Source organism: Spermophilus citellus (assembly GCF_964194105.1).
Source record: "Spermophilus citellus genome assembly, chromosome: 13".
Classification (NCBI taxonomy): domain Eukaryota; kingdom Metazoa; phylum Chordata; class Mammalia; order Rodentia; family Sciuridae; genus Spermophilus; species Spermophilus citellus.
This window is the reverse complement of record NC_138193.1, coordinates 51,532,554-51,604,642: the sequence shown is the minus strand read 5'-3', so window position 1 is coordinate 51,604,642 and position 72,089 is coordinate 51,532,554. Positions and strand designations below refer to the sequence as shown.

Sequence of the window (72,089 nt, the reverse complement as noted above, 5' to 3'; positions counted from 1 at the left end):
ATTGTAAACCGGTGATTTAAACTCCTCACCTGAACACTCATGAAAGCAGAGGTAGGCTGACTGTGACGTGCTCCCTGAAATATGTACCTGGACACCCTGCCTTCTGCTGGGGTGCTTCCAAAGGCCTTGCTAAACTTTGTTTGACTAGCTAAATAGAGAGACTTCTGGGTTCTCTTGTTCTCTGATATTTACAGAAACTCAAGAGGGCTCATTTCTCTCCTCTACATTGTTTGTTCATCTTTATATCATGTTCCCGTAACTCTCTGTAATAAATGGTTTCATTTATGGTTCAGTGCTGAATCCGGATGAGGCCTCTTCTGTTGAAGACCAGGAAGGTAAGTCTGGAACAGGAGAGAGCGCTATCGTCTTTCCCACTTGCAACATCTCATCAAGGGTCAATACCACCACTGCCCCAAAGACTAAATGAGAGGTCTCCAAGTCTTCCACTGTCCCCCCACGTGTCAAAGGCTTGGCCACCAGCCTGTGATGCTGTTGGGAGGGGGTGAAAGCTTTATGAGGCAGAGCCTTGCAGAAGGTCATTGGGAGTCTGTCCTTGAAGGAGATATTGGGACCCAGGCCCCTTCCTCTGTCTTTTTGCCTCCTTACCTATGAGGCAAACAGCTTTGCTCTGCCCCAGATTTCAGCCATGATGGACTACCTTGCCCCGGTTCCAAAGCAACAGGGCTAAGCAACCATGGACCCAAACCTCTGAAACTCTGAGCCCAAATTCTTTGATTCTCTCAGGTATTTTGTCAGCATAGGGATGGAAACTTGGCTAACACGTCTGACTCTTCTCCACATGTTCCCTCTCTCCTTTGCCTTAATTCACTCATTCATTGAGTCAGTCAATATCCGTTGAACAATTTCTATGACTGCTGTTTTAGTTCTCGGGGTACAGCAGTGAACAAAATGGACAAATTCCTGCCTTGTATCCTAGTGGTGAGAGAATGAGCACCTACCACCTGTCCCCTGTGCTTAGTGCTCTCAAGACAAAAAGAGCAGGGTAAAAGGACAGAAGATGTTGGTGTGGGGCCTATTTTATACGGGAATGAAGAAAGGCCTTTCTGATAAGGTGAAGACAGCAGAAATGAGGAGATGAGGAAGAGCTGTGTGTGTGTGTGTGTGTTTGTTTGTGTGTGTTTGTGTGTGTGTATGTGTGTGTGAAAGAGCTCTCCAGGCAGAGGGAAAGGCAAGAACTGTTGAGGAAGAGAACAGAAGCAGCTAGGCAGTGAGCACAGGGAGGTCGAGGGAGGGGTTCGAGGCCAGATCACGCAGGCCTTACAGCCTGTCGTAACGTGTCTGGATTCTTCTCCAAGCACAAGGAGAAGCAAATGATATTGAGCAAAGGAGTGCCAAGGTCTCGGTCATGTTATTCAAAAGAGCCTATCAGCTGCCATGTAGAGAACAGACAGAAAACCAGTTATAAGGCTCCTACATTGCAGCAGGTGAGACCACAGTGCAGGGAGGTGGCCATGGCAGAGCTGGGTACATTATATGAAGCCAAAGTCAGCAGATTTGCTGATAGAGCAGACATGGGTGTGAAGGAAAGAGACTCAATGCTGACTCCAAGGTGTCTGGCCTGAGTAACTAGACGAAGGGAGTTGCCACCCATGGGCATGGGGAAGAGTGAGGGAGGAGCAGGCTTTGAGGAGAGAATCAAGAGATCTATTTCAAACGAATGCCACAACAGTCATACCAGCATTCAGACCGTGATCTTGCAGTACCCTTTCCCACGTTTGCTGACCAGAAGTATGGGGCAGGAAATGGACCGTAGGATCCTGGGGTATTTGGAAATACTAGCTAGCAAGGAAGCTCTCAAAGACGATTAGGGTCTGGTCCCAAGGACTAATGCCAATTAGAAGGGGCCCTCACTTGCTAAGGATGGGATAATGATCTGGGAGTGTAGCTCAGTGGTGGAGCACTTGCTTAGCATGTAGAAGGCCCTGGGTCCAGTAAAAAAGGAAAAGAAAGAAAGAAGAGTATGTGAGCATTAATAAGGATAAAACTGCAATAAACTGCAATGTCATCAAATGTGTTTAAATCCATGAGTTTATGATGATGCTAAAATTGATCTTTTAATTGATGCCTGTTGGAGAATGATGTTGAACCAACTCATTATTGAGAAAAATGATTGATAGTAAAGGGAAGGAATAAGCATTTATTCTGCATTTTCTGTGCAAACTATACCTAGGATAATCAAATAGTACTTGAGGGGGCATTTTTCTTTAATAATCTTCCAGCTAATGAATGAAGAAGAATGATAGAATTTGAATATCACACCATTTAGCCATCTTAATGAGGTAATGGGTCCAGGCAATGAGCATAAACTGCTCTGAATATGATAAAAAAGAGAGACAGGGGAACATTATTTGCTTCCCGATAGAAGGATCTGCCACCACCTCTAGAATCCAAATACCAATTTGCAGATAATTCAGAGGAGGATGTGACATGCCAAACAATACCGTGGGGTGCATTCAGCAGGATCCAAAGAGAGGATAACACCATAAGACAAGTGACCTGGTTTCAACAAATAAATTGCCAAGAAAAGGGAATGGGAGGGAGAATCTAGAGATTAAAAGACTTACAGATATATGAATCACACTGTGCAGACCTTTTTTGAATTCTGATTCAAGCTTCCAAAAAATTATGAGGCAGATGGATAATGGAACATTGACTGGCTATTAGATGATGTTAAGAAATCGTCCTTTTTTTTATGAGGACAATGAGGGCACGATGATGTTTAAAAATGAGGACTTGTCTTTTAGAGATGCAAACTGAAAAAAAAGATATATATAGAATGATGCAACATGTATGTCTGGGAAAGATAATGCGGGGTGGAGAATAGAAACAAGATTGGCCCTGAGTGAATAGTCACCGAGCCTGTGGGATGGGTGGGGGAGTTGGTACACCAGTCTGTCTATGGACTTTTGTGGATGTTTGAAATCCCTTATTATAAGGAGTAAGTCAAAGATAAAAGATAGGAAAGAAAAGGAGGAAGGAAGGAAAGAAGAAAAGGAAGCAAGGAGAAAGGCAGGGAGGGAGAAAGGGAAGGAAGGAACATTCTGTTTGGGGCACCTTACAGGAGGTAGTTTGCTATCCAGGTGGAGGTGTTGCATAGGTAGTTGAGTCTGTGGGAAGGAAGTTCAGGAGTTTTAAGGCTAGAGACAAAAATTAAGGAATCTTAAATTTTTATAAATTTATAAATGAAGAGCCAGGTGGAGTGGCCCATGTCTGTAAACTCAGTGATTCAGGAGGCTGAGGCAGGAAGATCACTAGTTCAGGGCCAGCCAACTTAGCAAGACCCTGGCAACCTAGCAAGACCCTGTCTGGTTCTCTCTAATCCTCAGCCACTTTAATTTTATTGATTTTATTTTGAGACAGGATCTCACTATCTTGCTTAGGTCCTTACTAGTTTGCTGAGACTGGCTTTGAACTTGTAAGTCTCTTGTCTCAGTCTTCCAAGTCTCTGGGATTACAGGCATGCACCACCAAAATTGAGAGGTCATAAAAGGAGCTACACAGATGTGACCAAGAAGGGAGAGAGAGAAGTGGGAGGGTCACCCCGGAGACCAACCAAGTGGGAGAGCATGCTATGAAGGATGGGCACGCTCAAGTGCCAAGTGCTGCACAAGGTCAAGTGCACGCTGGATGAAGAGGGGCTATTACCTTTAGCAGCCTTCATTGACCTGGGCCAAAAAAGTTTGTGGTGTGTGTGGGAAGAGAAACCCAAGTGGCATGGATTCTAGAAGACAGAGGAGACGAGAGGGAGTTGAGTATTTAGGGGAGATTTTTCAATACAGAGCAGAAATGAGACAGAAACAGCGTGTGAGAGCCATGTGAGGTCAACGGAGTCGTTTTATTTTAAGTGGGAGAAATTATTCTTATGGGAATGGTGGAGTGTGGGGCAGAGAGAAATGATGTGGGAGAGAGGGCAACTACTGAGTGGATTTCCCTGTTCATCCAGAACATCCTGAAACAGGTCACAATGCCGTCAACTCCATTGCATTTGGTGTCATGACCCACATATTTCACTGTCAGAAGCCTGAATATTGCTTCCATGATCTCCCCAGGGAGATGTAGGTTGGATGGCCATGTGGTCATTCTAGAAGCTACATCCACAGTGAGGCAATGGGGTTGAGGCCCCATGGGTGCAGGGCTCACGGATCAGCACAGGGCGCTGTGAAAGCCCATGCCAGCCCAGGCTGGGGTCATCTAAAGACACTTTCTTGGGCCCCTTGCACAAGTTCTTAGCAAATTCCTCACCTCCATTCACTGTGGCACCGAGAAGCAATTGATGACTTTGGTGCCAACAGGAGTGTGTGCCCACTGTCCTAGCAGTGTCCTCATGGCTCAGGCCATGCTTTTGCTATGCTCCTCCATAGCTGTCCACACTGAGGACAGAGTGAAGAGGTGAAGGTCATTCCACACAGACCACACACTGGTTTGAGCGTCTAGGCGAGATGTGGAGTGGACAGTTGGACAGATGGGCCTAAAGTTCAGAGGGAAGATCAGGCTGGAAACAGGCAATGGGGAATTGTTAGACCGCGGCCAGGTAGTGAGCACAGGGAGGAGGAGAGGGCAGGTAGAGAAGAGGGTAGGCAGCTGCAAGGCACTTGAGTGAGGAGACTCACCTGTGTGAAATACTGCTGGCAGGTCACCTCAGGGGAGGACTCTTAATGGCCCCTGGGATTTGCAATGTGGAGTCATTTAATGAACTCCATAGAAGCAGTTGTGGCAGAGTCGTGAGAATGAAGCTGATTGAAGTGGGTTTGAGAAAGAATGAGAGGAAAAGAAGTGGAGTCTGAGTATGAATAAGTGCTTTGAAGAGGATGGATATAATATGGTGGTGAGAGGAGGCTTGAGGTTTGGGGTCAAGAAGGTTTTTATTTTTTTATGGGGGAGATTTTAGTACACATATATGATGATTATGGGGGATGATTCAATGAAAAGACAAAAAATTGTTCCTGAAGGAGAGACAGAGACAAATTGATGAAGTGATGTGGTTGAGTAGGTACAGGACAGGATCCAGGGTGTGTGATGGGGGCTGCACCTAGGAGCACACCCCACTCATCCTTCTTACTAGGAGAAACAGGGGCTATGATACAGTTACACATGGTTATAGTGATCCTTGAAGTTGGGTTTTTTTTTTTTTTTTTTTTTTGGTATCACTAAGTTGCTGAGGCTGACTTTAAGCTCCTGATCTTCCTGCCTCAGCCACTGGGCTTACAGGCATGTGCCACTGAACCTGGCTGAAAGTGTGGTTTTAAAATTGGGGGTGTTGTTCTCTAAGGCCCAGAAGATTTTTCTCAGGTCTGAAAATGTATTATCTCAAAAACAAATGTCATTATAATTGTATCTTTGACTCTTCCCTGTTCTTCTCCTTCCAGATCCAGATAAGTCATTAGGTGATGTGATTCCACCTGCCCCAGGGGTCTTGTCTGTAGTGCTCCTGGCTTCCCTTAGCTCAGTAGCATGGAAGGGCTCCTGCTTAGCATCTGGCTGACTTGATCTAGCAGGTACTTGATGCCTGTTTGGGGAGCTTGTGATCAAGTGATGTAATCTGTTTCCCTCCTAAACTCAGGTAAACTCAGGATAATAATGGTACTTACCCACTCAGCCCATTAAAAAGACTAAAATAAATAACGGTGCCCAGTGCTCTGCACTTGGTGGGCATCAAGTTTGAGCGGTCTATATTTTTATCTGCCCCCACTCTGCATTTCAGGTTGAACTTGCATAGTGTGAATTTCTGCTCTAGAATCTCTGATGCATCCTGTGTGCCCTAACTCTCCTGCCTGGCGTCCTCACCCTTCCTTGTATTTCAGATTCAGAACAAACCCACCATTCACCAACCCATATATTTCCATTTGCTTTTACAAATTTACAGAAGATACTGCTTCTCACATCTTAATCTGGAGAAATCCTGCACATTCTCTAGGTTTCATTGCAAAACACTGCAATATTTCCCCTGACCTTTCTTCCCATGCCTGGCTAGTCCCTTCTTGCCTTGTCCCTTATTTCTAAGTTTGCCCCTTACTTCTAAGTTTGCCTGTCTGTACTCCCATGGAACTATATGCTTCTCGGGAGCCGGATGACTATTTAGTTCCTGTCTTTATTTTTTGGTGCCTTGAACTAGTACCAGGACAAATCAAAGCTCGGAGGAATGAAGGGGTTAGTTATTTCCTCCTTGATATCCACCTCTTTCCCAGCTCTTTGTGATGCACATCGAATTATCTGTTGATGATCTACCTTCTCCATCATGCCATGAATGCACCGGGAGATGAGAGGTTTGTTTTATTTTTCCTCCAGAAATAACGATCCTAACACACAGCAGTGTCTATAAATGTTTATGCATAAAATAGAATGAATGGACCCTCCTCCCGCGCCACAATCTCCCTCACCCCGCCACCACCCCAAATGCAGGTGGGCATCCCCGCAGATCTAGCGGTGGCCTCCAGGAGGCCCCCGCCTCTCGGAGGTGCTGGGAACAGCAGGCGCCCCTTCCTGGCAGGCGAACGGGTTAGTTACAGCTGCACCAGCCCTGAGCAAAGAGATGGGGACCTCACGATTCACGTGCCGCTTCCCCCACGGAGGCGCAACTTGCGTCAGGGATGCATCTCCTTTCTGTTCTTCTGGGCCTCGGTGCCAACGTTTAAGGAACGTTAATTGAGGGTGGGTTGTGGGAGGCTGCCATCTTCCGGTGCTCCTTGGGAGATGCTAAGCCTCTGCTGCCGGCTGTGACAGCTACAATATGCCCACATACAAAATGTTCTTTATCTGTCATCAGATGATAACAGCAAGTGCGAGGCATGTCTAGCACTATCCTATGTTCTTTATACATCAACTGAAAGGCACATAATAAGATAAAAAAGTATAAATTCCCATCTTGTTAGGAAAATTATATGCAGTGGGATTGAATTTCTCACAAGATGGCCCGCTTAGCAATAGCAGAGGCAAAGTTAGAAGCCCGGTAGTTTGTACCTGAGTGTGCAGCAGGCTCCCAGCTATCCACAGCCACCTGCTGTCTAGCCGAGGGACCACTGAGCTGTCTTGCCAGCTAGGACCCAGATAGCCAGAAAACAATTTTAAAGGCCTACTATGTTCTAAGTGGCTTGCTTTGCATTGAGTATCAGCAGGTAAACAAGTGTCCCCTCCTGGAACATTCAGACTGATAGGGGAGACCAAAATGTTGGGAGAGTGATGTGGCCAGTGGGAATGATGGGCAGAGTGGTAAGTGCCTGGGAAGGAGCCAGAAAAGGAGATGCCAGCCTTTTCACTGTCTTCCCAGGCAGCCAACCTGGCTTCCCCCTGCCACTATTAATGCATTATAGTTATACATAATATTGGGCATCATTTGTCATGAGTATACAAGCATGAAATATAGTTGGTGCTAATTTCATCTCTAGTACTTCTCCTTTTCCTCTGCCTGTCCCTTCTCTGTTTCCTTTCCTCTGTTCTATTGGTCTTCTACTTATTTATAGTTTTTTGATTAGAACTTTAGCGCTTTATGGATATACATAAAGGTGAAATTCACTGTGGTATATTTATATATGTACATAGGATAGTTTGGTCAATTTCATTCTGGTGTTCCTCCCTTTTCCCATCCACTCTCCCCCCACCCAATCCCTTTCCTCTACTTCACTGATCTCACTTCTATTTTTTATGAGGTCCCCCACTATTTCCTTTATTTTGCTCTTTGGGGGGAGCTTGTGAGCAAGTGATATAATCTGCTTCCCCCGTTTTGGTAAAATCAGGATGGTAGTAATAGCTTCCACATTTGAGAGATAACATTTGACCCTTGATTTTCTGAGTCTGGCTTATTTCACTGAGTACGATGACCTAGTTTTATCCATTAACCAGAAAATGCTATAATTTCATTTTTTTTTAATGGCTGAGTAAAACTCCATTGTGCACATATAATACATTTCCTCTATCCAGCCATCTGTTGACAGGCATCTGGGCTGGTTTCATAAGTTGGCTATTGTGATCTGTGCTACTATAAACATTGATGTGGCTATACCACTATCATATGCTGATTTTAATTCTTTTGGTTAAGGGAATGGGATAACTGGGCCATATGGTGGTTCCACTCCTAGTTTTCTGAGGAATCTCCATACTGATTTCCGAAGTGGTTGTACTAATTTGCAGTCCCACCAACAATGTATGAATGTAACTTTCCCCCCACATCCTCACCAGAATTTATTATTATTTGTATTCTTGCTAATGGCCATTGTGACTGGAGTAAGAAGAAATCTTAGTGTAATTTTGATTTGTATTTTCATGATTGCTAGAGTTGTTGAACATTTTCTTCCATGTGTTTTTTGGTAATTTGTCCTTTTTCTTTTGAGAAGTGTCTGTTTAGTTCTTTTCCCCATTTATGATTTTTTTTTGTGTGTGGTATTAAGTTTTTTGAGTCCTTTATGCATTCTGGATATTAATCTCCTGATTGACACATTAATGGCAAAGATCTTCTCCCATTCTGTAGTCTTTCTCATTGTGCTGGCTTTTTGTTGGGTAGTACCCTTTTAATTTGATGCCATCCCACTTATTGACGTGGTTTTATTTCTTGTGCATTAGGAGCCTTGTTATGAAAGTTGGTGCCTGTACTAAGATGTTGGGAGTGTTGAGCCTACATTTTCTTCTAGCAGTTGAATTAGACCATTTCTGGTCTAATCCTAGGTGTTTGATTTACTTCAAGTGGACTTTTGTGTAGGGTGAGAGATACCATTTTTACCCCAGTCTTGTTATTGACTTTTCTTTTTGGCAGCTGGTGCTCTGGTCTTTGTGCTGGAAACCTGTCTGTGCCCTAGTCCCTCTAGGGCTTGGGTAAACCCCCAGTCCCTACCAGTCCAGTCTTGTCCCCAAGTCCTTGCATGGTGGTTGGAATTCTTGTCGTTAGTGATCAACTTCTCTTGTGCTTCCTTCCTGCTTAGATTTCTGAATAACAAGGACTGTGCTTCGCTTGCTTATTGGACTGTTACCAGTTAGACCCCTCACCCCCATCTTTCCATACTTTCCCATCTCCATGTTGGCCCCATCATCAACAGTTTGAACTTGCCTGATCCTCCAGTAGGCTCTGCATTCCTAGGCCCTGGCCTAGCTTTTCCATCTATTCGACCTCTGAAACCTTCCTTACCTGCTGGCTTAATCACACCCCTGCCTCCCCTCTAACAACTGCTGGTGTCTACAAGACCAACAGACTCTAGACTCTCCTTTTCCTCTGATAGTTTCTCAGGCACAAGAAGTCAAGTGTTCCCAGGGTCACTCGGGGCTAAAAATAAGAGTCCACAGCTGCCCCGGGTCCCTGGGGACATGTGACCTCATCTCAGCCCTAGAGCAGGCTAGCAGCTTTTCTTTACCTCTCACCAGACTGGGCAGTTGAGGCTTGTTATTGGAGCTGGCTGTTCTAGAGGTGAGCTTTTCAGCCACAGAACTGCTGTTACGATGGACCGGGTGATGCTTGCGTCTGGGCTGTACCCTCTAGATGCCAGAGGCACCCTACCCTCAGTTGTGGTGGTAAAACCATCTCAACATTGCCAGTCACCCCAGTACCACTTACACAGAACATAGAGTTGGGGGGTCAAGTGGCACTAGAGAAAGGATCATGCCACAGTGACATCCCAGCAGAACTCCATGAAAAGGACATCCTCCCTGTAGCAGGGGTTGAAATGATCCGAGGAACAGGAAATGATGACTGAGAGGGTCTCCTTGCAAGTGGAGCTCCATTTTGGGGACCTGAAGCCCTCTATGTCACAGTCATTTCCCTATTTCTAATTCCGTTCCTCTTGTCTCACATGGGTTTCACCTCCTCACCTTCTGAGAAATCACAGCGTTCATGTCAAGGAGTCTCAAGGTTTTTCTAGTCACTGAGTCTCAAAAATTGTTGTGGGTAAAGGTTTCAAGAGAAGGTGGCTGAGAACCAAACAGGAAGTTCTGAACCCCCTTGAGTTCTCCTTTCCTTTCTACCCACAGTTAGGAGTAGCTGAGCATATACAGATGCTTCCAGACCTGTGCAGATCAAGCCATCTTAAATTTATTTATTTATTTTTAATAGTTTTATTAGTTGTTGATGGATCTTTGTTTTATTTACTTATCTATTTATATATGGTGCTGAGAATCGAACTCAGTGCCTCACACATGCTAGGTAAGAGTGCTACCACTGAGCCCCAGCCCCAGCGCCCCCATCTTAAATTTAAAATACCCTAAGTTGAAAATGCATGTCATGCACCTGACTTACTGACCAATACAGTCCACTACACGGTGGGGGCTGTTCCCCCATGATGGCTTGGTTACTTACTGGGAGCTGGGGCTCACTGCCGCGGCCCAAATTGCAAGTCTGTTGTAGTGCATATCGCTGGACCAAGAAAAGATCAAATTAAAAAACTGCAGTACCTTTTCTGCTGAATACACATTACTTTTATACCATTGTAAAGTTTTATATATATATATATATATATATATATATATATATATATATATATTTATATATTGGGTCCTATGTCTAAATTGTGAAGCATAATAATAAAACACATATTTAGAAACCTACAACTCAACTAAAGGCCTGGAACATGACGATGGTTAACTTGCTGCTCCCTCTCCAGCCAGGACAAGTGCTCCCCTAACTCTTTGCGGTCTCTTCCTGCTCCACTGGACCTTGCCTCTGGAGCTTCCTTATGCACATTGCTATATTACAGTGTTGTCAACTCCTGTTCTAGAACCTTCTCTCCACTCTGCACCTGTCCAGTGGTTCAGAGGAGGCTCAGAGGCAGGATCTGGACTGGGAGGTCACAGTCCTCTCTCTGCCTCTTCAAGGGGCCTTGGGCAAGTCACTCATCTCCATACTAAAATCACACAGTCCCCTTGAGCTCTTGTCCCCTTGGGCCCCCTTTGGTTGTTGGAAGAATGTACAGATGTTGAGTTGACACATCATGAGATGCTATCTTAGCACCAGGCTAGTGATTGACCAAACTGGGTTGCAAGACTAATGTGTCCCCCCAGGGGAGCTGGGAGGGAAAGTGTCACCAGGTGCCATGCCCTGTGAGTACACATGCCCTTTGCTGGCACTTTGACAGGAAGGAGCCTCAAGGTTTCTGTCGTGGCCTCTGCCTTTCCAGGTGTTGTATAACATCCTTTTCCTCTATGCCAAGAAGGAGGAATGCAAGAAGGCTGAAGAACAACTCACACTGGCCTCCAACATGCAGTCTGAGCCCAGGCACTCCAAAATCGACAAGGCGATGGAAAGCATTTGGGTAGGTGTGTCGGGGAGGGGAGGTTTCCACAGTTCTCACTGTGTCAGGGCTGTCTGAGTCTGGGCAGCCCTGCTCCACGCTCAGCATGAGGCCATTTAAGCTCTTGAATCTGGGCCGAGAAGCCAAGGACAACAGCACAGGGTGGCAGAGCCCTTGAATCCCTGGTAGTGGGGCTCCTTGGCAGCCTGGCACCCCTGGGCGGTAGGATGTTGGAGGCTGAGCAGTGCTGTGAGGGCAGAGGCTGCTGGCTTTTGAGTCTCAGCAGCCTGAAACAGAGCCAGGTACAAAATGGCCCTCCACAAACCGTCTTGATTACAGGAATAAATGGTAAAAGTGAGTGATAGTCTGAGCACATTGGGAATGAAGTTTTAAATAGGATTTTTTGGTGGGACAGGTACTGGGGATTTAATCCAGGAGCACTTTACCACTGAGCTACATGCCCCAGCCCTTTCTTTCTATTCTTTTCTTTTTTTCTTGTTATTTTTTTAATTTTTTTATTTTGAGACGGTCTCCCGAAGTTGCTTAGGGACTCTCCTTTCCTCAACTTTTCTGTCTCCTTGTAAACAGCTGTGCTGGACGACATCCCTGGCTGGATCAGCTTTCTGTCCTTCACCTGGGATGCTCATCGGTGCTGCAGTTCGCACAGTTGATGGGCTGATGCCAGGCTGGACTGGCTACCTGACTTGTGGGGACCAGTGTGAAATAAACTTGTCGGGCTCTTGTTTAAAAACTTCAAGAATTTCAAAATGGTGACAGCAGGTTATTAAACCAAGTGAGGAATGCTTTTAAGCATGGGTTCTTGTGCTTGATCATAAGTGTGGCCCCCACCTTCACACAGCATCCAGGACTATGCATGTGATCATCCTGGAGTCTCAGAACTGCGGACTCCTCTGCCCTCCCCAAGGGCCTGCCACCACTTCTGTCCTGGGATACCCCCTGCCCCCCCCCCCACTTGCATGCTGGCAGGCCCTCTCATGTGGAAGGGAAAGATGGGGGTTCCCACCATGTGAAAGCCACCAGGAGCAGTGTGGCATTGAAGCCAGATTTAAAGATAAGTAGTTAGTGTAGTTAGGTAAATCGGGTCTAATATGGAGTAAAATCGAAAATGAAGGCCAGAATGAAGGCCATATTGAGAATGGAGCCCAGGAAAGCAGAGCAGCACTTGGGGAAATTGAAATGTTAATGTTCCCAAGGCCCAGAGCCCAGTCTAAGGAAACAGTAATGAAGCAGCTCCCAGCAAACAGGGAGGTGCTAATAGAAAGCCGCCCCAGGCCCTTCCTGCCCAGATTACTCCTCTGGCCCATCTGTCCCTCACCTTTTGGGCTTTCCCACCTACATTCTAACACTGCAAAATAACAGAACAGAGGACAGGAATGCGGGAAAGCTGAATGAAGACCTTAGCTATAAAAGAGGGAAGACCTCCCCCTTCCATGGATTCCACCTCTTGGGTCCCCTTCTTCCTCCCGGAAGAAGTCTTTTCTGCTGTCCTTTGATAAAGCTTCTACTTTCTACTCTAAACTTGCCTCTGCGTGCTTCTCTGGTGTTATACTTCTGCATCTGGGAAGTAAGGACTCGTCACCGGTAAACAGCGGTAACAGCATGGTAGACAAGGACCCAGAATCTCTGTTATCAGTGGTCCCTTCTGAGGCTGGGTCTTCAGCTGCACATAGGATGATAAAACTACCCAGCTTTTCGAGAAGCAAAAGTCAGTCGGCTATTCTTTGACAATCCCTTCTTACTTGAACTTCATCTTCTATTTCTGAGGGCAGGAGTGGGAGAGGATTTTGTTCCCCTTGCTCAGTGCTAGCCCCGTACTCCCTGGGCATCCCCCACTATTTCTTTGCCCAGTGGAACCTTTAATACCCTCTGGGTCCTGGTCTCATAGGTAAGGTTACCTAGGCACTGAGTTGAGACACACAGTTAAAAAGCTAGTCAGATCCTTGCATTTGAATCCAAGGATCTGACTCTTCAACACCTGAAGTAGGACAATCCCCAAACTTCTCCTATTGACAGGATCCTCTACCTAGACTCCAAACTGGCCAAAGTGGTGATAGTGGTACATTAAGAGGTGAAAACATCACTCAGAACCCCTTAAAAAAGGCCTTCTTCAACAAAGAGTGACTTCCAAGCATCTCTCCCTGAAAAAAGAAGGCCAGAAGCCCCTAGATCCAAGGTGGGACTCCCTACCCGGCTTAAAGAGTTGTGCATTGATATCAATATCCACAGGTTCAGGAAGGGAGCTGGAAATAATAAGGACAACCACTTCTCCAAACTGCCTCCCACAAGGCCCTTTCCAGTGCCAGGTCTGTAGCATCCAACATTCAAAATATCCCCCATCCCTTACGCAGGTCCCCGTGGTGGTGGTGGTGTGGCATACTTTTTAAAAATAATAATTGTTAGAGTTATACTCTGAAATATTAATGGGGGAATCAAAATGGCACTTGGGGATTTTTCTTCAACTAATATGGTGAGTGGTGGTGGTGTTAGATAAAAGAAGACTGAATGTGAATGGTTGCTCTGTCTTGCTGATGGGTGTGTGTGAGCTTGCTGTACTATTTTACCTATGTTTGCATTTATCTGAGTTTCTCTGTAGTAAAAGATTTTTAGCAGACTGTGGTGGCATATGCCTCTAATCTCAGTGATTTGGGAGGCTGAGGCAGGAATGTGAGTTTAAAGCCAGGTTCAGCAAGACCCTGTCTCAAAGTAAAATATAAAAATGGCTTGGGATGTGGCTCAGTGGTTAAGCACACCTGGGTTCAATCCCCAGTACCAAAAAAAAAAAAAGAAAGATTTTTAGAAATAGGCATGAAAATGGAGGACAGTAAACTCAAGAGCTCTGTGTATATTAGAGTGGGGGTGGGCAACATCTCTGCTTTTTTAAACCTTGCAGTGACAGTTTATTCCAAGAACAATGGGTTCCTGTTTCTAGTTTTTCTGCTCTGAGCTCCAGCTACAGAAGTATTAGGCAGTCACTACTCATGAAGGTGTGGGTCCCAGCTTTGCTGGGCCCTTCTTTCAAGCTTCTAAGTAATTAAAACTCCAATCTCATCTTTTTGTTCTCCAGCTCCAGAAACAGGGCTGCTTCCTACAGTGTGTTGATTTTCTTGGTATTCCCCTTTTGCCTTTTCAATTTCAGTACCTGCTTAACCAATTGCCTAGATTAAATTCATTGTTGAAATAACTGGTGTGGTTCCTGTATTCCTAGCTTGATCTGCCTGATGCATGCCCTCAGAAGCACCACCTGAGAAACACATTAGGGTGTACCTTGTTGGCCTGCTCCAAAGATCCCAATCTCAGAAACCTGCCAGAAGCTCTACCAAGTCAACTTCTATGGTAGAGAACTTGCCGGTCACAGGAGAATCCCCTAATCTAAATCAATGTTTATAAGCAGAAGAGGAGGGTTTAATTTGCGAAAGCCAGTAGGGACTCTAAATCTTTCCATCCCAATCAAAGCTGTCAGAACCAGTTAGCATCAGAACCAGTCAGATGTCCCCCAAATTGCTGCCTCTCCAGCAGCTTTCCTGTCACCAAGGAAACCACACATTGGTGCACAGGGTCCCCAGGAACCCAACTGTAACTGAGTTGCCTGGTGTGTTTGTCATTATCAACTCTGCCAAAGCGCAGTATCTTTTGCAAGAATGATTCTCCTGCCCCAAACCCCTGCTGTCTTCTGTTTCCCAAACCGAGAATACTTCCACCTTCAAGAAAGACATGTGCTGGCAGGCATGACAGGCAATGGCAGGAGTCACTTGTTTACTCAACAACAAATAAAGCAGATTATCTTCTGCCTTGGCCTTGGGACTGGCCCACACAAATTGGATGTCTTGAACAATAGGAATGGGTTGTCTCATAGTTCTAAAGGTTAGACATCTGAAATTGCCATGTTAGTAGGGCTGATTTCTTTTGAGCGTTCTGAGGGAAGGATTCTCCTGGGTTTGTAGATGGCTGTTTTCTTGGTCCTGTGGGATTCTTCCTGTCTGCGTGTCTGTCTCCATATTTCTCCTTGTTGTAGGGACACCAGTCATATTGGATTAAGGTTTATACCAGTTTTGTTTGTTTGTTTACTTTTACTCTTCATTTTTACTTAATCATTTATCTAAAGACCTTCCCTGCAAATAAGGTCACATTCTGAGAAACTGGAGTTAGGACCTCAATGTGAAATTTTGGTGAACATAATTCAGTGAAGGATTAATATTCCTGAGAATTGAGGGTAGAGGATTCTCCAACCCCTCAGATAAGAAAAGTCTTCTGGATAGACAAGAAAATCCTTCTCAGTAGAAAAGTGTTGGACTTCTTTGAGTCAAGTCCTGAGTAAATTTATTAGGTCTCCAAGACAGGAAGATAAAAATCAAACAAAAAGGAGTTACCATTGAAGGAGATGTGCTTTGCTAGCTTCTAGTGGCAGCAAGAACAGTGTAGTTCCAGTGGCCAAGGTCACCCTGGTTGCCTTCTTCAGGGGGCATCAGGGGTAGCGGCAGAGGCAGAGTGGGTTCTGAAAACAGAAATACATAAGCATCTTCGAATGATGTTCATGCTGCAGATTTTTTTTTTTTCAATCCTGGCAACTATGAAATTTTTTTTAGGGAGTTTTGCTTACAAATTCCGCTGACAATGAAGTTCTGTAGGAAAGAAAGTTTAGTGGAACTTATTAGGTAAGTTAGTGGGAGTCTGTTTAGTACATCTCCTTGTCTTGGACAATGGACTACCCAAAGAAATGGAGTGAGCAAAGAACCAGTAGGTGATATCATTTAACTCTCCCCAAAGGGTTTTTCTTAGCTTCTTCTTTTTAATCCTGACCACCTTAATAATTTGCCAGCAGTGACATTTGTGTACCCTCTCCCTCAAACTCATTTGTTGAAGCCTTAATCTCTAATGTGGCTGTATTTGGTGAAAATTTCTTGACAGAAGTAACTAAGGTTAAATGGGTCATGAAGGTAAGGCCCTGATCCTAGGAGACTGGTACCCTTATAAAAAGAGTTAATGGAGAGTTCTCTTTGTCTTTCTCTCTCTTTTTGTCTGAGCGTGCACAAGGAAAAGGACATGAGAAGACACGACAAGAAGGCAGCCCTCTACAAACCAGGAAAAGTCCTCCCCTGAAACCAAATTGGTTGACACTTCAAGTTTGGACTTCCCAGCCCCCAAAATTGTGAGTAATAAATTTCTGTTGTTTAAGCCACCCAGTGTGTAGTATTTTGGTATAGCAAATCAAATGAACTAATGCAATTAATTTAAGTTATGTCTTCCCCATTAGAAGGCAGAAACCATGCATCTCTATTTCCCCAAACATCACCATGCCTGGCATAGTAGCTCTCATATGGCAGGCACTCAATATTTATTGAATGAACCAATGATTAGAAATCAATGGGGGCATGGTAAGTATTATTATGCTTATTTTAATGTGGAGAAAATTGACAGCTATGAAAAGATACTTAATACTCACAATCTTGGGACACAAATGCATTTCCTAAACTAAAATTAATTGAAAGTGGACCAGGGCCATATAACATCCTCATACACAAAACACATTAAGACTTGTTTTAGTTGCTGAGGGAGGAGGGTTGTATTATCCTCTGCTGTCTAGTGTTCTCTCTCTAATCAGGATCAGGGATTTGCCAACCCACATCTGGTTCCTCATAATCAATGCTCTCAGAGTCAGCAGATAGATATAAAGCTAGAGGAATTTTTTGTTGTTGTTGTTAAAGGCAAGGTGAGGTACATCAGAGGATGAGTATTTGGCATCTCTGAGAGACCTCACAGGGTGGCACCACTTCTGTCCAGGGCCCTGCAGGTTTAAGAACTGGATCTGTCAGCAGACTGAGTGCAGATCCATCTCTCAGCTTTAATTAATTAAGCATGAAGAGCTGATGCATGAAACCAGCATGTCAATTTATTGATTCACAAGAGGACTGGAACTGCCTCTGTGTCTGGAATGCTTGTCTCTTCTCACATCATCTTCCACTGAAGACAGACCTCTAAGGAAGGTAAATATCAGAAAGTTGCTCAGTGAGCACAAAATCCAGATGAAGGGAACTGGATGGCTCAAATGTTTAATGGCAGTGAACTGCCATTTTTACTTTAAGAATAGTCTTTCTAATGGCAAAAATAATTCAAAACCATTGTCTGAGGCTCTGTCTGCAGAGGGCACTTCTTCAATAGGTATTTTCCTCACAGTGACAGAAGCTGACTAACATACCATCTTTTACAAATAAGTACCTGAAAATCATCTCATATAACTCACATATGACACTGGTTCTGAACTCAAAGTATTTGTGGGTTTGTACCAGCCAGCTTTATGCAGCCCATAAGGGCTTCAACTATTTTAAGAATGGAATGGTCATCAAAACTTTCCAGGGCTGGGGCTGTGGCTCAGCAGTAGAGTGGTTGCCTTGCACTGTGTGAGGCATTGGGTTCCATCCTCAGCACTACATAAAAATAAATAAACAAAATAAAGGTAAAATAGGTAATTTTTTTTATATCAACATACATATTTTTAATAGAATAACTTCTCCAAAACAAAGATTAAATGAGTGGATTTTTTAAAACAATTTTGCAAGTCTCTTGAACATTTGGCTTAATAGAATATAGTAGATTCTCACGTCTGCATTGTATTCAGTCTGTTACCATATCACACACCATATAACCTCTGGAAAACTCTACCTCATACCTTTGAGAGAATGAGAGAACAAGGCAATAACATCTTATACTAGCTTCCTAGGGGTGCCACAATGAAATACCATGAACCAGGTGGCTTAGAACAGATCCTTATTCTCTCATCATGGAGGAGGCCAGAGGTTCAAATCAAGATGTCAGCATGATTGGGTTCTTCTGTAGGCTCTGATAGAGAATCTGTTCTATGCCTCTCTCCTAACTCTTGGTGTTTGTCAGCCATCCTTGGCTTGTAGCTTCATCACTCCATTCTTTCTGTCTTTTTTTCCCCCAAATTTAACTGGATATCCTGTGTTTTTATTTTTTTAAATTTGTTTTAATTAGTTACACATGACAGTACAATGATCTTGACATATACAATTGAATCAGATGGAATATAATTTCTCATTTTTCTGAGTGTACAGGCTGCAGAATTACATTGGTCATGCAGTCACATATATACCCACAGCAATAATAATGTCTATTTTACTCTGCTGTCCTTCCATTCCACCCTCCCCTTCCCCTCCCCTCCCCTCCCCTCCCATCACTTCTCTCTACCCAATCTAATGTGACACATTTCTTTTTTTCCCCTCACATCGTCATACCTGTATTCTGTAAATTTATATTAAAAACAAACAAAAACCTCTCCACATTCTCCAGAGTTGCTTGCATGAAACAGATGGGAATATTTATACACAAATTTTACAAAAGCAAAAGACAAAGTCATTGGCTTAGAGTAAGAATTTCTGAGTTTTTTGTTTTTATTATTATTTAGGTATTTATTTATTCTAATTAGTTACATGACAGCAGAATGCATTTTGATTCACAGTACACAAATGGAATACAACTTTTTATTTCTCTGTACACAAAGTAGAGTCACACCATTTATGTCTTCATACATGTACCTAGGGTAATGATGTTCATCCCATTCCACCATTTTTCCTACCCCTGTGCCCCCTCCCTTTTTCTTCCTCCTCTTTGCCCTATCCAAAGTTCCTCCATTCCTCCCATGCTTTCCCCCACCCCCATTATGGATCAACATTCACTTATCAGAGAAAACATTTGGTCTTTGTTTTTTTGGGATTGGCTTACTTCACTTAGCATAATATTCTTCAACACCATCCATTTACCTTCAAATGCCATGATTTTATTCTCTTTTAATGCTGAGTAATATTCCATTGTGTATATATACTACAATTTCTTTATCCATTCATCTATTGAAGGGCATTTAGGTTGGTTTCACAATTTAGCTATTGTGAATTGAGCTGCTATAAACATCGATGTGGCTGTGACCCTATAGTATGTTGTTTTTAAGTCCTTTGGGTATAAACTGAGGAGTGGGATAGCTGGGTCAAATGGTGATTCCGTTGAAAGTTTTCTGAGGAATCTCCATACTGCTTTCCAGATTGGTTGCACCAATTTGCAGTCCCACCAGTAATGTAAGAGCCCCCCACATCCTCACCAAAATTTATTGTTGCTTGAATTCTTGATAAATGACATTGACTGGAGTGAGATGAAATCTTAGAGCGGTTTTGATTTGCATTTCTCTAATTGCTAGGGATGTTGAACATTTTTTCATATATTTGTTGATCAATTGTATATCACCTTCTGAGAAGGATCTGTTTAGTTCCTTAGCCCATTTATTGTTTGGGTTATTTATTTTTTCAGTGTTAAGTTTTTTGAGTTCTTTATATTCCTGGGGATTAGTGCTCTATCTGATGTGCATGTGGTAAAAATTTGCTCCCATTCTGTATGCTCTCTCTTTACCTCACTGATTGTTTCTTTTTAGTTTGAATCCATCACATTTATCAGCTTTTTATTTTATTTCTTATGCTTTAGGAGTCTTGTTAAGAAAACCAGGGCCTAATCCAACATGATGAAGATTTGGTCCTACTTTTTCTTCTATTAGGCGCAGAGTATCTGCTCTAATTCCTAGGTCCTTGATCCACTTTGAGTTGAATTTTGTGCATGGTGAGAGATAGGGGCTTAATTTAATTTTGCTGCATATTGATTTCCAGTTTTCCCAGCACCATTTTTTGAAGAGGCTGTCTTTTCTCCAATATATGCTTTTGGAGCCTTTGTCTAGTATGAGATAACTGTATTTATGTGGGTTTGTCTCTATGTCTTCTATTCTGTACCATTGGTCTACCAGTCTATTTTGGTGCCAATACCATGCCATTTTTGTTACTGTTGCTCTTTAGTATAGTTCAAGGTCTGGTGTTGTGATGTCACCTGCTTCACTCTTCTTGCTAAGGATTGCTTTGGCTATTTTGAGTCTTTTATTTTTCCAGATGAATTTCATGATTGTCTTTTCTATTTCCATGAGGAACGTCATTGGAATTTTGATTGGGATTGCATTAAATCTGTATAGTGTTTTTGGTAGTATTGTCATTTTGACAATATCAATTCTGCCTATCCAAGAACAAGGGAGAGCTTTTCATCTTCTAAGTTCTTCTTTAATTTCTTTCTTTAGCCTTCTGTAGTTTTCATTATAGAGGTCTTTTACCTCTTTTGTAAAGTTGAGAATCTCTGAGTTTTAAAATTGGACCAGTCACTGAAAAGATGTGTGAGGTTTCATTTGTTCAGTTATTTAATGACAATACTGAGTAGCTGCCAGAGGCCAGGGGCTGGTCTAGGCACCTGGCAGATAAACAACCAAGTGAGACATGGATCCTCAGTGAGAAGCCAATGGGGAGGGAAATAGAAAAGAAAACAGGAACTGCAAATGATTATAACACAATGTAAACCCAACAGAACACACACTGTATCATTCTGTTTATATAAAGTAAATTCTTAGTGGTAGAGTCAAGGTAGGGGTTTATGTGGAAGAAGAGAGACTGTGAGATAGGTTTTCTGAGGCTTCCTAAGACTTCTTGATATGTGTGTGTTCCTTACACAGGTGTGATCCATTTGTGATAATTTATTGAGGTCTCAAAAAATAAGTGTACAAAAATATAATTTATGTTCTTTGTTATATGTGTTATGCTCGAATTCGGGACCCCCCAAAACCACCAGAGACCCAAGATCGATGTAAGCAGCAAAGAGGTGTTTATTGCAAGCTAGCTCGGTCCTCCGCACACACACACAACAACTGGTGACGCTGAGAGGCCCCGAGCCCAGGGTTTGCAGCATTTTTATACATTCTTTGGAGAGGGCAGGGACTTCACATACATCATAGCCTCTTTTAGCAAATCATCACACACCGCGGGGAAAATCAAATAACAACTCTAAAACATGATTAGCACATTCACTGGCGGGAACAAGTTGGGTAGGAGTGATTGGTCAGTACAAAAAGGGTATTCATTTGAACTGATTGGTTTGAGCCAAGAGAGGTGTATGTGCTGAACTACATGGTTTCCCAACTTGTTATCAACCACCATAAACCACTGGGAGGGTCATCTGGCATCCCAGGTATTTCCCTGTCTCATGCTGATTGGTGGCTGCTAGGGGGTTGCTATGGGTCCCCACCTAGCCTGACTGAGTCAGGGACACCTGGCGCAGCAGATCTCTCCTATTATTTGTAGATAAACAACTTAGCAGGGTGGGAATGTGCCTAGGAGTGCTCTGTGGGTTTTTCCAAGGACAAAGGTCATGTCCCTTCCTTGGACAGGCTTTGCTCTGAGGTAGAGGCTGGTTTTTCAATATGCATGCTATTCTTCAATTAAACCTTTTTAAAATAAGAACAGTCATGAAGAGTATTATTTGTACAGGCAGGAAATTAAACCGATTATGTATGATAAAGTACTATTTAATTAAAATATATATAATATAATCCATTATGCACGGCATTCTATAAGACAACTCAGTTATGTCCAGAAAACCTCATTAATTTGATAAATAATTCATTCATATCACAATTTTTCTGCATATCTTCTCACTGATATTAAAATGTTACACTTAAGTTTTTTATGTATGATGAATGACTAAAGAATAATTGAGTTCTGAATCAATCATGCCAACCAATCAGTAAGCATTTATTGAACAACTACTTTGAAATCATCTGTTGGGTGCTGTGGGAGCACACACAAAAAATAGAGCAGCATCTCTGCCTCAAGGAACTTCATTATTTTGAGGAAGACTTGAGTGGGAATACACACAGCAACCAAGGTACAGTCTAAGACTGCTAGGATTTCTGGAAAAAGAAACAGAATTGAAAGTAACTTGCCTAGAAAAAGGCTGTGGAGGAGCTGGAGGGAAGAGCAAAGAGTAACTTCTATTCCTGCCCACCAATATTGATTTATGTGTATACTTCTTTGATTGCCCTTATCAAAGTCTGAATGTCTTTAAAATGCAAGACAGTGGGGCAGATCAGCAGGGGACATTTCTTGTCATATAGGATAAGAATTTAAGCAGGTGCCACAGGTGAAGTGATGGGTGGGTAGGTGAAGGTCAGGTGGAATGTTGTGACCAGCAGTGATAAGCCATGCAGGAGCCAGGGCTGAAATGTTAGAAGTAGTTGTTAAGCAGTGAAAAACCAGCCTCTACCTCAGAGCAAAGCCTGTCCAAGGAAGGGACATGACCTCAGTCCTTGGAAAAACCCACAGAGCACTCCTAAGCACATTCCCACCCTGCTAAGTTGTTTATCTACAAATAATAGGAGAGATCTGCTGCGCCAGGTGTCCCTGACTCAGTCAGGCTAGGTGGGGACCCATAGCAACCCCCTAGCAGCCACCAATCAGCATGAGACAGGGAAATACCTGGGATGCCAGATGACCCTCCCAGTGGTTTATGGTGGTTGATAACAAGTTGGGAAACCATGTAGTTCAGCACGTACACCCCTCTTAGCTCAAACCAATCAGTTCAAATGAATACCCCTTTTGTACTGACCAATCACTCCTACCCAACTTGTTCCCGCCAGTGAATGTGCTAATCATGTTTTAGAGTTGTTATTTGATTTTCCCCGCGGTGTGTGATGATTTGCTAAAAGAGGCTATGATGTATGTGAAGTCCCTGTCCTCTCCAAAGAATGTATAAAAATGCTGCAAACCCTGGGCTCGGGGCCTCTCAGCGTCACCAGTTGTTGTGTGTGTGTGCAGAGGACTGAGCTAGCTTGCAATAAACACCTCTTTGCTGCTTACATCGATCTTGGGTCTCTGGTGGTCTTTGGGGGTCCCGAATTCGAGCATAACAGCAGTTCTACCAGAACCTAAAGCAAAGTCAAAACAAGAAGCGAATTTAGCTATTGAGGTTCACTCAAGACCAAGATCAGAGTCAACCATCAAGGTTAACTCTCAGGGACGCCAATGTCTCCTAAAAGGAAAATTTTCCTAATACAGTATAGTCTAAGACTGCTAGGAAAATTTTCCTAATGCTAACTATAGGGTTTGCTAGGTAAAGTCTAGTACTTCTGTGCCAGGAGCTCTTCCTTCTTCTCCAGCTCCATTCATGGGCCACGTCTCTGTTTGGTGCTGTGGCCTTCACACGTGTACAGCTTTATTGACTCCATTGACTCTCTTTCCCCCATAAGATACCAGGACCCACAGAATCTTTCCTCTCACCTGAAATTTGGGTTTTGGGCTGAGAGTTGGGACAGGACTTTGACACTCAAAGTGTTTTTATAGACTATTTTGATAGAGGTGGTGTTTATGATGTGGGAAAAATTGGGGCCAATTTTTCTTAAAACGTTAGTCATTTTGAATTTTCCCACTTCTATGGGGTCATCTTTAAAGGAATTTTAAAAAGAAATACCATCTCTTTATAGTTATATCTTAAGAAGTTAGAACTGGAGTAAGATTAATGCTGAGAGAATTCCTATTTCAATATATTCATTAATTATAGAATTTCTACTATACTTCCAAACACCTCTCTCTCTCTCTCTCACACCCTGGCAGTTTAGAGAGCTCATAGTGACTAATCCATTCAGTATTGCCGGCTCTGTCTTAGAAAAGTGTGAGACAGTGTCTTTAAGTCTTCAGGGGTAGTAGAACTAATTTGCTTCCAAGACACTCTGTTATCTCAGGGCCCCACATCAAAGAAGTTTGTACAGATCTCTGCCTGCTGAAGTAGCTATCTCCTCATTCCTGTCTGGCAGACTCAGACGATGTTTGCCCTTAGAATGATAACTTGACATATCAACACTCTGCAGAACCTGGTCTAGTCTGGAAAGAAAGGATTTGTGTTTATGCATATTGTCTCAATGAGTATGTCTTTTGGTATGTAAATGAAGATTCACACCCCTAGTTCCTCTTTGTAAACCATTTCTTTCTTCCTCAGCAGTCTTAGAATGACAAAAAATTCCTTTATTTTTCAGATAATTTTATTATTTTTTTTAAATTATAAGAGCAATATGTTTTTATTGTAATGGAAGAAATAAGACTAAGATCAGCAGAGAAAAAGTTAATTATTCCTGTCTCCCCACAACCCTGTTTCTTCCCTCCGCGACCCCTGAAATAATCACAATTGTAAATAGCCTTGTGTAACCCTTCCTCAAGGATCTCTCTCTCCCTCCCTCTCTCAGTCCACCTCCCACCCCCATCCTCAGCTGCAGGCCTGAGCACTGCGCTTGCACTGGAGTCCAGGGGTCAGAAGTGACGGCAGGGATGGAGTCTTTATTCGGGTGATGAAATGGGAAGAAAGACTTCGCAAGAGAACAAACCACCCTTAGGTTCAGCTTCCATGAATTTCAAAGTCTTCCATTTAACTCCTTTCTAGTTTTTTAGTTCTGAGGACATATGTAAAATGTGAAAATGCAAAAACAGTGTGGAAGTGAAATCTTGTCCTGCTGCCCCGGGGAGACTGCCTACTCACTAGACTGTTTTCACCAGACTGAAGCAGGCAGGCAGTGACTCACCAGGAGTTGAGTGTTTATTAAATGCCAAGTAAAAAGAAATCTCTGTTTCCATTGCTAGAGCAATAGGGAAATAGAGAACCTGAATTTGACCAGAAGCCTGGATCTTACTGTAAGGTCGGTGCTTAGCATCTGGACAGCCATCTTAAGGGACAGTCACCATTTTAAGAAAAAATTCACTTTTCTGCCCAAGGGCCTTTCTGAGAAAGGCTCACTTCTCCCTCATAACAACCCAACCCTTTACCGCCTGCTTAGGACCAGCCGGAATCCCTGAGCCTGCCCCATAAAAGTCCCAACCCCCTAGCCTGTTTTGCCTCTCTTCATCTATGAAGAGATGTGCCTTTATTTGTCAGCTCTGACCAATAAACTCTCTCATGTATCTCTGCCTGGTCTCCATCCTTTATTTCTCGCCTGTCTCCTGGTTCCTGGCTTTCCTTTCACTTACCACTTTGTGAATTAGCTGAGCAGCCCAGAGCAGCAGGAGGGGTAGAGGCAGTACACAAGGCCATTCCACAGCGAGGCGGCCCAGGCTAAAAAAGCACAGTATTATTAATAGGCCATAGCAGGTATGTATTCTGGTTATGGAGAAACCATCCAATTTGACAATGGGTTTGTATACTGTAGGGGCTAGGTTGCAAAGCCAACTGGAGCAACTTAGTGTTTAATAGCAAAGTTTCTTAATTATGGACTAAGAGCTGCTTAAAAATATGTGGCAGCTTAAGCTGAATGGTGAGATCCTTGTCTTGTTGCCCTGATATTTTTTGTACTGCAGTGTGCTAACTTGGGGAGACTTCGCAAGAGAACAGTCCTCAGGAGCTGTCTTTACTAGCACTGGATAAAGTGGGGAAACTTCAATATAAGTAGATCAAGGGACCCACCCAGTTTGCCCTATTAGAAGATGCTGGTCTTTGTGTTCTCCACTTTTTTTTTTTTAATTGTAGTGTTGGGGATTGAAGCCAGGGCTTCACATATGTTAGGCAACTGTTCTACCACTCAGCTATATCTCCAGTCCTGCCTTCTCTAATTTTAACTATAATTAACTTTTCTTTCTTTTAGCACATTATTCATTTTTTTTGTCTTTCTAGTGTATTTAATTTATTATTTATTATTTTATTTTCCTAGTCTGATTTTTAAACCTATGATTTTTAATCTTTCATCTTTCATATTATTTATTCTTAATATCTATTCTGCTTATTAATCTCCTTTCTGCTATTTTATCTTATTGTCATTGATAGTGGTAAAATTTTGTTGTTGGCACTTTCTCTTTACTAACTTTATTTCTGCATGGAATTTTATCTAGCTCTGACCATACCAATATAAGAGGACAGAGAAAGGGTGCCACAGATAGAAGACTGTGAAGAAGGCCTTTGGCCAAATCCATAAAGAAGAAACCTTGGTTGAAGAGGAACCCAGCTCATTCACCTGCTTTTTCAAAACTGGACTTCCTTTCACTAAAATCCCTTGAATTTGTTACTTGTAGAACTTTAGGCCTAGGAAAATAATGTGTATATCTCCCAATGACCTAGCTGAACTACTGGAACTTTCTGCAGCATCTTGCCTCATAGTTGGGTGGGGAGGAGTGGGAGGTAAAGAGGGAGTTTGGTGGGACTGGTACAGTCATATCCGGCAATTAGGGGAGGAAATCGTGTTTGTAGTCCTTGAGCTAATGGTATAGCAAAGCTGTGAATTTGTTCATGATTAAAGCTGGCAAGAGAGTTCTTGCTCAAGTCAATGAAACAGTGAAGGCCAGAGGGAAGAGCCAGCACAGAGAGTTGTGGAGTCTTGCACTGCTGCACATGGTATGATGAACATGATTCTGCTGAGGCTGCTGGGTAATCCTTGTTGTCTCTGCCCTGGGCAAGGGTTTCCTCTGAAGGGTAAGATCAACCCTTGCATCAGCCTTTGAGGAAGTCAGGTGCTGTTGTGGGAAAAAGGATGGGAAATTGTCCCCAGGACAGTAGCAGAGGAAGCTGGGTGAGAGGTTTGACTTGGGGTCAGGCAGGAAGACAGCCAGGAAGTGGCTTTAAGCTGCAGATGGATGAATAGGATTCTGTAAATCAGATTATCAGACTTTATCACAGGCCCTGTTGTTGGCTTCCCCCAGATGCTCCCAAGGCCTTGGTAATATACTACTTAAATGTCTTGGTTGTGACCCAGTTGTGTCATTGAAGTCTAGGTCTATAGATATATTTTTGAGGGAGTGAATGTTCCATGATAATTTTCAAGTTTTAGGGTTTTGCTTTGAAGACAATCTGAACGATATATATATATATATATATATATATATATATATATATATATATATATATAAAGTGTTCCACCACATTATTTCAGTGCTTACAGCTGAGTTTGGTGCCTACTGAAGAACAAATAACATCATGGCATGTGTGCCGTGGGAATACAGATTTTGCAGGAAGTTTGAACAGAGAAAGGTGGTGGAAAAATTGATCTGTTTCCTGGCCTAAAGGTGGTACAGGCATCCTCAATTCAAATTCTCTGTTATAGCTGTGGAATTTCATGTCAGGAGCATAGTTATTAGGAAGTGTACCAACTTGAACTATTGCTAATTAGCGAGAAAGGAACAAGAAAGTAATTTTAAAGTAATTTCTATTCAATAGTATTTATAATCTTAATCTTTAGTTTTGTTTTTCATCATTATGCACTTGCTACATGGATGTGGTTTGTGTGTGTTATCCCAAAAGGTCATGTGTCCGAGCCTTGATCTCCAGGGTGCTGGTCACAGGAAATGGTATGAACTTTTAAGAGGTGGAGCCTGGTGGAAAGTCAGTGGAGGTAAGCCCTTAGAAGGGATTGAGGTATTTCTTGTGGGGCTCTGGTGAGTTCCCTCTAGAGGGTTGTTATGAAAGCCCAAGCCTGGCCCCACTTAGCCTCTCTGGCTTCCTGTTTGACACTGTGATTTCTCCATCTTGTACATAGTTCCACCATTGCCATCTGCCATGAGGTGATAGGGCCAAGGGGGTTCCCTCACCAGAGCCTTCTCTATCCTATTTGGACTTTCAATATACTAAAACTGTGAGACTCAACAAACCTCTTTTTTATTTAAAAAAATAAAGTTTACTTATCTCAGGTATTTTGTTATAGTAATGAATAATATAGTACTTATTGGAAATGTTTATTTTATTTTATTAAGGAAGCTGATTGTTTCCTTAGGTCTTATAGAATATCTGGGTTCTAAGAAATTCAGGGGAGAGTTTTAAGTGTCAAAGAACTGAATAAAAAGAATAGTCATATAAGTGCAGAAAACTAGAAATTTGGGTTCATGGAGATGAAATGAAACTTATATGTGTCTGGAACAAATCTTTGTGTGGGGGTGATGGTGAGGGGATTAAGAAATTTGCCTACTCTTGTTTGTGAGCTGGTGATGGGGTGTCTGCTGAATAGCATCACCCATTCCCCAGACATCTTTCTCGAGAGAGCTTGGCTTGGGGTTTTTCCCGGTTGTCTCAGGTATAAATCTAGGTATATTTTGAGTTTTTATTTTGGAGGTTGGGGAAAAGTTCCCATGAATGCACTTTAGAACAGTTACTTTCCATTATAATCAAGTGTTGGAGTGACCACAGGGCTAGTGGGAGGCCACTCTCCTTCCATCACATTTCACCATTTATTTCAGTTCTATGTCTTGGTTGTTAAGGCATGTACACATGGCATGGAGAACTGGGCCTTGGTCAGAGCTAGGGAAGTAGTAAAGACAAGGTGAATACATATAGAGAGATGTCACAGAAGAGAGAATATCAGGATTAATGGTACTTGTGACCTTATGGGACCTTGGATAGCCACTTTCCAATTTTCTGAATGGGTAGAATGCTACATTTAAGTATAAAAGAATACCTGCTCTCTCCAGTGCTTGACACTGATAAATATTAGTCTTGGTGTGCCAGAGTGTGACTGGCTGATACTATGAATTGCCTAAAATTCCTCCTTGTACTGGTCAGCTGTTGGTGGGTAGCTCCCTCATGAAGGTAACAAACTACAAGTTCTATGGAGTGAACTCTTCTGAATGCAGTTTCAGAGTGGTAGGGCAGGTCTGTTATCTGCTCAATGGGCAGCATCAGTAGTCCTGGTCTAGGACCTATTCAAAGCATTCTCTCTGACCCTGATGGGTAGATGACAAGTGAATTGGAAAATGAGGAGTCTTTGAATAATACCTTCCAGAATAATAATATAAATTGGGATCTGGGGTTTGCCCATTCTATATTCTTATGACAACCTGGGGTTTTCTTTTGTCATATATAATAGTTTGTAATGACACACTTCTGTACTTATTTGATTAATATCTACCATATGTGTTATATTTTAAGATATAAAAAGGCAGGGATTGTATCTACTTTTACTTACTGATGGATCCTCAATGGTTAGCATATTGCCTGAAAGAGTGGGTTTCTTGGTTATGTGTTAATTATCTGTTGCTGCATGACAATTGTCCCCAGGCTTAGTAGCTTAAAACAATCAACATGTATGTATCATCTTACAGTTTCTATGAGTTCACAATTTGAGAGTAGCCTAACTGGGTAGTTCTGGCTCAGGGTCTCTCATGATATTGCAGTAAAGATCTTAGTCTTTCCTAATACAGTCATCTTAGTCAGCAAGGGTTGGAGGATACATTTCTAAGACAGCTCATTCTCATGGTTGTTATCTGAAAGGTTCAGTTCCCTTGCTGTTTACCTATAGGAGGCTTCAATTTTTTCACACATATGTCTCCATAGTGCTATTTGAGTGTCCTTAATATGGCAGCTAATTTCTCCTACAGTGAGTGATAGAAGAGGAAGGGAGGAAAGGAGGGAAGAAGGACAGGGGGGAGGCGAGGAGAGAAAGGAATCAGTAATCAGAGGCGAGGAGAGAAAGGAATCACTTTTTAAATAATAGTTTTTAAAATTTTGAAATAGAATTCACATATCAAAACATTCATTCTTTTTTTTCTTTTTTTTATTGGTTGTTCACAACATTACAAAGCTCTTGACATATCATATTTCATACATTAGATTGAAGTGGGTTATGAACCCCCAATTTTACCCCAAATGCAGATTGCAGAATCACGTCGGTTACACAACCACAATTTTACATAATGCCCTATTAGTAATTGTTGTATTCTGCTACCTTTCCTATCCCCTACTATCCCCCCTCCCCTCCCCTCCCATCTTCTCTCTCTACCCCATCTACTGTAATTCATTTCTCTCCTTGTTAAAACATTCATTCTTTTAAAGTGTAAACTCAGTGGCCTTTAGTATATTTACAAGGTTGTGCAATAATTACCACTAATTTGTGCATATTTTCATTATCCCCCAAAAGAAACTCCATGTCCACTGACAGTCATTTCTCATTTTTCCCTCCCCACAGCACCTGACAACCACCAATTTACTTTTTGTCTTAATGAGTTTGCCTATGTGATATGTGGTCTTCTGTGTTTGGCTTCTTTCACTTAGCATGTTCTCAAGGTTCATCATTTTGCAACTTGTATCAGTGCTTCATTCCTTTTTATGGCCTAACAATATTATGTTGTATGGATAGATCACACTTGGTTCATCTGTTCATAAGTTGATGGACAGTTGGGTTGTTTCTACTTTTGTACATTATAAAGAATGTTGCTAAGAATATTTGTGTACAAGTTTTTACTCAGACATATGTTTTCAGTTTTCTTGGGCATATACCTAGGGGTGGAATTGATGGGTCATATGGTAACTCTGTTAAACTTTTAAAGGAACTGCCCATCTATTTTCCAAAGTAGCTGCACTGTTTACATTTTAACCAGAAATATGCGAGAGTTCCAATTTCTCCATATACTCACCAATAGTTTTTGTCTCTCTCTCTCTCTCTCTCTCTCTCTCTCTCTCTCTCTCTCTCTCTCTCTCTCTCTCTTTATTGCTGTTATAGCCATCTTAGTGAGAAGTGGTATTTCATTGTGGTTTTTGACTTGAATTTTCCTTTTCTAATTAATAATGATATTCAGCATCTTTTAATATGCTTATTGGCCATTTGTATATCTTCTTTGGAGAAATGTCTATACAAATCCTGTGCCCATTCTTAAATTGGGTTGTCTTTCTATTATTATATTAGCTGTTTATTTTTAACCAGTATCCTATTCTAGGTACAAGTCCTTTATCAAATATATGATTTTTCAAATATTTTGTCTTTTCATCTTTTCAATAGAATCACTGAAGCACAAATTTAAAAATGTTGATGAAGTCCAATTTATCTGGTTTTTCTTGTTTCTCATGCTTTTGATGCTTTTGTCTAAGGGTTCTTTGCCAAATACAAAGTCATAAAATTTATACCCATGTTTTCTTCTGAGAATTTTATAGTTGTGGTCTTCTCTTCAGGTCTTTGATTCATTTTGAGTTAATTTTTGTATATGGTGTAGGGTAAGGACCCAACTTCATTCTTTTGCATTTGGTTATTCAGCTGCACTAACGCAATTTGTTGAAAAGATTATGCATTGCTCATCGAATTGTCTTGGTGCCCTTGTTGAAAGTCAATCATCATAAATGTGTAAGTTTATTTCTGGGCTTTCATTTTCATTCCATTCATCTATACACTTGTCCTTAATCCAATACTGCCCAGTCTTTATTACTCTAGCTTTGTAGTGAGTTTTGAAATTGACATGTGTGAATCCTCTGACTTTGTTCTTCCTCTTCAAAATTGTTTTGGCTTTTCTAGTTTTCTTGCATTTACATATGGATTTTAGGATCAGATTGGCAATTTCTGTGAAAACAGCAAGATGGGATTCTGATAGAGATCGTACTGAATCTTAGGTCAATTTATACAGTATTGTCTTCCAATTCATGAACATAGGGTATCTTCCAAGTTATTTGATGTTCTTTAAATTCCTCCAATGATCTTTTATAGTGTGCAGATTTTGCACTTGATTGGTTAAATTCATTTTTAATATTTTTTTTGTTTGATGTGATTATAAATAGAATTATTTTCTTAAAATTTGGACTGTTCATTTCTGTTGTTTAAAAATACAATTGATTTTTCATATTGATCCTGAATCTTGCAACCTTGCTGAACTCATATATTAGCTCTTGTAGTCTTCTTGTACACTATGCCTTTTATGATCTAATCTTGAAGGGCATACAGGTCACTTTTCCATATTATCTATTATTAAAAGTTAGTCATGGAGTCCAGAATACACTTGAGGGGAGGGATTTCAGACTCCACTTTTTGAAATAGGATTGTCAAAGAATTTATGGACATAATTTGAAACTATCACAATAGTGTACTAATGATTGATTGCCTGATACAAAATTGCTACCCAGCCCTTACTCCTAATGTCTGTCTGAGTTCCATTTGGTCCTAGTCCTCTACTCTAGAGGACAGGAACTAGTAAAGGGGTGAATTTCAAAGTTCTCTTTGAGAATGCTGCATTTGTGTATAGTAGAGGTGGATGGCTTCTTACTACAGATTGAATCAGAAGAAAGATTTTGAATAAGATTTTGAAAGATTTGAACCAGGTGTCGTGCCCTTATAGAAAAGTATTAAATTGTATCAGCATGACCAATAAATCCAACTTCTAAAAATAATGTTAGTGGGAAGTCAGGCCTGATTCACAGTAGGAATAAATTTACTGCTTATTTATAGTTTTTCTCCTTTCTCTCTCCTTCCCTGGAAAACTTTCTCCTTCTCTCCTTTCTCTCTTTCTGAAAAGAACTTATAATGTTTAATGAATCCTACCTCTATTTGATCACTAGCACAGAGGCTGTCCCATATCCTTGAACTTCTCCTTAGGTCTTCTGTTTAAGAACCTTCACAATTACTGGATGCTTCATGAGATTTCTTCTCACTTTGTGGTAGACTGGCTGCATCCATCAAAGATGGCGACTATTGTTTCAGCAGCATTGACTCTTGTCTGCTTCACCAAGGATCTACAGTATGTTGACAGAGAAATTCTGGTTCTTTTTCAGGAGGTAAAACTTCATGCTGCTCTTCCAAGTGACCAGAGTGTTCTTTGTGGTCTTGTAATGATGCATGCCACCAGCATTCTCTCAGCTTCTTAGGAGCTTCCAGTGCTGGGCAAAGTGATCATAGCTGTGGTTCACAAATCCCTGAATTTCATGGCCTTAGTCTACATGTCATGACCCATGATGGGGTGAAAGAGCTTGGATAGGTATTCTACAAGAACAATTTCAAAGTTAAATTTGTTCAAAAATAATCATAATAAGCCTCATGGAATTAAGCTTAACATAAAAGTGTTTCTAATTATAAACACTGGTGGGATAATAAATGATACTTAACACTGTTTATGTGGTAAGTATTTCTATATAACAGTTTAATTCATAACTGAAACATCACACAACTTGACATTTACTACTTCCTTAATTCTTATACTCTCTTTTGAACACTTCTTAAATACTACATATACTTCACAATAATTCTATTATTTCTCGAGAATAAGAAAATCCAATCTTCTTGACCACTGAACTAAAAAGGAATTTTTTTGGAAGTGATTTAAGATAGTGTTTGGCTCTTCATGATTGCTACTCCTGGTTGCTCATAAACTTTTCCAAAAACCACCAGATTCCACAGATGAGAGTGTGGGGCAAATTCAAGGAGACTAAACAAACAAAGAAAATGGCCCAAAGGTGTCATTACAAGCATCTATCTTATTTTCTGTTTTTTAAGTTATAAAAGATATTTTTCTTTCTTTCATGCTTTTACCTTTCCCCTCCATCAAAGTAAACAAAATAAGTAAGAAAATGCTAAATTAATTGTTCAAGGGGGTGATTCTAAGGATTGAGGGAAGGACAGAACCCATTATAGGAATTACTAGAGGCTCTTGGTAGGCATTTTCAAATAACAATTCTAACAGGCTTTTTTTTTTTAGGAGACATCAAGTCCAGGTGAGTCACTGTTAATGACTCATTCACCCAGTAAATATGTATTGAGCACCTACTAAGTGCCAGATACTGTACCAGACTGAAGACTCAATGAGCAAAATCAGACGGGAACACCTTCTTTCTTTATAATTTTTTAGTTGTAGTTGGACACAAAGGTATTGTACTTTTATTTTTTAATTTATTTTTATGTGGTGCTGAGGATCAAACCCAGGGCCTCAACATGTGCTAGGCTAGTTCTCTACCACTGAGCCACAACCCCAGCCCCCAGGAACACCTTCTTTATGGAGGTTTTGATTTGGAGGTGAAGGAAGAGGAGACAAACATTGATCTAATAATCACACAGGGAAATGTAGGATTATAACTGTGATCAGTTCTAAGAAGGACAGAGCCCAGTAGTATGAGGAATGTAACCTCACCTGTGGAAGGGTGGGTGGGTGGTGGAAAGCCTCCACAAAGAGACAGGATGAATTTGCAGGAAAGTGAGAAAAACTTTCCCGGAAAAATAGGATGTGGTTCAGGTGCAGAGAGGATAGGGAAGTTGTATGAAATAGAGCTGGAGAGATTGGAAGGAGCCCATTGTGGAAAGCCTTCTAGACAATATATTATTTCAGTCAAAGGTGGGGTGAAAAGGTCAGAAATCATTGCCTAAGTAATTTAAAACGCTGAATTAAAAGTAAACTTTTCCTTTGTATCTTTATTTTCTCCCTTTTCTTTTTCTTAAATGTGAACTGAAGAGAATTCAGAACTTTTTTTTTTTTTTAACCAGTGATTGAACTCAGGGGCACTTGACCACTGGGCCACATCCTCAGCCCTATTTTGTATTTTATTTAGAGACAGGGTCTCACTGAGTTGCTCAGCACCTCGCTTTTGCTGAGGCTGGCTTTGAACTTTCGATCCTCCTGTCTAAGCCTCCTTCAGATCTGAGGTTCTAAAAGAAGTTTTGGTTAAATGTTGGTGACTCATACCCTACTGAAGATTTTAATTTTGGGTGAAGACTAACATTCTGCTGTAGTGTAGCCTGTGTTAATCCAGCAAAGTTTACCACATAATCCTGGAACTGATTCCAAATGTTATCTTGGCTTCACATCTTTCTGTAGGTGAATTATTTTTTATTTTAATAATTCTTTTATTTGTTCTAATTACTTATACATGAAAGTAGAATGCATTTTGACACATCATACATAATTGGAGTATAACTTCTTGTTCATCTGGTTGTACATATAATCATATGTGCACATAGGGTAATGTGTGATATATTCTACTTTCATTCCTACCCCAGTGCCCACTCACCCCCTTTCACTTCCCTCTGTCTAGTCCAATACCTTTATTTTCACCACCCCGGCCCATTGTAAATTAGCATCTGCATATCAGAGAAAACATTCAACCTTTGGTTCTTTGGGATTGGCTTCTTTCTTTTAGCATGGTATTCTCCAGTTCCACCCATTATGGTAAATGCCATAATTTCATTTTTTCTTCAAGGCTGGGTAATATTCCATTGTGTGTATATACCACATTTTCTTTACCCACTCATCTACTGAAGGTTATCTAGGTTGGTTCCATAGTTTAGTTATTGTGAATTGAGCTGCTATAAACATTGATTTGGCTGTGTCACTGTAGTATGCTGATTCTTAGTCCTTTGGGTATAAACCAAGGAGTGGAATAGCTGGGTCAAATGGTGGTTCCATTCCAGGTTTTCTGAGGAATCTCCATAGTGCTTTCCAGATTGGTAGCACCAATTTGCAGTTTCTGTGGGTGAATTATTAAGCATTTTGTGCCTCAATTTCCTGAACTACAAAACAAAATTAAAATAATATCTCAATAGGGTACCATGAACATTATGTGATTTACATAAATGTTAAGCACTTTGAACTACACACATAGTGCTCCAAAAAGTGAGCTTTATTTATTATGACATAGAACTTTTATTGCAAATATTAAATATTCCTGTGTTACCAGATCTTGAAGTATGATATGGGAACCTGCAGGGGGTGGAGAGGGGATTTCTTGGACATCCTTTTCAGGGGTGAAGCCAAAAACTATTTCTTAATACTAAGAGGTTATTTGCCTTTTTCTTTCTCAAGAAGATGCAGTAGCTTCTCAGAGCTATTAAAAAAATGGATAATATTAATATATATAAGCAGCTAGATGACCCGGTTGTCTTCTATTAAGCTGGACATTAGAAACTTCCCACAAAATTTTTCAAAGTTACTTGTCATAAAAATGTTATTTATGCCATTGTGTAAAGTACTAAAATATTATGAAACTAATTCTCATACAATAAATATTGGCATAACCTACAGGAACAAAAGCTTTTTGGATCATTATTATTATTATTTTTTTTTGAGTACAAGGGGACCCAGTGATCTGATGCAATCTCTGAACAAACGTGGGTGCCTGTGACTGCCTCAACATCATGCTTTCCGGCCTCCAGACCTTCTTGTGGTTTCCTCTGCCTGGACTGCACTTCTTCCACTTCTGCCTGCCAAAGTCCTACCTCTCCTTCAAGAACGACTAAGGCTGGATCTCTCCTGCAAGTTGGTCGAGGTTTTGCACCCTCCTAAGCCACCAGGGCATGTCCAGGCCTCCAGAATGGGGCTGGGTTCCTCCACCCCAGGGTGCTCCTCCCAGCACCAGCCTGGCACAGCCAAGTTAACTCGACTAAAAGGTGGGTTCCTGGGCGCTTCTAAGCCGGAGGTAGTCGAAGGGTCACCAGGAACAGCTGGTGAAATACAGCCATCACGTGGGTGGAAAGGAACTGCACAAGGACCAGTTTTACAACCTTGCCCGCAGGGCTTCCGGGCACGCCTCGCCGCGTAGGGGCGGAGCCACGTGCCGAAGAGGGCGTGGCCCCCAGCCCGCGCGGGAAAGGGGCCGGCGCCGCATGCGCGCTCACAGTCGGCGGCCGCGCGCAGCACGCTCAGGGCCGGGATGGCGGCAGCGGCTGGAAGCGGGGCGCCCCGGGAGGAGGAGGGGCCTGGAGGGGAGGCAGCGGCCTCACAGGCTCAAGCTCCGACGAGTGTCCCCGGGGCTCGTCTCTCGAGGCTGCCTTTGGCGCGAGTGAAGGCTTTGGTGAAGGCGGACCCCGACGTGACGCTAGCGGGACAGGAAGCCATCTTCATTCTGGCGCGAGCCGCGGTGCGGCGGGAGTGCAAGGGCACTAGGGGTGGCGGCGCGTGGTTCTGGGGGGCGTGGCTTCCCGGGGGCGGGGCTTGGGGTGGCTTGGGCGGAATTTGGGGAGGAGGAAGAAGAGGGTCTGGGCGGGGTGTGCTGAGCCAGAAAGTGAAAGGGGTGTTTGGCTGCAGTCTGAGGCGTGTGTAATCAGGGAAGGCTGGAGCAGAGGGTCACGCACCTTCGTGGGTTGTATTGCTTTGTTAACCACTTTAATTTGCAGCTCTCCTGGCTCACATACAACTTGTAGCAGTCTAGTAAAGGAACACGGTGGATTTATGAGTAGGGGGGAAGAGGTACTGGAATGACCTTAGTGAAGTCCAGTACCGTCTTAAGTTTCAGAACCTCCCCACCTGCTTGAGCCCTTCACCTTCTTTTCTTTCAAATACAGGAGTCCGTTGATTTTTTACTTTGTTCATTTGTTTGACAGGAACTGTTTGTGGAGACCATTGCAAAAGATGCCTACTGTTGTGCTCAACAAGGAAAGAGGAAAACCCTTCAGAGGAGAGATTTGGGTAGTGTCTCTGTAGTATCTGGCAGTAGACAATGGAGGGCTGGGTTAAGCTTCCCCTTTGCAGGTTGAGAAGGCAAAGCAGGTGTTTGATTTCTGACCCTCTGTCTACCTGCTAACCCTTGCACATGTCCGAAGTTTTCAAATCTTGTACTCCCTGCTATATTGCCAAACTCTTCTCTGATAACTTTCAGAGCAAAGAGAATAAATTAAAGAGTAAAGCAACATGGTAGGAGGATTCCCATTTCCCCTTCACACTGAACAGTATTTGCCCGGTCTTGACTTTACTCTATTAGGCAGCCAGTATGTAAGATTTAGTGATGGAACAGAATAGATCTCAAGACAGCAAGGGACATATTGTATAAATGCCTAAATCTGTATAAAGCCTTATCCCCTTCATTGTGTGGATTGTGCTAATTTGGAGCTGATGTCCAAATGACTACAGTCAAGTGTCCCTTTTCCTTGTGTTTCAGATAATGCAATAGAAGCTGTCGATGAATTTGCTTTTCTGGAAGGTAAGCTTTTTATCAGTGGAAAATTATTTCCACCTATCTTTTCCATGCTCATGATGCGAGTTCAGCTCTTAAAAACAAATGTTTGGTTCTCTCTTATTTGTACAGAGATAGTTTCTTCTCCTTACTTCCTATTAGGACAGTGAAAACAAACTTGCTAACTCTATTTAGAGTCAGTTTCCCTTGGGGAGTTAGAACTTCTGGAGAACTGCTAACCATAAAGAAGGGAGAGGAAATATGAAGACACATGGTGGACTCAGATGAATTGGAAAGTTTTATAACCTGCTTGTGTTTTCCATCCCTAAATATAAATAAATAGAAATTTTGTTCCCTCATCATAACATTAGCCATCAGGAACAATTGCCAACATTCTGTCCATTTTCTTCTTTAGCAGTCTGTATGTACTGATTATTATGCATTGAGATTCTGTACTTTGTGTAACTATTTTTTCTTAGGAATTTTAGGTTAACTCATGTACTAACTAAATCTTGTCATCAAAATAGGAAATACTCGAAGTACCACATTTTAACTGCTTTCTCAGCTGTTTCTTCTACTGAATTCCTAAGTCTTACTCTTCAATCCATGTATTCTGATTGAATAGCTTTTCAGAATCCATGTGCCCTCAATTCTTTCTCACCTTCACCCTAACAAGGTGTTCTCATTACCTCCTTTAAGCTTCATTACTTTCTGAAATCTTTTCTTCATTTATTTCATTCTTTTTATTCCGTGTTCTGCATCTCCATATCACACTAGGCCTGTGTTGTAGTCTTTTAAATGTCTTTGAAGATACCTTTCCATGGCCAGCTTCAAGCCTAGATCTTTAATTTGTTCAGCCTCTTTTTCAACCTATTTTTCTTAAAAATAATTTCTCTTAGTTTCGTTTGTTGCTCTATACTCCAGTATGTAGGTGTATTCTGTGTGTGGGTTCGAATGAAGAAAAAGTGTATTCTCCAGTTGTTGGGTGCAATGTCAAGTCTCATTGCATAGTTTATATTTTCTATATTCTTACTGAATTTCTTTTGTCTGCTTACTGTATCAATTAATGAGAGTTGTGTATTAATGTCTCCTATGACTGAAGAATATTTTCACTTATGGTTCTGATCTATTTTTCATTATAGATTTAAGACTGGAATTAGGAATATACAAATTTAAAATAATTATATATTGCTCGTGATAGAACCTTTAATATTTAAAAATTTACCATTGTTACTTCTAGTAATGTTTTTTGCCTTAAAGTCTATTTTGTCTCATGTTATTAAAGTTTGTCAGCTTTCTTTAGTGTTTATGTGTTTTTTTCCCCCATCTTTTTGTTTTTACATTTCCATATCTTTGTAAGCTGTATAATTGGGGATATTAAATTCATACTGACAATCTTTGCCTTTAACTGGAGCACTTAGTTCATTTATGCCTAATTTAATTAGTGATAACAATAGACTTAAATCTCCCCATCTTATTTTTTCTGCTTTTCATTTGTCCTATTTTATGCTGCCTTTTGTATTATTATTCCTTTTTTTTCCCTCCCTTCCATCTGTTGGAAAATTGTATATATCTATCCTTTTAGGATTAGTTCATTAGTTACTATATGCATGCTTAATTTATCAAAGCCAAAAGTTAGAACCTTTTCCCTCATCCTCAGCAAAATGGAATCTTAGAATCCATTAATGCCATTTATAAACCCTCATCCCTCAACTTAACATGCTGTTATTGCCATGTGTCTTTATCAGCCCACATCAGACATTGTTATTCATGTATGATACAGATAATATATGAGTTTATTCATGTTTACTACAATTTTTGATCTTTTTGTATTTCTTATCCTCCATTTGTAATCCTTTTCCCCCAAATAAGTCCTTTAGAGCTTTCTTTGGTATAGGTAACTGAGAGCTGACTCTCAACTTTCTTTTTTCTTTTTTGAGGGGGAAATGGAAGTACAAAAAGATTTTACTGCTAAATTTAGAATTCTAGCTGTCCTACTACCATTTTTTGGCTTCCATTGTTTCTGTTGAGAAATCACAGTTTGTCTTTTGAAGGTAGTTTATCCCTTTTTAAGATTTTCTCGGGCTGAGGATGTGGCTCAAGCTGTATCGCGCTTGCCTTGTGTGTGTGCAGCCCGGGTTCGATCCTCAGCACCACATACAAACAAAGATGTTGTGTCTGCCGAAAACTAAAAAAATAAATATTAAAAATTCTCTCTCTAAAAAAAAAAAAAAGATTTTCTCTTTGCCTTTGATTTTCTGAGATTTCACTCTGATGGATAGAAGTTATGGATATGCTCTGGGAAATTCTCAGCCAGTTTCTCTAGACATTGACTCTGCTTTGTTCTTTCTCTGCACTTTTTCTGGGATTTTCACTAACCATACATAAAAGCCCAACCCTAATTTTGCCTTTGTATGATATGTTCTGTGTAATTTTTTGTTTTGGAATTTTCAGTTCTCTCTTCAGTTCTTTTCATTTCCTTTAAACCTCTTTGTTGATTTTCTGTGGATACTCTGAAACTTGTCTTTCATTTATTTAAGTGGTGAATGTAGTTGTTTATTATAGAGTATGTCATATGTAATATTCCATCTAATATCCAAAGCCTGTTGAAGTTCTTACTTTGTCCAATCCAATATCTAGACTTTTTGAGTTTGTCTTTTTTAATCTGTTCTTTCTTTTGGTACTGTCTTTACATAGTGGTCATTGCACTGGAAAAAATTATTTGTTGATAATTTGAAATTTTATGGTGATATCTTTCTCCAAAGAAAATTTTTCTTTGCTCCAGCAAGACACCTAGGAACATTATCAGTATAGTACCTCCTTAATGAGATCTAAGACTGAAAGATTCCTGCATCATAGTGGTGACAGACCTCTGGGCTACAGGTCTGTGAGGAGTCTGATTTAATTTCGGTTACTGTGAGGGTATAACATTATGGGACTCTAGCTTAAAAAAGGATGGGTTACCAGTCCTCCTCACTTAGGCAGACTTTGGGGTTTGGCTATTGATTGGTTCCCTGCCTTTTGAAGATTTTAGATTTGCCTTTTCTTGATTTTTTTTAATGTCTTAAAGATCTCTCATTTATACACACACACACACACACACACACACAATTGTTACATATATACATGCACATATTTATATTTATATATTTTAGCTTTATTAGTTGGTCTCAGCAAGATGTTGTCATTGTCAAAAGCAGGCTATTATCTTTTTAAATTAGAGGTGTTTCTGGCTTGTTTTTACTATGTTCTTTGCCTTGAGTTATCTGTTTTATGCTAGAACTTTTAAAATAAATTTTGGTCTCTTTTATTTGAGTAGGATTTCTTTAAATTCTCAGTGATGTTTATTCTTTTTAAGAATGAGAGAATGTGGAGACTGGAAGCTGTGTGTAGTGTAGTGGGGATGGTTGTTGCCTGGCAGCTTTGCTTTAGGATGAGCAGGGTTGTGGTCAGATGTTAACCTGGGGCTTCCAAAGACCAGTATACAGAATGCTCTGTTGTGGGAGCAGTGTTGTTAGAGGAGCTCTAGTGTCTCCTGATGGTCTGTCTGGCTCTTAATGAGAGCCCTGTGCTTCTCCCATCCAAGTTAGGTGTAAATGTCTTCACCACATAGAAAAAGTTACGAGAGACATGTGGGGGCAATAGTTTGTGATAGAGAAACATGGGTCATTGTCTCATTTGCCTCTCTGGCCTTTTATAATTCTTGGTGACTGAGTCTAGATCCTCCCTATGGTTCTAGGCAGATGGGCTTCCTCTTCAGCTGCAGCCCCCTCTGTGTTCCTTCTGGGTTCATTTTTCTCTACTCTATTTATAAACTTGCTTCAGGCAGATTTTGATAATTCACTTTTTTTTGTTGTTGTTGTTGTTGGAATCTGTTAACTGCCCATAGGCCCCTGTTCCTTATTGTAGATTTATACCTTTTTTAAACCTTTTTTTCCTTTTGAATGTAATTTTGGGTGGCAGCGCATATAAATTTATGGGCTTGGTCCTACATCTTAAGCTGGAACTATCTAAAAGATTATAAACTCTTTTAGTTTATGTCATTTATTTTATGTCACTTACTCCTTGTATGGTTTTCCTGTATGTTTAGTTACACAACAATTTCTTAAACCTTACCTACCTAATTCTAATTCTCTAGATTGGTATGCTTAATTTCCAACTGCCCACGCTCTTTAATATCATATCCTCCCTGAGGAGCTTTTGGATAGATATTCTTCAAAATTAGAATTGCTGCTTATATCAACATCCTTTCTATTTTAACTTTGCTCAGTTTGTTACACTAATCCCGCTTTCGAGGTACCTTGCTTTACATATTGCTCTTTGTATTTTTAGGTACTTTGGATTGATTGCTGAGCTGGACAGTTTTTGAACCTTCACTGCATTCTTCAGCTTGCCTCTCTGCAGGCCTCAGCTTTGAAGAACAGAATCTCTGCACATATGCACATCTTCCTGCTCTACCTTTACTTAAGCTGGGATAAGCAGAGCTCTTACCTGATAACTTTTCTTTATAAGGTCTTCCACTACTTATGTCTGTCTTCCACTTTAGCCCTGGATGCAGCTGTTGCTGCTTGGGGCAGAGATGAAGAAATTGTTTGCATAGGTGGCTTAATGAATGATGAGGACCAGAATAAAGGTCTTTGATCAGTTTCATTCTAGTGTGTTCCATGATCTTGCCTTTGTTCTTGCCCTGTGCTTGGAAAGCCACCATGCCCTGGTACAGACCTTCCTGATCTTCCCTGCCAGCCATTTTAAACCACAGTCCTTTCATTATTTTTGTTCTTTGTTCAGTGTGGCACCATAATGTGGTTCCAGAATTTATAGAATAGTATTTGTCTTTAGTAGTCATAGATTGAAAACGAGTTAAATTTTTTAATTGAGAAATAATTCATAAACAGTTCACCAAAGTGCATAATTCATTGGTTTTTAGTATAGTCACAGATGATGTGCAACTATCACCAATGAATTTTTGAACATTTTCAAATGAATGGAATCACATTTTGTGTCTGGCATTTTTCATGTAGATTTTTTTTTCTTTTTTTTCTTTCAAGCGGTCATGTTTATTTATACCAATAGGTTATATTAGATCATTAGTACGATAACTACATTATTGTTCATGTAGATTGTTTTTGTTTATTTTTTTTAAGATTTGTCCATGTATCAGTACCTTTTATAAAAATTGTGGTAAAGTATACATAATATAAAATTTACTGTTTTAACCATTTTTAAATGTATTTAGCTCAGTGGCATTAAATATATTGTTGTACTACCCTTACCACCATCCTCCAGAATTGCTGACACTTTGGGTGGGAAGAAACAGGGGAAACAGTATGGTGAAGGTTTTATTTATTTTTTGCAAATGTAGAACTTTCCCTTAGAAAGATGTTAACATAGTGGGTGTTTAAATTCCTTTAAATTGTGTAGCTTTTATTCTTAGATTCTGTTTCCAATTCTTAATAACGGCTGAGATCAAAAAGTAAAAAAAGTAAACTGAAACTTGATACCCATTAGATACCCATTAAACAGTAACTCCTCTTTCCTGTCTCCCTCAGACACTGGCTAAATTTTTTATTTTTGTGAGAAAGTGTGAGTGACATAGGAAGCAGGCAGAGGACTAGAAAGCAGTGATTTAAGGGAAGCAGCAAGAAACCTTGGAGAGCAGTTCTTGAGTATTTTTGGTTGTGGACCACTTTTAAGATACAAAGTCCAGGGCTGGGTGTGGTGGTGCGTGTCTGTAATCCCTTCGATGGAGAAACTGAGGCAGGAGGATCACAAGTTCAAAGCTAGCCTCAGCAATTTAGTGAGGTCCTGAGAACCTTGGCAAGCTCAAAATAAAATATGAAAAGGGCTGGGGATGTGGCTCAGTGGTTAAGTGTCCCTGGGTTCAATCCCCAGTACTAAAAAAAAAAAAGATACAAAGTCCACAGGATCTTCCCCCTAGAGTAACGATGAGATGCTCAGTCCTATAACATTAAAAAAAAATAAACTTCATTTCAGAATAAGATGATTCCCAGAAAGTTCTTGCACATCCCATACCTAGTTCCCCCATTGCTAGCATCTTAAGGTTACTAGGTACATTTGTTAAGAAATGGCATTTATGGGTCACTATTAACTGCACTCATAGTTTTTAGGATTTCACTAATTTTCCCATTCCAAGATCCAAACCAAGATACTATATTGCATTTACTTGTCATGTTTCCTACTCACTGGTTTCTGACAGTGTCTAGTCTTTTCTCTCTTTTTTTTTCACTGCTTTGACATTCTTGACTAATTCTGGCCAAGTATCCTAGATTGTGCCCCTGCCTGGGTTTGTCTATCTGTCTTGTAATTAGTTAGCTCTATAACTTTGCATATAATTTTGAATGTTTTACAGACCTTGGAGGCCTGTCTGTATGCCTCTTATTATGGTAAATGGGAGTTTACAAGGGCATGCTGACCTTTTCTCAAGGTAAATTAAAATATAGGTTGCAGCTCAATAGTGGGACATGAAATCAATATAGTGTGTTGCCACCAGCATTTTTTAATATAGCAAGGTGACTGACTGATTGTTATGTTGACATACCATATTGAAAAATATAGACAAGATGTTAGATGCTGTCACCAAAAAGTAAGTAATGCATTTTTAAAATTAGCTAGATTTAACCATGTCACGTACTTCAAAACATCATATATGTAATTAAAAACAATGTTATTTGTTCATTTAAAATTAGCATGAGGTGTTGAATTTAGTAAGTAACTAAGTATTTTAATTTTGGTTGCATGTATGTTTGTGTACTAGGTCCTTGTGTAAAATGTATGTGGTAGGTAAAGTCTTGGCCCCCTTTACCTTCATGCCCCCCTTCCCTGGTGTCATGCCTGTAATGTTATGTTACAGGGCAAAAAAGATGTTGCAGATATAACTAAGATTATTAATCAGTTGATTTTAAAATAGATTATCCTGAATTGTCTGGGCAGGCTTAATCATGTGATCCCTTAAGCAGTTTCTTCTGGCTGAGAATAGAAAAGAATGTGACCTGTTGTTGCTTTGCTGGCTTTGAAGATACAGGGGGCCATAAGCCAAGAAATGTGAGCACCTTTAGAAGTTGAGAATAATGGCCAGCACAGAAACAACCTCAGGCCCTCAACTGTATGGAACTGGATTCTGCCAGGTACTTTAATGGTCTTGGAAATGGATTTTCCCCTAAAGATTTCAGATAAAAAAGAGCCCAGGCCAGCCAACATCTTCACTTGTGCCTCACGAGACCCTGAACAGAGAATCTAGCAGCCTGTGTCAGTCTTCTGACCTTCAGAATTGTGAGACAATAATTGAATGTTTTGCAGCTATACTTGTGATTTATTATGGCAGCAATAGAAAATTAATGTGGCACATTTTGTACTGAGAGGGTAAAAAAAACTGGGAGTCAGGAGGTTTTGTTCTTATCCTGCTACTCTAATTCAGATAATCACTTGCCCACTGTGAGATTTTTCTTATCAGTTGAGTGAGTTAAAATTTGTTCTGTGTGACTTTTATTTTATGAGCTTTTTTCCAGCAAAATTCATCCCTTTTAGTGTACATTCACTGTGAGTTGTAATAAATGCATATAATCACCTTCACAAAGAACAACAAAAAATCCTCATGCCACTCCTTTGTGTTCAACTCCTCCCACCAATCCTAGCACTAGAACCACTGATCTACTTATTGTCTCTACTAGTTTGCTTCCTCCAGAATGTCATTTCACAATGTATATGTTGTGAATGTTATATAAATTGGATATCAAATAAATTTAGTCATACAGTTTATATCCTTTTGTATCTGGCTTCTTTAATTTAGCATAATGCATTTGAGATTCGTCCACTTGGGTGTACCAGTAGTTTGTTCCTGAGTTCATTTCATTATATCAAATGTATATAATAATCTCTTCATTCCCCAATTGAGCATTTGGGTTATTTCCAGCTTTTGAGAGTGAATAAAGCTATAAACATTTGCCTTTAGGTTTTTGTGTAAACATTAATTTTCTTGGGTAAATATATAGGAATGAGTGGGATCTTATTGTAAAAGTATGTTTATAAAAGAAATGTCCAACTGTTTTCCAAAGTGGGCATACCATTTTCCACCTGCAATGTTTGAGGATATCAGTTGTTTTGAATCCTTACCAACGCTTGGTATTAACTTTTAGAAATTAAAAAGTGGAGCCACTTTAAAGGCTATTGATATCTCACTGTGATTTTAATTTGCATTTGTCAGATACATTATATTTTCTTCCAGTCCAGCAACACTTTTTTTTTTTTTTAAATCCTATGACTAATTCTTAACTGTATTCAGCTCTGTTGGAGAGAAGACTTCATGAGGCATCTGCGTTTCTAGGGGACTACTTGCTTTTTTTATATTTCCTTGTAAACTCTGGAGCAGCAGAACTTCCTTTGTGGTTAGAAACTCCTGTGCCGTCCTGTCTCAGTGTGTTTCTCAGTCAAGGGTTAATGGATCAGAAAGGGACTGGGCATTCCCATTCTATCTGGCTGGGAGCACTAGAATAGAATTTACTGGTAACATAATGCATACTTGGGATGAGGAAAGGCATGTTACCAAAACCTGATATAAAAAGTACAAAGGCCTAATATTGTAAAAGAATAAGTCATACCAAAAGGTAGAAAATTTTAAAATTTGTTTGTGTTCCTTCTTTGTATCTGATCAGAGATGTGACATTTCTTACTTAAGGCTACATAGCTCTGAAATGTCAGCACTTAAAGCTCCTTTATTTTTGTGACTATGTTCTCCATCTTGGATTTTTAAAATACTCTTTAGGGTTTTATGTTCATGTTCTTTCCTTCTTTTCGTAGGAATCTGGTTTTCCCAACCAGGTCTATAAAATTTAGGTGACTTGGGGTCTTCATTGTGGGTATGAATACTATATTTGTTTCGGGATGGTATGTGATATACCACAGAATCTCCATTCCCTAATGCCTACTGTGTAAAATGAACAATTCCCTCCCACTGAGTTTGTGTCCATTAGCAAAATATTTCACTGCAGTAATGAAATAAGGAATAGGGCAGATTGAAATGCTATAAGCTTTAAAAAGTAGTGAATAGGAATGACAGAAGATTCTGGAATTGATAAGAAGTGTATCACAACTATTTGTTAAACCAGGGAAAGCTAACAACATTGTTATTGTAGCTTTTGTTATGGGTTGTCTTGGCCTTCAACAATGCTTACTGAGCATCCCAGACTTTCCTATTCTAGTGTGAGTCACCTATAGAACAAAAGCTTTAAGAAATGAGTGCCAGGATGACACGTTTGGGGATAACATAGTCTGATCCCCTTTGGGGATGACATAGCCTGATCCCCTTTACTATGCTGGCATTTTTGGTTCGTCACAATGACTGAAAGAGCTGTTGCAATTGGAAAGAGGGGTCAATATGCAGAACTACCCACCCATAGAAGAACTGGCCCCTGACTGGTGTTTCTTGAAAGGTGCCTCCAAATGGAGTAGAGCATGTTCATGACATAATACAAAAATATGTGTAGACACTGACTGTTTTCATTGCCTATGAAGTTTATATGGAAATGAAGAACTATTTGTCATAGGAATTTCTAGAAAGAAAGCTTTGTAAGTGACCTGGATTAAAGAAATTAGAGAAATTGAAGGGGAAGAAAAAAGAAAGTAATGGCTGTTTCAAACACTTATAGGGAAATACTGTAAATGGGGAGACATGTTTGTACATTGGACAATGAATGTCAGACATTGGCTAATGAGTGTTCATTTCTAAGAAGAAGGTTCATTTTAATGTGCTAACAATCCCATGTTTCTTAGTTTGAGACAGTTTCACTGGGATTATTAATGCTGCAATGAAAGACTGCTGGTGAGCTTTTACCAAAGACAACATGTCCCTTGTGCTTTGTTCCCAACTTCCTAATAGAGTCCAGTATCACAAACGGAAAAAAACCCCACGCTTTTAAAAAGACCCTGGTCAGCTCATGGTGTTTTCCTGATGAGCTGATAATGAGCACATTTTTACCTTATTAGAGAAGATAAATAGAGATAGACCAGGAAACTGCAGGGAGTGAGAGTTATAGAAATAATCTGTCCTCATTTCAGGGATGTCACACCGGAGACATCATCACCATTTGGCTTTTTAAATTGCACAGGTAAAGAATGAATTCTCTAAAGACTCTCAATGCATCTTAAAGAAATGCATACCATTTCAAGATAAACTGTGAAACTGCATTTCAGAACAATGGGCAGCAATATTTCTTACTTGCCTTCCATGCTTTGAAATAGTAAAATATTCATTGGGTGAATGCTGGATGAAAATTTTAGAATTTCTGGATTCTTGTTTTCACTGTTATTACATGGTTGCATGCTAAAAGCAAGAAGCTAAATTAGTTTTTCACCTGATGTCACTCTTAATTGCTGGTGACATGAACCACAGTGATTTCATGAAGCAGTTTGTGAAAGTGAAAATGCCTGCAGTTCAGAATGGGTGTCCTTATATAGAAAAATGTCAGGCATAACAGATTAGGGAGAGAAAATTCCTAAGAGAGGTTATGATCACAGGGAAACCTCTAGCTCAGAGCAGAGAGAGAGAGGGGGTGGGGGCAGGCAGATAGAGACTCACTGTGGCCTAAAAGCTGATTCTTGGCCACAAGACAGAGGCAGCCCTCGACTTTGTTGGCACTGCCACTGAGAATGAAGGTGCCAAGAGGTTCCAGAAAACCAGCATTTTTGTGCTAACAAGGATCAGTTGAGGTTTTGATGATATGAACTAATGTCTGTTAATACATCCTGGGGCCCAGAAAGGCCTAGAATGGCCTAAATAGACTTGGTCCTTGGAGGATTTGACAATAAGATTATACTGCACTAAATTTATCAAAAGTACTAGATTGGGGCTGGGGTTGTGGCTCAGCAGTAGAGTGCTTGCCTAGCACGTGCAAGGCCCTGGGTTCGATACTCAGCATCATGTAAAAATAAATAAAAAATAAATATTGAAAAAAAGGACTGGATTTCTCTAGGATTTATTTTTTCATAGTTTGATATAGCTAGAGGTGTACAATAATGGTACAGTCTGCCTTAAAGAGAAGCATCTATTAAAGTTGGTCCTGAGAACCAGGAGTTAAAAGCTTGAGTCTGATGGATGGATGGCCTTTCTTCAATTGAGGCCAGGAAAACACTGCCTAGTATTCTGAAATATAAAAGGGAAATTCACAGTTGTGAGAGACTGAATGCCATTCAGAGTAGGAGATGCTGATAACTGATCACTCTAAAGGGCAAGTCAGTTCAGCTCTTTCTGCTGGAAGTTCTGTGACTACGTATAGGCTTTGGGATAGAGGCAAAATGTTACAAAGGGTAAAAACTAAGTAAACCCTTTAGCTTCCTGATTGACTTAAAAATCACTAATTTTGGAGGTCACATAGCTGAGGAATACATTATTAGTACTCTGATAAGCTTTGCTGTAGATGACACCTCTGACACATGGGTTATGATGATAATGTTGCCTCAGTACTCTTCAGGGACCTGAGGGCTGCTTTTCTCTTCACTTGGACTTATGGATATCCAATGGATGACTGGTACAGGATGAAAAGACTTCATATGGTGTCTGTCTTCTTGTCTTAATTTTGGGGTCAGATTCTACTTAGCTCTGCACATAGACCTGTTGAGCATTTGAGACATGTTTTGTCCAAAACTATAATTCAGGGTTAACTTAACCCAGACTTGCCTAGTCTTTCTCTCTCCCTCTGTCAGGGCTAAAGACACCTACCATCTACCATGACCAGATACACCAAACTATTTTGATAATTGCTGTAAAATCAGTACTCAGTATTTGCATTATTATGACTATGCAAAGATTGCTTGCTGCAAAACCAAAGGGCATCATGAGGATTGAGCCTTCTTTCATTTTAAATTCTCATTTCCCCCTAGTATAATAAGCATGGTATTTTTTCATATCTTTTCATGATCCTCTTACTAAGTCTATCCAAATGCTCTAACATCAATGTATCATGCCTACCAGTAATATTTTCCATGTGCCTAACTATAACCATTCCTTTTATATTCCTCAGTTGACCCACTCCAGTCTGGTTTGGTTAGACCCTAGCCTTGCTATTATCTGGAAATTTCCCTTTGCTGTTGTGGAAGGCAGAATTCTAAATATTGCCTAAGATTCCCATCCACTGACCATGCAAACACTAAGTACTATTGTGGGGAACTTTGCAGATGTTATTAAAGTTACTAATCAGCTGATCTTAAAATAGGGCGACTATTCTGAAAGGTTCAATGCAATCACATGAACCCTTAAAATCAGAAGAGGATGAGAGAAAAGCTCGTCAGATATGGTGGGGTGGGGGTGGGGGGTAAGCATGGAAAATACTGACCTGCTGTTGGCTTTGAGCGGGAGGGAAGGGAGCCTTGAGCTCTAGAAATTGAGTCTGACTCCAAGGAAACAGGACCTCCATCCTACAACTCTGTGGAACGGAATTTAGCCAACAACCTGAGTAAGCTGGGAAGCAGATTCCTCCTCAGAGCTTCCAGAAAGGAACCATCCTGCCAACATCTTGATTTTAGCCTTGTGAGACTCTAAGCAGAAACTAACTAAGCCATGCTGTATCTAGACCTCAGATCTGGAAAAACTATGAGATAGCAAACTTGAGGTAAGTCACTAGATGTGTGGTAATTTGTTGCATTGGCAAGAAAAAACTAGCAGCGCTGTTATCACGGGCTTCACTCTCTCCTTTCCTGCATTGGAGTCTATTTTCTAGACTCTTCATCTTCCTTCTGGAGCATGTTGTTTGTATAGCAGTTCTCAAGCATTTTTGTTTCAGATCCTTAAATGCTCTTAAAAATTACTGAGGACTCCAAAGAACTTTTGTCAATGTAGTTATTTCTCTCCATAATTACCATGTCAGGAAATAAAGTTGAGAGATCATGAAAATATTCATAAATTTATTTCAAAATAACAACAATAAAACACATTGTCATATTGACATAAGGAACAGTCTTTATGAAAAACAGTAATATATATATATATATATATATATATATATATATATATATATATATATGAAAACAAAAAAGTACTTGTTTTTGCAAATCTCTAATTTCTGACTTACAAAAGACAGTTGGGTAAGTTGCAATGTATCATTTTAGTTGAAGTGTATGAATACAATCTGGTTTCACATAGATATGTAGTTAAAAAAGTCCTCATTGATCCCTGGAAGAATCTTAAGGGCCTTGAAAACTATAATATCCTGTTACTCTTAGTCCCACGGCCAGTAGCATCAGAATCATGCAGGATCTTTTAGAGAAGTAGACTCAGAATGACAGTTTCATAAGATTCCTCAGTGATTTATTTGTTCATGAACATTTGAGAGATACTTCTCCAGTAAGTTCTAGGGAAGGCTGCTGGATCGGTCCATCCTGGTGTGCTTACATGTCTGAAAATATCTTAAGTCTAGCTTCATGCTGACTTTATAATTTGATTGGTGAGATGCGAGATGTTAGGTTTAAAGTCATTTTAGTTTTTAATTTCTATTTCTTTGGAGAATAAATCAGTGGTGGGGGAGTAGAAATAGTTTCTTTCTTTCTCCCTCTCCCTCTCTCTTTTAGAGGGTTTCTAATTGCCCTGTAATAGAAGCTCATCTACTCTCACTTGCTTTATCCTCACCCTCCCTAGGACATTGTTGCTTGGTGTCCCAAGGCTTCCCTGGGTCTGTGGAGGCAAAAGCCTCTCCTTACCATTGTAGTGTTCTCTCTCTCCCCATCCAAGGCATCTGTTTATCTTTCCTCTGTCCCTCTCTCTGTCTTTGGTTTTTGATTCACACTTTTGTTTATTACTTCACTATCTTTTTAGTGGCGTTTCAATGGTTGTTTGCCTAGAAATCTCTGGAATGATTTTGATTATCCGCACAATACAAAATATTCTCTGTTGGTGGGGCTTAAAGAATATTCCATCTCCCATTTTTATTTTTTTCATGTGGACTTTATATCAACTTGCTTATTCTCACTACCCATCGGCATTTTTATTGAGATCATATTAAATTTATAGTTTAATTTGGGAAGAATTGACCATATAAATTATTGAATTTTTCAAGAACAAGGTATGCTTTTCTACCTACTCAATTATTCTTTTAAAATCCTCAGTAGAATTTTAAAGTTTACTTCTTATAGAATTTTTCCCGTGTCTTGACTTTGATCTCTTTGGTTGCTATTATAAATGAGATCATTTTTTCTAATATACTTTGAAACTGTTTGACATTTTACTTACCATTATATCAATGAGGCATTTTTGTTTTGTTGTGTATAAATCTCTCTCATGTCTTAATATGTATTGACTAGATTTGGTTTAGTTTTTAAAGTAATATATCACATTATAAAAATAATACATGATATTATAAAAAATAATTAAAGAAATAAAAGTTAGATAATGTAAGGTAAATTTCCCTCTCCTCCAGGTCCCTAAGTTACACCCCTAGCGTTTATCACTAAGAATTATTTTTTGTACAGTGCTTCCAGAACTTTTTCTGGCTTACACCAAGCCATGTGTATCTTCAACAAGATAACATTCCCTCTTCCTTTTCAGTGAGGCCCAAAGGTCGGGAACAATACAGTAGATGCCTTGTACTCCCAGGGCATAGCAGCTTGTATAGGTTGAGATAAGAAGTAAGAGCATCTGCAGTGTTGGCAGCCCCCTGGAATAAGAATAAGGAAGTGCAAGGGCTCAGAGATTTCTCTGGAGAGCATTGTGGGTGTGCTTAGCCACCTAAGAAGGGCTTCAAGGTTGTCCCCTTTAGAGCTGGACCTTGTCACCTTGTATTTTTAGAAATAAACACAGTATTTATTCCCACCTGAGGATGGAGAAAGGCTATTTTGGAACTGTCTGCCTTGGGGTTGAGTGAAGAGAGGCAGCTACTCTGGACTTGAGCTATATTTTCAAAGGTGCTTGTTTGAGGGGGACCAGATATAGAGTCTGTCAAATTGTTAGGAGCACCTAGGGTTATTTTGGGTCCCACAAGTAGGATTTCTTTGTGAGACCGTGTGATCTCAGCAGAATAAATATGTGGGTCTGAGGGAGAGTCTGTACGCACCTAGCCAAGTGGCAACTCCTGAGCCAAGAGACCCACAGTCATTGGTCCCCTCTGGAAAGCTCTAAAAACAAACAATCAAAAAACAAAAGCTAAAATATGAAAAAGAAAACCCAAAACCTATAGTGGCTCTCTGCAAGAGCAACATTCACAAACTCTGTCATCTTGAGAGTGGCCAGCTTAATTCCTCTGCCCCAGATGTTACCATTGGGATGTCCCATTGAAGTCCGGGTGTCCCAGACAAAGAATTGAATGAGATACACAGAAGTAACAGAGTACAGATTTATTGAAGGTGAAGAGAGCACCCTATTAGGTAGAATGAAGTGTGCTGAGTAAGAAAGAGAGAGAAAGATGCTCAAGGCCCCAGTGTCTGGAAATTAGGGTCTAATATCTTGAACTGTGGGGCATTCTCTTCCCTATATGGACCTGATTGAAGACCTTACCCCATTTTTCCCATTGATTATCTTATGATACCTGATTAGAATATTTTCCAATCCAATCCCCATTGGTTACTTTAGAAAAACCTAATTAGAATATTGCCCACTTTATTTCCATTGGTCATTTTAAAATTTGAACCTGTGGAGGGAGTTGTCATGGTGGTAAGTCCTCAGTGGCAGGAGTTGTCATGGTAATGGGATTTATTGTAAACAGGGACAGGACTTGTCCTCCAGTGGCTCCTTTCTTATACCCTGTCTCCATCATCTTGGTGTCCCTGAACTCTTACCTAACCTAGCTATAGAAGACCACCCTCCCGCCAGGTTGTCTCCCCTGCCTCTCTCCCCCTGCATCTAAAGTTCAGGTGGGTATCCCAGAAACCACAGCCAGCAGGGTTTGGGAGGTGACTGGGGAGGAGAGAAGCCAGTCTTGCCTCACCATGCCCCTCCTCCAACAGCACCAGCCTGCTTACGTCTCGCCCTAATCCTGAAAGATGGGTCCTTGTCCCTGATGCTGATCCAAATATGAGGACAGGTTTTGTAAAAAAGGAAAAAGAAGTTTTATTACTTTGATTGTAAATGAGAATATACAGCAGGACCCTGTCCCAGAGGAGTCATGATTCATTTGTAGCCTTGAGAAACAGCCATATTTTTAGATCCACAGGTGCAATCCCTGAAGTCTGGACTTCTTAATTCACAATGTCTGTGACAGACAACCTGGCCTAAGACAGGAAGAAGATTAATCTTGCTTTCCCCCTGGTTAGAGATGGGGAGAGGGAGAAGAATAAGGGGGAAAAAAAGACAGCTTTAAAATAAGCCATAGTGGCAGAGCAACAAGGGTCATATTCAAAGCATGAGTGGATCCCTGTTACGTTTTCCCCACTGTCAATATTCACCTTTTATTTTTATAGAAAAATGAGCAATGAAATTTTCAGGCTACTTCCTGTGACAATGCATGATGAAGATGGTCTTAGAATAAAAAGATTTTACCTGTTGTTGTCATTTTTTTCTCTTTTGGACTTTTACCAGAAGGTCTAGAGAGGTGATTCCAATTATTTTGGGAAGCTGGAAGAATCAGACTCATGCACAGCAATTAATATTTGACAGACTTATTGTACATATTATTTTAATCTAGTTTCTTTTGCTATAGCCTCATCTTTTCCTCTGTCCCCAGGTCACCAGAAAGGGTCTCTAATGTACTATTTCTTTCCAGGCTCAATTTCAGTCTTATTTTAGGGGACAGCCTTATTTGGAGGAAAGCCATTGACAACATCTTATCCCAGTACGGGCTAGTTTCTTGGCATAATTTAGCCTCTGTTTTCTTTAGGTGTGATTTTTCTGTTCTCCCTGTAGACTGGGGTCTCCAGGATGTGTATAACTTTTATTGTTATCCAATGCTTTGTTCTTTCTGTTGGGTGACTTTTGCAATGAAGGACAACTTTTGCAGTGTCAGATGGTCTGTGTAAGGTTGTAGTCCATTGTCACTCTGCATTGAGGAGGGGACCCCGTATTTTGGGATAAGCTCAAAAGGACATTAGTTATTTCTGAAGCTCCCCGCTCCTCTCCCGGGAAGTATAAGTATCAACCTATTCAGAGAAGGTATCTACCAGTATAATCAAATAGCTGAAGTTTCCCATGGCATGGGGTATTTGGGTAGATGATTTCTCAATCATTAAAAGGCTATGTTTTTATATATTATGTCCCTTTTATAGTAGGCTGCCTTTTAGTCTTCAGATTGTTTTGGGTACATAAGACTCAGTTTTGTGACACTTGCCGAATAGTCTGTTGAAGGTGTGGCTCTTGCAGGTGGGGCTGATGAAGTTTTCCAAGGAATCCTTCCCATATAGGAATTCTCTCATGTAAGTGTTTTGCCAAGGTCCAGAATGGCACTTCAGGCAAGAAGATGAGTCTATTTGAATTTCATCTCTACTTGTCAGTGCTATCCCAGGAGTGAAATTACATTCTCTGGTCCTGGCCCATTTCTCATCCCCCTCAGTATAAAAAGGTTTGTATTGGTCTGATGTAAGCTGAGGTATTAGGGCCCAAATAAACAGTTTGTTCTTTGAGGCCCTTTTGGCTGCCCTATCAACAGCCTGATTTCTCTTGACCACATAAGTAACAATCTTCTGATGACCCGAACTGTGCATGATTGCTACCTGCTTCAATTTGGCCGCATTGGTCTGTATTAAGGCCAATATTTTAAGGGCATGTTTTGTCCTTGTTTGTAGCTGTGAGGAGCCCTTTTTCTTTCCAGATAGCACCATGTGCATGTACAATCATAAAAGCATTTTTTTTGACTCAGTATAAATGTTTATTTTCTTTCCTTTGGAAAGTCTGAGAGCTCTTGTTAGAGCAATTAGCTTGGCTTTCTGGGCTGATATTTTTAGCAGCAAAGCCTCAGCTTTTAGTACCTGTTGTTCTGTGACTGTGGTGTATCCGGCTGTCTGTTGGCCATTGTCCATGAAACTGCTCCCATGGGTGAGGAGGTCCCAGACCCACTCTGCAATAGGCTGATCAAGAAAATCCAACCTCTGGAATGAACATTCTCCGGAAGTTCTGAGCAGTCATATTGTATTGGTCCATTATCATCTGCTGGCAACAGATTTAAGGTTAACACAGTTTCTTTTAAGGTTGACATTTGGATCATCTAATAGGATGGCCTGATATTTCCCCATCATGCCAGCAGTCAGCTAACGGGACCAGGACTTGATGAGGAACAAACACAGTAATGGATTGTCCTAGAGTAAACTTTTCAGCCTCTTGTAACAAATCACAAATGGCAGCCATTGCCCAGAGGCAGGATGGGGGCATCCTTTCACTGGGTGGTCAAATTGTTTCCATAAATAGGCTAATGGTTGGGGTATGTCTTCCAATAGAACTATAAGAGCTATACCTTGTTTCTCATGCACTTGTAGTCTAAACTCCTTTTTAAGTCAGGCAGGCCTAGTGCAGGGACTGTTATGAACTTTGTTTTTAACTTTCTAAAGGTAGGTTGACATCCTAGGGTCAAATCATATAGGGGTTTGGCTATTAGTCCATAATTAGGGATCAAATATGGCAGAATCCAGACATTCCCAGTTCTGGTTCTTGGGTTCTCTAAGGCTTAAGGTAGCCTGCTTCCCATCAGGGTCCTGCCACAAAAGCAAACAGTAATTGGGACTTCCCTTCCAGTGGGATGCAAAGTAATGCATCCTTTAAACCCATTAAATTTCAGGTTTCTCTGCTGATCTGGAACCCCAGATAGGTGACTTGTTTACAGATCTGAGCCTTTTTAGTGGAACCTTAAATCCATATGAGGCAAGCTGGTTGAATATAGTAATTGTGCCTGAGGGGTCATGTGCATGTTCAGTGCTGGCTGTAAGCAGGCCATCCACATATTGCAAAAGGATTCCTTGATCCAGTGTAACCCTTACAGGTCTTTTGTTTGGCTCTCATTAAACAAAGTAGGGAAGTTTTTAAATCCCTGTGGTAGGACAGTCCAGCAATACTGGGCAATTACTTTGGGACTTCCCCTCCAGTGGGATGCAAGGTAATGCATCCTTTAAACCCAGCATTGTGAACCAGTCATAGTTACCTGGCACCACAGTTGAGAGGGTGTGTAGACTTGGTACTTCGGGGTGAATATCTGAACAATATTACTTATAGCTCTCAAGTCTTGTACAAATCAGTATTGTCAGTGTGAGGATTTTTTAACAGGAAGGATGAGAATATTGTAGGGGATCTGGAAAAGCCTTCTTGATCCATGTTTTAAAATTTTGTCCAGAAGAGGCTGGATCTTTATCAATGCCTCTCTTAAGGAGATTATCATTTCTTCCTGGAGAAGATTATATTTTCCTTAAAGAAAATCTTGGTTGGGATAGCATCGATCATCCTTCCCCAGGTCCCTTTGATCTATGTAGACTTACTTTTTATTTTTTAAAAATTTTTAAAAAGCAGGCCTCTAGCAGAGCAGGATCAGTTTCCTTTTCTGGTTGGCAAGTGAAAGCTACAACCAGAGCATATTTTCTGGTGGCAGTTGTAAAAGACGTCATCATTTCTTGGGGTGAGAAGTTTATCTGACCATTTAATTTACACAATAAATCTTATTGCAGGAGAGAGAGTGACAATTTGGCATATATAAAAATTATGCCTTAATCTTTGTCCTCCTAGTGTGTTTTCAAAAGTTTTGAACAAAGGATAATGTTGGGCCTAAGTTGTCACTTTTATTGAATCCAAAGTTTTGAGATGAAACTTGATTCTCTGATTCTCCTGGCTGGTGAGACTGGAGTTTCTCCACTTCTTTTGTCAAATGGGGTCTGTGTAAGGTTGCAGGCCTCTGCAGCCAAGAAGCATTGCTACACCCTCCAGTGTTGCAGAAGACCCCAGCAGCTCACCATCAATTTCTTCTTCTTTCTGGGTTCTTGCCTTGTGAATTCAAAGAATGAAATCCCAGACCAGGATGAGTAAGTGTAAGAATAGGATTTATTGAAAAATAGAGACAAAAACAGATTTCTCACAGTGCAAGAGGGGACATGATAGCAGGTTTTCCATCCAAGTGTGCTAGTCTAGGGGTTTATACAGCATTTGGGTCACTGCTATTGGCCCAAACTTATGCTAATTAGGGTTTGGAAAAGCGCTAGCCATAGGTCCAAATTTATGCTAATTAAGGTTTGGAAAAGTAATAGCAATTCAAATATCGAGTTCCAACTTCTCTTCAGATCTGCCCCACTTCCATTTTTGCAGTTCAGGAAGCAGGAGACTGAGATCAGTAAGATGGTCTATGCTCACAGGTTCTGGGCTGCAGTGCTGCGTGGAGCAGGCTTCTGCAGCAGGCATCCTCACCATTACCAGGTCTGGCCACTGCAGGGTGATAGGTTGGCATCCGCTGGCTGTCCTCCTCAGGTCTGCTGTGCCTGCATGGTGGGCTCCATACAGCCATGGTCCCCGTGCTTGTCATCCATGCCCAACCTACCTGGCTGCCTCTCTATGCTCCACTGCTCCACCCTCTGCTGTAGCTTCTCAGCAGGGATCAGTAGGCTGGCTGTGTGGCTTGGCAGCTGAGGAGCTGTCACTATCATTATCCCATTGCCATCAACTTTGAGTTCCCAATGGTTGGTTGTGCCCAGGGGCTCCTGTTGGGTCTTTTCCTTACAGCAGGCTTATTGATTCAGGCTTCCTTGAGGATCCCTTTGCAGGGGCTGCCAACCAAAAACATGGGTTGGTTTTAGGTTTTATTTCTTTCTTTCTGGGCATTATATACCTTAAAGGCCATATCAACTAGCTGCCAGGGGTTTACGTCATTTGCCCCCTCCACCTGCTAAAACTTTCTCCTTATGTAGATTCTCCTTATACCTGGGACACTGATGGATGAAGGCCACAATGAACATAAAAAGATTTTCAGAGGACTCTGTGGAAACCAGCAGGACCAAGAGGCACATGCCTGCATACATGGGGACACTGAGAAGCTCTTGTACTTGCTCAGTGATGTGGGTGGCAGGCAGATCTCCATTCAAAAGTGTGGATGCAAAAGAGCTCAGAGGTGAGGTTGGGGAGCAGCAAGCTTAGAGCACAGGAAGAGGCTTTCCCAGGCTGTGTCAGCTTCTGGTTACAGCCAGGTCCAGGGAGAGTGGGGATTAGGGGTTGTCCTCTGTGCTAAGACCACACAGGAGACTACTTTTTATCACTTCATGGGCATTGCCCTGATGCTTGTGGTACAGCTGCAGACTTGCCTGCCAGCATAGGCCTTTAGCATCTTTGAGCCAGATCTTAGGACCCTGGGGCTATTGGGCTCATTCCCACAGCTGCTGCTTTTTTTTTTTTTTTTTCCTGACAGAAGAGGCTGCACATTTTTTTCTCTTCTCTAACCACAGCTTTGCAAGTCACAGCTGGATTTCCCCCACTGCCCCCATCCCATGCTGTTGTTTGTCCTGCCAGTCCCCCTGTGCATTTATATCAATGAAATACTGTCACAGCAAGAACTGTTCTGCTCCAGCAACAGATGTCCCCTAGCCACATGAGGCATCCTGTCAGATCTTAAAAGGGGAGACCATTCCTCTCCCCAGTTTTTAATCTAGCAATATTGATACCACATCATTTTTGGCCCTTGACACATCCCCACCCGCCATGAACAAAGGATGCTGGAAGGTTGCACAGGTCAAGTCCTGGGGGTTTCACTTGCCCCATTGACCCATTTCTTATAACTATATGTGGCCCATTCAGCCAAGATCTCCTGAGCCAAGCTCAGGCAGCTTCCTGGGATTTTTTCCTCCAGTCCAGGGCTATTGTTCTCACATACTGGGGTTGGGACCAGGCTCAGAGGCAGTGCCAGGCTAGCCAGTACTGGATTGAAAGGATTCAAATTTCTTCCAACTTTTTCTTCTGATGTTCTGCTCTCTTTACCTACCAACAACGGTGTCTTTCTTTGCACTACCAACTTAGTTCCTGGTCATTCAGACTTCTTATCATGTAACTGTATATCTGTCTGCACAGACAGAATTCCTTTTATTTATTTGACCTCTGACAGACCAACTATGACTGCAAGACTGTATAATAATGAAGAATACTGGAGAATATTACACTAAGCAAAATAAGCCAATCCCAAAAGAACAAAGGCCAGATATTTTCTCTGATATGCAGATGCTTAATTCACATGGTGTGTGTGTGTGTGTGTGGGGTGGCTAGGGAAGAATAGAGTTGTTTTACATTAGGTAGAGGGAAGTTAAGGGAGTGGAGAGGGTATTGGGGAAGGAAAGATAGTAGAATGAATCAGGCATTATTACCTTATGTGCATATATGACTACATGATTGGTGTGATTCTACATCATGTATAAACAGAGGAATGAGAAATTATATTCCATTTATATATGATGTGTCAAAGTGCATTCTACTGTCATGTATAACTAATCATCATCATCATCATCATCATCATCATCATCATCATCATAAAGAATACTATTTAATGGCCAGATGGTATTACATAAAATATCATCTTTTTCTTAGTCATAGACTTATAGTTGTATATGGCCCATTCAGCAAAGATCTTCACCAAGAGACAATCTGCAGGGATCAGAATAGAATTGCCTGTGTCTTAAAAAGCTAGTAACAAATACAAAAGCACAGAGACAGAAATGGATAGAGGTGATCCCCAAATCTAAACCATACAAATGGGTCTGCTTTTCAGATGAATTTAAGTCCACCAGCTTCTTTACTCCCAATTAACTGTGATTCCTACACAAATGGTGCCACAGATGTCCCCCAAAAGATGGACCAGATGTTCCTGTGAAGGGAAACCAACTGCATAGAATCAAGGGTCTTAGTGTGCACACTGGAGGAGCTTACCAGATGACTGAGGTGTTACAAATATATTGCATTCAATTTCCTTTTTCACAAAGTAGACCAATCGGTGGAGCAACTTTTATCACCCAGGGAAAGAAAGAGGGATTTCTCCAAAGCAAAAAGACCCCCAGCAGCTAGTAGCTGCCAGGATGGTCTCTCCCTTTACCTATAGGAACAGCTCCTCCAGTTTGTCCCAAGGCAGACTTACCCCATCTCCTAATCCTCCAGAAGTCAGCTCTCAACAAGATCCACAAGTTCCAGCCTTAAAGTCTGGATTCCTTCATTCTGTGATATGTGAGCTAAGGGACTCACCTAGAGTTGGGGATTTACCTGGGCAACTCATCACCATCTATAAAGCACACCCATTCTAGTCAGCCTAGGATGGGAAGAAGGTTAATCTTGCTTTCTCATGGTTAGAGAGGAGGAAAGGAAGAAGAGAAAGGTGGTGGAAGATGGGGAAGAAACCATATCAATTTTAAGCCACGGTGGCAGAGCAGCCAGTGTTATATTTAAAGCATAAAGTGGACCCCTGTTGTATTCTACAATAGTCAGGGATGGGAAGAGGCTTTACACTATTATTTTTCCTATTATTCTGGGTAGAATGTTATATTATTAAAATAAGTTTTTTTTCCCTTATAACTAACCAGATGTGACTGGAGAGCTTTTAAATTCTCTGAGAGTGGCTGGAAAAACTATAGGACTTGTCTACCATGTCATCCTGAAGCAGGGCAAGGAAAAAACCCTACAGCATTAAGCATAAGCAGTGGAAAAGAATGGAGTTGCTTTTTCCTTGTAACCTATTCAAACTGATTTGGGCTGCCAAGCCCCACCTGCCAAAAATTACATAACACATATAACCTAAGAAACAAAAAGTCTCCACAAATAGGAGCATACTGTAGCCATTGTTCTGTACCTTGCTTTTTACCTGAAAAATCTGAGATTTTTTTCTTACCAATATGCGCGCGCGTGCGCACACACACACACACACACACACACACATACCAATTTTTATATCTATTATATATGCATATAATATATTGAATTTTTTAAGTCTGTTGCATGATATTCCACTGTAGGCACAAAATGTTTATTTAACAAACCCTATACTGATAAACAATTGGGATTTTCCCAATGCTTTCTTTTACATATAATACTTTTTTTTAATTGGTTGTTCACAACATTACAAAGCTCTTGACATATCATATTTCATACATTAGATTGAAGTGGGTTATGAACCCCCAATTTTACCCCAAATGCAGATTGCAGAATCACATCGGTTACACATTCACAATTTTACATAATGCCCTATTAGTAATTGTTGTATTCTGCTACCTTTCCTATCCCCTACTATCCCCCCTCCCCTCCCCTCCCATCTTCTCTCTCTACCCCATCTACTGTAATTCATTTCTCTCCTTGTTTATTTTCCCATTCCCCTCACAACCTCTTATATGTAATTTTGTATAGCAATGAGGGTCTCCCTTCATTTCCATGCAATTTCCCTTTTCTCTCCCTTTCCCTCCCATCTCATGTCTCTGTTTAATGTTAATCTTTTCTTCCTGCTCTTCCTCCCTGCTCTGTTCATAGTTGCTATCATTATATCAAAGAAGACATTTGGTATTTGTTTTTTAGGGATTGGCTAGCTTCACTAAGCATAATCTGCTCTAGTGCCATCCATTTCCCTGTAAATTCTATGATTTTGTCATTTTTTATTGCTGCATAGTACTCTATTGTGTATAGATGCCACATTTTTTTTATCCATTCATCTATTGAAGGGCATCTGGGTTGGTTCCACAGTCTAGCTATTGTGAATTGTGCTGCTATGAACATCGATGTGGTAGTATCCCTGTAGCATGCTCTTTTAAGGTCTTCAGGGAATAGTCCGAGAAGGGCAATAGCAGGGTCAAATGGTGGTTCCATTCCCAGCTTTCCCAGGAATCTCCAAACTGCTTTCCAAATTGGCCGCACCAATTTGCAGTCCCACCAGCAATGTACAAGTGTACCCTTTTCTCCACATCCTCGCCAGCACTTGTTGTTGTTTGACTTCATAATGGCTGCCAATCTTACTGGAGTGAGATGGTATCTTAGGGTGGTTTTGATTTGCATTTCTCTGACTGCTAGAGATGGTGAGCATTTTTTCATGTACTTGTTGATTGATTGTATGTCCTCCTCTGAGAAGTGTCTGTTCAGGTCCTTGGCCCATTTGTTGATTGGGTTATTTGTTATCTTATTGTCTACTTTTTTGAGTTCTTTGTATACTCTGGATATTAGGGCTCTATCTGAAGTGTGAGGAGTAAAAATTTGTTCCCAGGATGTAGGCTCCCTATTTACCTCTCTTATTGTTTCTCTTGCTGAGAAAAAACTTTTTAGTTTAAGTAAGTCCCATTTGTTGGTTCTTGTTATTAACTCTTGTGCTATGGGTGTCCTATTAAGGAATTTGGAGCCCGACCCCACAATATGTAGATCGGAGCCAACTTTTCCTTCTATCAGACGCAGAGTCTCTGATTTGATATCAAGCTCCTTGATCCATTTTGAGTTAACTTTTGTGCATGGTGAGAGGAGGGGATTCAGTTTCATTTTGTTGCATATGGATTTCCAGTTTTCCCAACACCATTTGTTGAAGATGCTATCCTTCCTCCATTGCATGCTTTTAGCCCCTTTATCAAATATAAGAGAGTTGTAACTTTGTGGATTAGTCTCTGTGTCCTCTATTCTATACCATTGATCCACCCGCCTGTTTTGGTACCAGTACCATGCTGTTTTTGTCACTATTGCTCTGTAATATAGTTTGAAATCTGGTATCGCTATACTGCCTGATTCACACTTCCTGCTTAGAATTGGTTTTGCTATTCTGGGTCTTTTATTTTTCCAGATGAATTTCATGATGGCTTTATCTATTTCTACAAGAAATGCCATTGGGATTTTGATTGGCATTGCATTAAACCTATAGAGAACTTTTGGTAATATCGCCATTTTGATGATGTTAGTTCTGCCTATCCATGAACAGGGTATATTTTTCCATCTTCTAAGATCTTCTTCTACTTCTCTCTTTAGGGTTCTGTAGTTTTCATTGTATAAATCTTTCACCTCTTTTGTTAGATTGATTCCCAAGTATTTTATTTTTTTTGAGGATATTGTGAATGGAGTGTTTTTCCTCATTTCCGTTTTAGAAGTTTTGTCCCTGATATACAGAAATGCCTTTGATTTATGCGTGTTGATTTTATATCCTGCCACTTTGCTGAATTCATTTATTAGTTCTAGTAGTTTCTTTGTAGACCCTTCTGGGTCTTCTAGGTATAGAATCATGTCATCTGCAAATAGTGATAATTTAAGTTCTTCTTTTCCAATTTTTATGCCTTTAATTTCTTTTGTCTGTCTAATTGCTCTGGCCAGTGTTTTGAGAACTATATTGAATAGAAGTGGAGATAGAGGGCATCCCTGTCTTGTTCTGGATTTTAGAGGGAATGCCTTCAACTTTTGTCCATTCAGAATGATGCTAGCCTGAGGCTTAGCATAGATAGCTTTTACAATGTCAAGGTAAGTTCCTGTTATCCCTAGTTTTTCTAATGTTTTGAACATAAATGGATGCTGTACTTTGTCGAATGCTTTCTCTGCATCTATCGAGATGATCATATGGTTCTTATCTTTAAGTCTATTGATGTGGTGAATAACATTTATTGATTTCCGTATGTTGAACCATCCTTGCATCCCAGGGATGAATCCTACTTGATCATGGTGCACAATTTTTTTGATGTGCCTTTGTATCCGATTCGCCAGAATTTTATTGAGGATTTTTGCATCTAGGTTCATCAGAGATATTGGTCTGTAGTTTTCTTTCTTTGAGGTGTCTTTGTCTGGTTTCGGAATCAGGGTGATGTTGGCCTCATAGAATGAATTTGGAAGAGCTCCCTCTTTTTCAATTTCCTGAAATAACTTGAAAAGTATTGGTATTAATTCTTCTTTAAAGGTTTTGTAAAACTCTGCTGTATACCCATCCGGTCCTGGGCTTTTCTTGGTTGGTAGTCTTTTGATGGCTTCTTCAATTTCATCCATTGATATTGGTCTGTTCAAATTGTGTGTATCCTCCTGACTCAGTCTGGGCAAATCATATGACTTAAGAAATTTATCGATGTCTTCACTATCTTCTATTTTATTGGAATATAGGTTTTCAAAATAATTTCTAATTGTCTTCTGTATTTCTGTAGCATCTGTTGTGATATTGCCTTTTTCATCCCGTATGTTAGTAATTTGAGTTCTCTCTCTTCTTCTCTTCGTTAGCATGGCTAAAGGTCTGTCGATCTTATTTATTTTTTCGAAGAACCAACTTTTAGTTTTGTTAATTTTTTCAATAGTTTCTTTTGTTTCAATTTCATTGATTTCTGCTCTGATTTTAATTATTTCTTGCCTTCTGCTACATTTGCTGTTGTTTTGCTCTTCCTTTTCTAGGGCTTTGAGATGAAGTGTGAGCTCACTTATTTGTTGTTTTTTTCTTTTTTTGAGGAAGGACCACCAGGCAATGAATTTCCCTCTTAAAACTGCTTTCATTGTGTCCCATAGATTCCGATATGTTTTGTCTGTATTTTCATTTATCTCTAAGAATTTTTTGATTTCCTCCTTTATGTCTTCTGTAACCCATTGATCATTCAGTAACATTGTTCATTTTCCATGTGATGTAGGATTTTTCCTTCCTTCTTTTATCATTGATTTCCAGTTTCATTCCATTATGATCAGATAAAATGCATGGTATTATCTCCACCCCTTTATATTTACTGAGGGTTGCCCTATGGCATAATATATGGTCTATTTTTGAGAAGGATCCATGTGCTGCTGAGAAAAAAGTATATCCATTTGATGATGGTTGATATATTCTATATATGTCAGTTAAGTCTAGGTTATTGATTGTGGTATTGAGTTCTATAGTTTCTTTATTCAACTTTTGTTTGGAGGATCTGTCCAATGGTGAGAGAGGTGTGTTGAAGTCACCCATAATTATTGTGTTGTGGTCTATTTGATTCTTGAACTTGAGGAGAATTTGTTTTATGAATGTCGCAGCACCATTATTTGGTGCATAAATATTGATAATTGTTATGTCTTGTTGGTTCCTTTTAACAGTATATAATGTCCTTCTTTATCCCTTTTGATTAACTTAGTCTTGAAGTCGATTTTATTCGATATGAGGATGGCCACTCCTGATTGCTTACGAGGACCGTGTGCGTGGTATATTTTTTCCCATCCTTTCACCTTCAGCCTGTGTATGTCTTTTCCAATCAGATGTGTCTCCTGGAGGCAGCATATTGTTGGATTTGTTTTTTTAATCCATGATACCAGCCTATGTTGCTTTATTGGAGAGTTTAAGCCATTAACATTCAGAGTTACTATTGATATATGGTTTGTACTTCCATCCGTGTTTGATTGTTTATCCTTTTTTTAAAAAATTTAGTTTGTTTCTCCATGATTATCTTTCCCCTCACCCTCTGTCTTTACCGAGGCACTTCCCACTGATGGTTTTGGTTATTGTTTTTCATTTCTTCCTCGTGTAGTGTTTTGCTCAAAATGCTTTGCAATGCTGGTTTTCTGGCTGCAAATTCTTTTAACTTTTGTTTATCATGAAAGATTTTTATTTCGTTGTCATACCTGAAGCTTACTTTTGCTGGATACAGAATTCTTGGTTGGCATCCATTGTCTTTCAGTGTTTGAAATACATTGTTCCATGACCTTCTTGCTTTCAGCATCTATGATGAAAAATCCTATGATAACCTTATTGGTTTACCCCTGAATGTAATCTGCCTCCTTTCTCTTGTAGCTTTTAATATTTTCTCTTTGTTCTGTATATTGGATATCTTCATAACAATGTGTCTTGGCGTTGGTCTACTGTGATTTTGTGTGCTCGGTGTCCTGTATGCATCTTCAATTTGTATATCTGTTTCCTTTTTATTTCTGGAAAGTTTTCTGTAATTATTTCATTCAGCTGGTTACTCATTCCCTTGGTTTGAATCTCTGTACCTTCTTCTATCCCGATGACTCGTAAGTTTGGTTTTTTTATGTTATCCCATAACTCTTGGATGTTTTTCTCGTGATTTTTTACCAGCCTTTCTGAGTTGGCTAGACTCTTTTCAAGATGATATATTTTGTCTTCATTATCTGACGTTCTGGCTTCTACTTGCTCCACTCTGTTAGTGATACTCTCAATTGAGTTTTTAATTTGGTTTATCGTTTCCTTCATTTCTACAATTATTGTTTGATTATTTTTTATAATCTCTATTTCCTGATAAAGATGCTTAACTTCTTCTTTTATCTGTTTATGTAATTCATTCTCAATGTGTTCTTTCGCTGCTTGAATTTGCTGTCTTGTATCCTCTTTAAGGTTCCATTCCATCTGTCTAAGGTGTTCCTTGAGTTCTTTATATGACCATTTTTCTGATGACTCTAGGTCCTCCTGAATATTTAGGCTGTCCTGCATTGTTTGTACTCCTTTTCTTCCTTGCTTTTTGAAGCTGCTCATGTTACTTCTTGTTCTGTTTGACTGCTGAGTTACTGTTTATTCCTATAAATTAATTTGATGCTTGGGAGGAAAGGTATTAGAAGGGAAGGGAAGAAGTCACTAAAGAGAATGAGAGTAGGCAGGTAGAATTCAAGGAAGGGGGGATAATAAAAATGAAAAGACAAAGATGAAAGAAATAGGAACTAAAAAAAGAAAAAAATTAAAATAATAATAATAATTAAAAAAATTAAAATTAAGATTAGAAGAAGGGGACAGTGGAGAATGGGATAGACAGCAGAATATATCAGTCACTTAAAAGGCAATTTGTAAATCAATGGAAATGTAACTGATGTGACACAGCAATCTGTATACGGGGTAAAAATGGGAGTTCATAACCCACTTGAATCAATCTGTGAAATATGGTATATTAAGAACTATGTAATGTTTTGAACAACCAACAATAAAATAAAAAAAAAAAGATTAGAAGAAAAAAAATTAAAAAAAAATTTTTTAAAAAAATAAAATTAAAAAAACAACAAGAAAGAAAAATGAAAATGAAAGAAAAACCCAAATCAAAAAAAAGAGAAAAGAAAAAAAGAAAAAAAAAACCCTAATAAATGCAGTCTTAGAGTTTGATTAACTTCTCTTCCAGTAGGTGGCGCTGTGCCCACCAGGTCAAGTTTCTCCTGTCAATACGCGGGAACCAATCACTGTGCAGCAGCTCCTCCCAGACTGGGTGAGTCTCCAATCCTGAGTGTCTAGGGCCTCCTCTTGTGTCTAGTCACTTCCCACTTTTCCTCTAGCCAGGCCCCTCTCACCACAATACTGGCTACACACCAGGTCTGCTGCTCCCAGGAGCCCTGTTTTCATGAACGACTGGGCACACTCTTCCAGTTTGCCATTCCCTCAGACCCTAAGTTTGTAGAGCTTTGGGTTGAGAATCCTCAGCGAATTTTACTTGCCCTCCGGTAGCCACTCCCCCGTAGCTGGTGCAAGAGACCTCAGCAGTCAGCCCTGGTGGGAGCGGTAGTCCTGCGCTGTGGGTCCCGCACCACCTCTGATTCCCTTGGGCTGGGAGGGGCCCTTACGGGAGAGCTGGGAGGGGCCCTTAAGGTTTCCCCGATGTGTGTAGAGGGAAGGCTAGGGGATTACACACCTGTAGCCGCAAGTTTCAATGAAGTTATCTCCTCTGCCGCAGTCTGATGACGTCAGTTCTTTGCCATGGTGGTGTCACTTGCAAATGGCGACAGTTCGTTTCCCTTTGCCAGGCGACCTGTTGAGAGCCACAGCCAAAGGGGCCCCAGCAAACTTCCAGCTGCCAGCAAACTTCCAGCTGTCGGCTGATGATTGGCTCACAGCGGCCCCAGCAACATCTAGCTGATTGGCTCCTCTGCGGTGATGTTCATTGGGCTGTTTCCCTGCCCTTCAGACTGCCAGCTGATGATTGGCTCACAGAGGCCCCAGCAACATCTAGCTGATTGGCTCCTCCACGGAGCTGCTGATTGGGGGACTTCTTTGGCTCCACCCACGCAACCCAGCCAATCGGCCTCAAGAACAGGAGGATTGTGGGAGGTGGTGAGGGTTGTGTGCGGGTGAGAGGCTTGGGGGAAGCCGGTGGTGGCAGTTGGGCTCTGAGGGGTTTTCCCTGAGGAGCTATTTTGTTTGGCGTTTGTAGTTCTAAAAATAAAGTTAGTTTCTTTTGACAAGTGGCTCCTGAATTGTGCCCAGCCAGACTGCGGCAGTGACCAATGCAACGGGTGGGTCCTTACTGTCTCTCCCAAGCCCCGTTTCAAACCTGTGGCCACTACTTATGAAGGCTCAGTAGGCATTTACCTCCGTAGGATGAGAAGGGCTGACCAGTTGTTTCAGCCGGATGGATTAATGCTGAGTCACAGCTGTTTGTCTGCGGGAAGCAGGTGAATGGGAGCTTGAATTCAGCCGATCAGGGCTCAGTGTGTGTTCTCGGATCACTTAGATTTTAAATTGTCACTCATCTTATCAGCTGTTTCATTTAACTCGGCAGCTCACTCGAGTGGTGAAGAGTCTGCTCTATGGTGCTCCATGGGAGGCAGCGGCGGCGGCGGCAGTGGCCTTCAGGACCCCCGGGGAGGGGGTGCGGGCTGGGGGAGGGGAGGCAGCGCCTCGGGCCACGCGGGCCAGGTACCAGACACGCGGGAGAGTGGGCGGGGTGGGGGAAAGAAATTGAGATCTAGATTTAGGGAGTGAGCTTGGGAGGAGAGACAGCTGGGGAGAAGCAAAGCGGAAAGGCGGAGAGGAGAAGGAGAAGGGGCCGAGGGAGCCGGGCAGCTGGGCCTGCAGCCTTACTGCTTGTGTTGAAGTCGTGATGGACTCACTCCACCTTGGCTGGAGTCATGGCGGATTCACTCCACCTAGGCCCCTTTCTTGACACGGTGCTGGGTTTTTGTCGACAGATCTCCTTTAATGATCTTTACCTCATCTTTTCAGACGCGGCAGCGCGGAGCACGGAGCGGCTTACTCACTTCCCGCCGCCATCTTCCGTAAAACTCTACATATAATACTTCAATCAATATCCTTGCTGAGATTTTTTTTTTTTTACCTGAATGTGGCAATATATCTGCAGAATGACTTTCTGGATGTATGAGGATAAGTTTACAATTATATAAATTTTAAATTTGTGAGCCTCTAGAGAAATTGCCCCAATCTATATCCCCACCAATGGTTCTCATAACCATGCAGACATTGTGTATTGTCGAATGTTTTAATCTTTGTCAGTATGTGATGTTTAAAAGAATAGTACTTTGGGAATTCATAAATTACAAATGAGATTGAGCATCTTTTCATACATTTGTAAATCCTTTGTATTTCTTTTTCTATAATTTATCCATTTATGCCAATAGAGATTGATTTTGAAATCGTGTTGTTATCTCTGTCTTTGAGTGGGAAGTCAGCCTATGAACCTGTGAAGTGGGGAGAGGGAGGGAGAAAAGGAGAAAGGGAAGGGCTGGACCCAGGGCCAGGATATTAGAACATGGTCAGGAAAATCTGCCTTGCTCAATTTTTAATCTGCTTTCTTTCTTCTTTTCTTTGGGTTTGTGTCTCTATGTCCATATTTGAAACCCTGCAGGGCATAGATGACCTTGGGATTTTCTGCTCTTACTGACAGGGTGTATCACCAGCACTCTGGGCATACAGGGGCCAGAGCCATGTGGTCCTGAGTGATTCCCAGGAAGGGCAGCTGCACTATGCCAGTTATGTCTGTAACCCACCCTTCTCCCCACTGCTCTGTGCCTTTGAAGTTGAACTCTGTCCTACACCTGGGAGCTTCCTATCCTCTAGCTGCTGGTTGGGAGCAGACAATGTGGAGCCCCCCCAAGGAAGGAGAGGGAGGGAGGAGAGTAAAGCCAAGTTGTTTCCTCTCTCCCTGTGGGATCTCCACTGTTTTTTTTGTCTCTTGACCTTGGGTCTTGGTGGGCCCCCTCTAAACTCAGATTTCCCCATCTTTCCCATCTATCATTCATACCCTTTCTTAGTTCTTAAAGCCTAAGGGTGATATGGAGGCCATTTCTGATGTTGGGATACTAAATATGCCTTGTGAATCCTCTACTCCTTGATATACCTCTGCCAATAGCCCCTCTCTTAAATTATCCCAAGTTGTGTGTGCTGTCTCAGTTTAGATTCTGACATCCTGACTAGTATAGACACCTGGTACCCGGCAGCATCCAGTGGGACCTAGACAGGGAGACGGGTGATCTATACAGTTGCACTTTGATGGTAATCATATCCAGAGCCAAGACAGAGGAAGGCGGTGGCATTTGGTGCTCCTTAGTGTGCTTTAGCCCCTGGTGACCAGCAGAGCTGAGGAGGTTTTGTAAGAGGAGCTCAGGGCCAGCAAGGATGTCTTTGGGATTGAAGGAGATAATGATAGCCATGGCAGAATGCTGTGATCCTTCTTGGGGCTTGGGCAAAGCCACCATCAGTGGGGATTCTAGAAGTGAGGGTGGTATGGACTCTAAGAGGAGTGTGTGTGTTGATAGTCAATGAGATGTGGACCAGGGAAGGGAAGAATGATTCAGCTGCTAGCAGACTTGTACCTTTGGACTCCAATCTAGAGTATCCTCACAAGGCTGCCTGTGTCACAGAGCAAGTGGAGTGTCCTGCTGAGCAGGACTCTGAGAAGACACTGGAGTCAGGGAAGAGGTTGGGGTGGGAGCCAGTGGTTCAGCTCCTTCAGGATCTTCTCACACCCTGTGGGTGCCGGAAAGTTCCACCTGGGAAAGAGGATTTCCTCTTTGTAGTTTCTGAGACACCCCAGGGATGCACACATGTCTTCTATATCCTTCATTCCCCTCTAACCTCAGTCAGTTTTGGGCCCTTGCCCAAAGCTGTCATGATGCTTCTCATTTTGTTTCTCTGGGTGACAGCTGTCCTCTCTGTTATGCTGAAGTCCAAGAACCCATTATTTCTCCCTAAAGAACAGCCTCAAGCAGGTTTTAGCTATAGTCTTGTTGGGAATAGGCAGAAATTACTATGTAAAAAAGAAATTTTAAGCTGGATAGTCGAGACAATGCTTCCCAGATCTACTTCTGGAGGATTCTCTCTTTCCCCACATTTGTCTTCAGCCCCTTCAGCACCCCCTTTTTAAAAAATTTCTTTTGTAGTTGTAGATGGACAGAAGGCCTTTATTTAAAAAAATATATTTTTTAGTTGTAGGTGGACATGATACCTTTATTTTATTTTTATGTGGTGCCAAGGATTGAACCCAGTGTCTCACGCATGCTAGGCAAGCACTTTGTCACTGAGCTACAGCCCCAGCCCACCTTCAGCACCTTTTATTAATTAATTAATTAAAAATTGTAGAAAAATAAACATAACATAGAACCTATATTTAACCATTTTGAAGCGCACAGGTGAGTAATACTCATTACATTTGCAATGTTGTGCAAGCTTATCAATACCCAATTCCAGAACTCTCATCATCCCAAGCAAAAATTCTGTTCCCATTAGGCATTAATCATCCATTCCTCCCTCTCTGCAGCCCATGTTAACCAGAGTCACCATTATGCAGTATCCAGTTTCCTTCTCTTTTATGAATAAGAGCTCTCCAAATGCAGTTCCCTCTAACCACTCCTGGTAT

At 40.8% G+C, this 72,089-nt stretch overlaps 1 protein-coding gene across 1 annotated transcript; it reads left to right on the top strand.

Moving 5' to 3' along the window:
- The first annotated feature begins 36,397 nt into the window (after positions 1–36,397).
- POLE4 (DNA polymerase epsilon 4, accessory subunit) lies at positions 36,398–42,347 on the top strand. The gene is made up of 4 exons (XM_081264435.1): positions 36,398–36,665; positions 37,129–37,213; positions 37,683–37,724; positions 42,030–42,347. Exons 1-4 carry the CDS (start codon positions 36,459–36,461, stop codon positions 42,041–42,043), a joined length of 348 nt encoding a protein of 115 aa, XP_081120561.1. The 5' UTR covers positions 36,398–36,458; the 3' UTR covers positions 42,044–42,347.
- Positions 42,348–72,089: the final 29,742 nt, after the last annotated feature.

Bases quoted from the DNA above. Each gene is read 5' to 3' on its own strand.
- POLE4 (XM_081264435.1), top strand. From the start codon at position 36,459: ATGGCGGCAGCGGCTGGAAGCGGGGCGCCCCGGGAGGAGGAGGGGCCT. The intron at 36,666-37,128 runs GTGCGGCGGGAG...TTTGTTTGACAG, and splicing joins TCATTCTGGCGCGAGCCGCG to GAACTGTTTGTGGAGACCAT. The intron at 37,214-37,682 runs GTAGTGTCTCTG...CTTGTGTTTCAG, and splicing joins CCTTCAGAGGAGAGATTTGG to ATAATGCAATAGAAGCTGTC.